This window comes from Thamnophis sirtalis, unplaced genomic scaffold (genome assembly GCF_051295495.1).
Source record: "Thamnophis sirtalis isolate CommonGarterSnake01/CBP01778 unplaced genomic scaffold, rThaSir2_p1.2 scaffold_7, whole genome shotgun sequence".
Classification (NCBI taxonomy): Eukaryota; Metazoa; Chordata; class Lepidosauria; order Squamata; family Natricidae; genus Thamnophis; species Thamnophis sirtalis.
This window is the reverse complement of record NW_028261387.1, coordinates 19,219,316-19,291,404: the sequence shown is the minus strand read 5'-3', so window position 1 is coordinate 19,291,404 and position 72,089 is coordinate 19,219,316. Positions and strand designations below refer to the sequence as shown.

Genomic DNA, 72,089 nt, shown 5'->3' with positions numbered 1-72,089 from the left:
TTGGTCTTATGAACTAATATAAAAGGCAAACTATGCAATCATATAGCATCTGAATAAAATCCAATAAAAAGATGATATCCATTCTATTGCAGAAATTGAAAAAAATTATTTCTGATTTCTGCATGTTTTGGATCTCAGAACATTGCACACTGTTCAAATTGACACTGCTTGGGTGTGTCTGTTCTAGCATTCCAAAACACTCAAACCTGTTCTACTTTTTATGTTTTGTGTTACTTCTCAACTGTTAATAGTTTAGGCTTATATTGCAGGATTTATGTCAAGCTATGTGTTATAAAATGCATATACTAAAGGGTGAGAGATTGACAAGGAGAGAGGAAAAGGGAATGGGGGAGACATTTTTTCTGGAAAGAAAGGTGTTGGTTGACTTTGGGATCCTCCACCTACCACTTCCTTTGTTTTGAGCAGGTATTGACACACAATACAGTCCCCAACAAATAAACCAGGGGTGGTATTCAGCAGGTTCTGACCAGTTCTGGAGAACCAGTAGTGGATATTTTGAGTAGTTTGGAGAACTGGTAAATACCACCTCTGACTGGTCCCACCCTCACCTATTCTCTGCCTCTCGAGTCCCAGCTGATTGGGAGGGAATGGGGATTTTGCAGTAACCTTCCCCTGCAGTTGGGAGGAAATGGAGATTTTGCAGTATCATTCCACGCTCACCAAGCCACGCCCACAGAACCGGTAGTAAAAAATTTGAATCCCACCTCTGAGATACACCATACAAAACTTCACAGGAAAAAAGAAAGTTCATGTTTGATCTTATGCTGTGGAAAAATAGGAACCATGAAGCAATCTCTAAAGTATAGAGAAGAGAACAGCAAGCATAGACCACTAAATTTGTATGTTTTTAATGTGGGATCTTGAAAATCTTTATTTCTTTTTCAAAACAACTCTATTCCCTATTACAGGGGTCCCCAAACTTGGCAAGTTTAAGACTTGTGGACTTCAACCCCCAGAATTCTCCAGCCAGCATAATTCTGGGAGTTGAAGTCCACAAGTCTTGCCAAGTTTGAAGATCTCTGCCCTATTAGAACGGAAAGTAAGCTATATCCTACCAAAGTTCTCTGGTTAAGGAATACCTTTCTCTAAGTGACATGGTTTGCTGGCAAAACATCATGGTTCAAAATTTAATGTTTCTGAAGTGAAAAATATTGGAGAGAATATGTGTCAAATTACTTGAAATGCTTATAAACCGGTATCTCAACTATCAAAGGTTGAACTAAACAAAAAGGCCACTAGATGGCATGGAAGTCTCATGATTCAGTATTGCCTAGCTTCAGCTGATTTTATTCAATGCACTGGTGCTTTGAAAAGTGATAGCAAGTTGGATATTGCAAAATATCCTTGTCAACCAGTTCCCTGAGAGGTGCATTTGCTAGCAAAAGGCTAGACAGCCATCTGCATAGGATACTTTAATTAGGTAATTCTCACACTGAGCAAGGGGTTTGACTTGATAGCTTCAACAACCACATTCAACTCTATAGTTCTGTGATATTCCTCTTTCACATAGCCAGCCAAATACTGCACATGACCGTGTTACAACATCAAAGTCAGTTCAAAGTGAAGTAGCTGAATTGTTTATGTTTTAATTTTTTTTAAACTGGTGTTATACTTTATAAGCTGCCCAGACTCCACTGGTACATTCAATTTAAATATTACTACTACTAATACTACTAATAACTTGTGTTATACATTTTCTCTGGATATAAAAATGGCTACACATTTAAAAATTCTTAGACTTTCTCAATATCGGTGACATTTAACATTAACCTAGACAAATATTTTATTGGCTCTGTCGCTATAAGGAAGATTTCAGTGTATCCCCTTTGCTTCACATCCATGATGCCATAAGATGAGTGAATCTGTTTAAACAGACCTTATATTAGCCTGCATATTTTGTTTAAATGTCAGATTGAAATCTTTGGTAGCTGCCAGGTAATCATTCTTAGTTAAGAATGATTCTTAATTAATTGGCTATGGAGGCTTGCAAAAAGATTGAGAAACTATTGTTTAGTCAATATGTTCAATGAATCTAGAGCGAAAACTAAAACAGGTTGCCCTTTATCTTCTCAAAGAACCCAAAATTTCAAAAGGATCATTTAGGTCATGAAATCCAATCAGCTTCAGGAATTTAAATTAAGGCAACTCAACAAATAATAGTCTTCCTTCACTCAAAGGTTTTTAATGAAAGTGACCATATACTTGCCCACATTCTGGAACATTGAGCCCAGCTTTCATCTGATTTTAAAAATTCCACTGTTTGACTAATTTTTGGTATGCTAGAATGCCCCCAATCCCATATTTCACTGTCTTATTTATTTGCTTTAGTTATTTACTGCCAAATTCTTTATGGGCTCACAGCAGTGTTATTCAATACTGAATTCATTTCACCCGTTGATCCCTCTTAAAGAAACCTTTTCTAGAGTTGCACAATAGCTTCATAGTCTCATAGAGTTTGAGATAAGGAAGTCCTAGGCTGCCTACATTCCGATCTAAGCGTAGTACACAAAATTATCTGGTATAACATGCTACCTGTAAATGACTACTTCACCTTCAACTGCATGGGCAAATACATGGGCAAACAATAGATACAAACTCAAAGTATACCGCTCCAAACTCGATTGCAGAAAATATGACTTTACAATAGAGTGGTCAATGCCTGGAACATTCTACCTGATTCCGTTGTTAGTTCCTCAATCCCTCATAGCTTTAACCTTAAACTGTCCTTTGTGGACCTCACACATTTCCCCAAAAGTTTGTAAAGAAGGCATGTATATGCGCACCAGCATGCCTACCATCCCTGTCCTACTGTCCCCATTGATATGTACACATTTTATGTGGTTATGGCCATGTTATACTTATTTATATCCCTTTTTTGTACCAATTTCATGCGATAATGTACAGGGCTATACTAATACCTGTTATCTTGGACATGTTGACAAAATAAATAAATGAATGAATGAATGAATGAATAAATAAATAAATAAATACCCTTTCCCCACGTCTTGGAGACAATATTTGCCTCATCAGTTCTCTAAGACTTCCCAACATGAATGCATCGGCATTTGGCCAGTCAATCACCAAGTTCTTTCAGCATCCTAAGATGCAATTCCGCTGGCCTAGAAGGTGCGAACTAATTCAAAATAAACAGATGGCCACATTTTACAGTTCTCCACAAGACACCTATCTTCTTGTTGAGGGAAATTGAAACAAACAGGAGTAGCTCTTCCTTTTCTTCCTTCTTTTTGCTATTTGTCATTTTCCTGGATCAGCTGGTTCTTTCCTGTTTTCATTTTGAACATACTTAAAGATGCCTCTAGTTGTTGTTCTGAGCATCCATCATCAATATGAGCTTTAGCTATTCTGACATTATCTTCACAATTATGGACTAGTTAGGGATGCGGTGGCTCAATGGCTAAGACGCTGAGCTTGTCAATCAGAAAGGTCGGCAGTTCGGCGGTTCAAATCCCTAGCGCCATGTAACAGAGTGAGCTCCCATTACTTGTCCCAGCTTCTGCCAACCTAGCAGTTTGAAAGCATGAAATAATGCAAGTAGAAAAATAGGAACCACCTTTGGTGGGAAGGTAACAGCATTCTGTGCACCTTTGGCATTTAGTCATGCCAGTCACCTGACCATGGAGATGTCTTCAGACAGTGCTGGTTCATTGGCTTTGAAACGGAGATGAGCACTGCACCCTAGAGTCGGGAACAACTAGCACATATGTGGAGTGGGGAAGAAGAACCTTTACCTTTACTAGTTAGTGTTTTCTCTTAGTGTCTTTGCCTCTTCCACTTCCCATATGTGTCTTGTCTTGTTTTCAAATCTTCACTGAAACTGTTGTTAGATAGTCACTACCTTTCTATGTTTCTGTTACTTCCAGTTTTTGGACTCAGGCCAGGGGTGGGTTTCAACCGGTTCGTGGTGGTCCCTGCGAACCGGTTGGTCGGCGAACCCAGAAGTAAGTAACTTCCGGGAACGGCGAAGGGCCCACGCGCCCGCCCGCGCTCCTTACCCAGTTTTGACGAGTTCTGCGCTTCCACACATGCGCAGGACGCATACAGTGCCTGCGCGATCCTCCAGGAGCAGCTGGAGCATCGCACAGACGCTAGTATGCATGCGTGCGCTGCACGCGTGCATGAGGACACCGCCGGCCCCATTCCAACCGAACCGGTTGGAACGGGGCGAGAAACCCACCCCTGACTCAGACATTCCCAAACTAAGCACAGCTGGTACCCTCTGCCATCCTCTGAAGGAGAAAGTTGCTAGCAACACCAAATGGGAATGTATAATTTTAGCAAGGATTGTTTACCGCTAAATGCTGACATAGTTAAATATCTACTTTTTAAAAGTATCTTGTTGGATGGATGGATATTAGTGTAGGAAGTTAACATCCACCCCTCTCCTAGGATATTTTAGGAAATATTAAAAGGGGAGAATATTTCCCCTAAAAGTGAGGCAGAAACTCAGCCCCCTCTTTTCTAAAATGGGCCATTAAGGCCTGGGCCAGTCTATTCTACATAACAAAGCTCCACCTCCTTCAGGCAAAGCCATAGTAGGAATTGCCCAAAGCTCTTTCATTACATCATCACCTAGCAAGAGTCAACCAAGCCTGGGGCTCAAAAGACAACCTACAAAGTTACCCCTGGATAACCCCATGGGAGTCGGACAACCAATCAGAACGCAACCTCAAATTCAAAGCCCAACAGAGAGCATAAAGCCCAGGCACTTTCAGCATATCTTTCTTTTTTTGCCCAGGACCTCAAACCATGTCATCCTCTTTATCAATAAACTTTTTTTCCAAGCAACTTCTATGAATCTAGTTTCTTTTCCCCCACTTGGAACTGAACCCGGAAGGGTATTTCTTCCAACGTTAGCATACAACTGAATTATTTTTGTTTTGTCATGTCTTTTTTCCACCTAAATATGTGCTATTTACAAGATTACAGAAGTCAGCCATTTGGATTCCTGTGTGCTTAATCTACAATGAAATTTCTTTTTTATATCCTATATTTCTAAACACATTCCATTCTTCAGTATATGAGTCATTAAATTGTATTTGCTCTCCTGTATTAATGGTCAGGACTGGAATTGTTTATTTTTCAGGATATTATGGTAAAAACAGTGAAGGGATTGGATATTATGAGCCAATGTTCTGATTCATTATTAAATCATTTTATAGACTCATTAATCTAATGATTAATCTAATGTTTTCATAACATGACTAATTTTGCGATAATTTTTTTTTGCAAACCATATACAGACTCTTTGTATCTCTTTGTCAGTTTACATGACAATCAAATGCTCCAAGCAGAATAGAGGGTGCTGAGCCTGCAATAATCACAGTGCAGGCAAAAGAATCTGGTTGTGTTAATGTTAGCTGAGAGAAAGTAATATCAGAAAACAGGATGAGCTGTTATTAGATTCAAATGTGACAGAGTGAATTTAAAGGGAAAGTTTAAGAAAATAAACCACAGACATATGGCTTTATGACAAAAATATGATATGAAAATATTTAAATATAAAAATATGGTACGCACACACACACACACACACACACACACACACCACCACCACCACCAAAACCAGTATGAGTTGGTCCTATCAACCATCAATATGTAAATTGGTAAATTACCTAAAAGTAATAAGATAAACTGTTCAGTTATTATAGTTTAAAGTTGACTTTTAGTAATGTATCAGCAATATTTTCCAACTACTTTATTATTTATTTATTTGATTTTTTAAAAATAAAAATTTAGATTTTTTAATCCCAACTTTATTATTTTATAAGGTAGAGAACATATATAGTTTTCCTTCCTCCCATAATTTCCCCTACAACAAGAATCCTGGGAGGTGAGTTGGGCTGAGAGAGCTGAGAGAAATGTAAAGTTTAAATGGTAGACATGGGATTCAACCAATGTTTGTATAGCATTATTAAGAAAAAAAAATTCAATGTATTGATGATTCCAACTATCCAGTGTAAATTATAACTTTGGGGAAAGATATGTTTTCCATATTCTATGTGTGTGTGTCCTTTGTATTACTAGAATTTAAAATGTCTGCTTTCCTCGCCAGTAGCCTTGGTGCGGTGTATTCTGTTTCTGAATAGACGCTCTCATGACTGAACTGTAAATGAATACAAATTGTGTCTTTAATAGCTGAGAGAGATGGGGGGAGAGGGGGAGAGAGTAGGTAAGAAAGCAAGCAAGCAAGCAAGTAGCTTCTTTAAAATGGAAGTAATACAGTATACAACATACCTAATCTCTGTCATAAATGAAATCAAAGAAAAGTGAATTGTCCTGCTCTTCCCCCTCCTTCCCTGAAGGGAGTCTTATTATATTTGAAACCACTTTGGAAGCAAAACTTTGCTTGACTTGGAATGAATCATCACTATGCTCTGTGCCACTAAAGATAAAAAGCAAGCAACTTCTCTATCCTTATTTCTTTTCAACATGTTGGATGTCAGTTCTCTTCTGGAACTAGTGGGCTGCAGCTGAGAGTACCAGATTACATTCAATTCAAATGTACCGGTTTAGTCTTTGAATGCACTGTATAGCTGGATACAGGTTCTTCTTGATGTTGGGGGAAAAAAAAGAATTGACTTGTTCTCTCTCTTCTTTTTAATGGCAACTGGGAAAAAAATAAAATCAAACAGAGAATATTTTTCTACCTCACGATCACATTTCACTTGCCTTTATGTTATGCTGTTTGGTGGGAGATGAAGAAACTTGTGGCCCATTTCTAAATTACAAAGGAAGAAAGCTTTGAAAGTTACAGCACTATGCAAAAGAAAAAAAAGAGGAAAAAAGAATTAGAGACCTTCAGTTGATGTGAAACAGGGCATGGCATCAATTGAACATGAGTTTTAGGTAAGGAAGAAGATACACACTTTCATTAAAAGAGCTGTGTTCCAGGAGGAACTGAACTTTTCACGATGAAATTGAAGATGCTCAGTATATTTTTTGAGTCATAGCTGGGGTCAACATGTGTTACCATGGCATAACTCCAGGCAGTCTGAAAACTGTCTAAAAATATACCTGGTTTAATTATATCTATCCTTTTTATGACTGGATTCCTCTGAGGAGAATAGCAAGGACTGGAAGATGTTACAATGATCAAATGACATATGCATTTGCAATTTTAACAAGAAGCTGTGTGTTCAAGAAGCCGATGCAACAGAAATATTGAAATAAGGATAATTCTGGTATCTCTGCTGTTCAGTTTAATCAAAGCCTGGTACCGAATATCCAATGAGCAGCAGGACTCTAAGAAGTAATTCTTCTCCCTTCTTTTGCAAATTCAATTAAAAGAAAATAAAACCTTTAACTGTGAACAAATAAAATAGCTTTACTACTTGCATTAGAGAAATGCAAGAGAGATAGATGAGCAGTATCACACAGGTACAAGGATAAATTTAACAGCGCTGAGCTCTTGAATGCATTGGGATGAATCCTGATTTTCTGGTAAAGAGGATTCATTGAAAACCTAGCAGTCTGTATTTACTGCCCGTTTTAAAGGTACAGTACATATCTAACCATAACCATAAGGACATGCGGTGGCCTAGTGGTTAAGATGCTGGGTTTGCTGACCTAAATGTTGGTGGTTTGAGACCCAAATACCACATGATGGAGTGAGCTCCAGTTCTTACCCCATTTCTTGCCAACCTAGCAGTTTGAAAGCATGCAAATGTGAGTAGATAAATAGGTACAACTTTGATAGGAAGGTAACAGTGTTCAGGGAGCCTCAGTGTTTAGTCATGCCGGCCACATGACCATGGAAGCATTTTCAGACAATGCTGGTTTCCTCAGCTAGGAAACGGAGATCAACACCACTCGCTAGAGAAAACCTTTACTTTTACCACACCAGTTCTCTTCTTCTCTCTTTGCAATTGGATCAGTCTGATGAAGCCATTTTTCTTCTTCTTCTATTCTTCCTGACTGCTATTTCTTTCTTCTGGGCTGGATGTCCTCTCTGATCTAATCTGCTTCTCTCCCTGGATTTTCAAAGCGGAGTCCTTTCTCACTGATTCACCGGGCAACTTTCTCACATATGAAACTTCCAGGATCTCTCTCCTTTTTTTTTTTGACAAAGCTCTATAAACCTAGTCTCTCCAAGTTCTCATTCTTCCTTATTGGTTTCAGGAAGTGGGACGTCTGACTGGTCAACCAAGAAAAGCTTCCTGTTTTCTGCCTTTTATCTCTTGCTTAGCATAAGTAGCCTTTATTTCTTTAAAACTTCATCTTTTATTTCCTTATTTCTCAGTCCATCTCTCTCTAGGCTAGTGGTTTCCAACGTGGGTCCCACACTAAACAGGAGGGCAATTTGATTTTTAACGAGAGCAATTTGAACCTTGTTTGAACCAAGTTAATGGCCTTTTAGGTTTCCTTCGCAGGAGTAGAGTTCACTATTTGAATAAAGTAAGAATTATATGCTACAAGGGGGGGGGGGGCATCAGGATTTTAAAGGTGCTTAGGTGGGTCATGGCTAAAAAAAGGTTCGGAACTACTGCTCTAGGCTAATCTTTTCCTTCTTTTTCCTAATCTTGCTCTAGGCTAAACTTACTCTTTTTTCTCTTCTTTCTCTCTGGTTATGGCTCTTTTGCCCCCCCCTCCCTTGGACCACAATTTGTAATACATTTTCTAACTCTCCCAAGTGTTGTTTCTGGCTTCCGGCGTCTTGAAACCACACACATTATATCCACAAGTCCCTACTTCTAATTTACTTCACTGGCCCTAAGCCATCTAGCAGCAGTCATTTTATCTCTCTCTTAATTGTCGCTTAATTACTTTTTCTCCCAAGGTTCTTATTCCTCGATTTTGACTTATTTTAGTTTTCTGACTTATTCTGGCCAACTTCTACCAACTTGCACCAATCATTTACTCCAGTAATTATTTCTCAAACTTATGGCAAGCAACAGGGTTGCATATATCATAGGGGTATTCTCAATATAATTATTACACAAAATTGGAGGAATAGAATTTTTGTAACATTTCCTTCTTGATCCACATTCTCAGCTCATTGAAACCTTTTCTGAGGCTTCAGTCTCACATTTGCTTATAGACAAAATCTTCTTCAAGTCAAACTCACTTCTTAGTGACTTCCTGGAAACATGGAGAAGTAGTTTAGTGCTGTATTCACTGAAAAAAATAGTCCTTATATTTCCAGATTATAGACTGGTATTGTTTGAAAGTTCCTCATCAACACACTGTTGTGGCCTGACCTGCGTAATTCTGAACTCAGACAAGGTAAGTTGGATGCTACAGATTCTGTATCTATATGCTTATTTGTGGTTAAATGCAATGGAATGTTCTAGTTATGAAATAGGTTCATTGGCCATATAATCACTACTGGTCATTGGAAGACAATCTAGATCAGGGGTGTCAAAGGTGATTTAATTGATGACAACATCAGGGTTGTGTTTAACCTCAGGGGATGGGGTGGGCGTGTCAAGGTGGGCAAGGCCAGCTTAATGTCACTTGTGTTTGTGCCTGTGGTAGCCTGAATCAATGTTCCCTCTAATTTTTTTTCAGTGTGAGCGGAAAAGTATAGTGTTTGAGCGGCACATTTTCATGCCTGAGCACCTGAATTTTTTTCACAGATGTCACCTAAGACAACAACGAAATCAGTATTATTTGAAACTCAAAGTTATGTTTATTCAAGGTACCCGCTTAATTAAAAGTGTTATATAATATCAGTATCACTTAACAACGGTCCTGCTTAGCAACCAAAATGTTGGCTCAGAAACTCTGGCATTGAAGCGTGCAAGTCTTAAAGCTGTCAAGTTACAAGACCCTCGCACCCCTAACCCTTTAGGAAAAAAAACCCAGGGGTCTTCAAACCTGACAGCTTTAAGCCTTGTGGACTTCAACTCCCAGAATTCCTCCTCCAGTCATGTTGCAGCAACGTCATCTGCGTGGATCTGCTCCATCTTCGGTTTTTTCACAGGAGGCAGGGCTGCTGCTGAAGATGCCAACGAGCTCCCGCCGCCACTAGAATATGCATTTGTTTAGCATGACATAGAATAGTCTTTCAACCAGAAGTATGGAATAAAAGAGAGACTGATAAATATTAAAAAAAATAAAACCAAAAAGCAGCTATTTATTTGAGTTCTAGATAAACATTTAGTTCAGAAGAGATTAGAATAGAACAGAGAAAGAATAGAATATAGAGAATACAATAGAAATAGAATTGGAAGGGACCTTGGAGGTCTTCTAGTCCAACTCCCTGCTTAGGCAGGAAACCCTACACCACTTAAGACAAATGGCTATCCCACATCTTCTTAAAGACTTCCAGTGTTGGGGCATTCACAACTTCTGGAGGCAAGTTGGTCCATTGGTTAATTGTTCTCACTGTCAGGAAATTTATCCTTAGTTCTAGGTTGCTTCTCTCCTTGATTAGTTTCCATCCATTGCTTCTTGTCCAGCCTTCAGGTGCCTTGGAGAATAGTTTGACTCCCTCTTCTTTGGAGCAACCCTGGGCCCTGAGATATTGGAAGACTGCTATCATGTCTCCCCTAGTCCTTCTTTTCATCAAACTGGACATACCCAGTTCCTACAACCGTTCTTTATATGTCAATATCATTTAGACAAAGTTGATCCCCTTATTCTCCACTCCAGAACCTTGGAGTTTGAAGTTCTTTGGTTCTCTTCTCCCACCCTCTGTGTTCCCACGAGGGGATTAGCATCATAGCTCAACTGCCCCCCTCCCACCCATAAAGACCAGGAGAGCATCGCTGCGCATAGCCAAATGCTACCATAGCAACTATGGCGTTGTCTGATGTCTTTCTTGCACGCTAAGATGGACTGACGGGGTGAAGCATAGCTTGCATTGTCCCTAGTGCGGATTCTTTTCCCAGCCTTGGTCACTTTACGAGGGGTGGACTTCAGTTCCCAGAATTCTTCAGCCAGGGAAATTCTGGGAGCTGAAGTCCTCTGTCCCTCCCTTATTCCTGTTTCCTTTTCCTTCATTATATTCAACTGTTTCAATATTAAGTGTAATTCTTCCTTCCTAACATTTTTCCATTTTTTTCCTTATATTCTTTTCCATTTCAACATTGTCTTTGTTCCTTCCATTCTTTCTTCCTTCTTTCAATCCTTCCAATATTTTTTCCTTCATTCCCTTGTCTGTTTCAATATTAAGTACATTTCTTCCTTTCTTCCTATACTTTTTTCCATTTTCTTCCTTATATTCTTTTCCATTTCAACATTGTCTTCCTTTTTTCCTTCCTTCCTTCCTATACGTCTTTCCATTTTCTTCCTTATATTATCTTTTCTGTTTCAACAGTCTTTGTTTCTTTCTTTCTTCCTTCCTTCCTTCCCTTCCTATACTTCTTCTTTCATTCATTATATTTTCTTTTCCATTTCAATATTAAGTGTAATTCTTTGTTCCTCCTTCCTTCTTTCAATCCTTCCAATACTTTTTCCTTCATTCTCTTTTCCTTCAATATTAAGTGCAATTCCTTCCTTCCTTCCTTCCTAAGTTATTTCCATTTTCTTCCTTATATAATATTTTCTGTTTCAACATAAAGTGCCTTCCTTCCTTCCCTCCCTCCCATCCCTTTCTTTATGTTTTCTTCATGCTTTCTTTTCTTTTTCCTCTGCTCTTTTTAAATCCCCCCCCTTCTTCTCCTCCTCTACATTTAGGTTGGATTAGTTTGTACAACGGTCATCAAACTTCTGAAGTAAAAATAAATAAATAAATCATATTTAAGAAGAAGAAGAAAAAGGAAGATGTTTTTAGTTAAGTCAAACGTTTTAATAAAAGTTTCATCTTTTAAGATTTGTCCAACACATCCAATTGTAACCTTAACAGTAAAGAATATCACCCCAGCTGCTAAAGGTTCAACCAGTCTGAGAACCATTAAAAAGACAACAGTGCAAAATCCAAAAGACACAACTTCCTCACCGCCATTGCTTTGGTACCAAATCTTTGAGGAAGGGGCTCCAGAAAGGAGGAGGAGGAGGAGGAGGAGGAGGAGGAGGAGGAGGGAACCAAAGAGAGGCTTTTACCGAGTCTGCGCCCCACAGCCAGGACCGTCCTTGCGCCTCAAGCCGCGTTTCTTCCCGCGGCGCAAAGCCCTTCGGGCAACCCGAGAGTTCCGCTTGACGCCAGAAGGGCTTTGCGTTTCTTCCTGCAAAGCCCTTCTGGCGTCAAGCGGAACTCTCGGGTTGCCCGAAGGGCTTTGCGCCGCGGGAAGAAACGCGGCTTGAGGCGCAAGGACGGTCCTGGCTGTGGGGCGCAGACTCGGTAAAAGCTCTCTTTGGTTCCCTCCTCCTCCCCCTCCTTCCACAGCCTGCGTGACGCTGCCGCCCAGGCTGAGAGCTGCCTGCCGCTGAAACAAGTTTGGGAAGGTCCTTTGCGGGCGGCCAGTTCTAGCCGCCAGCAAAGGACTTCCCCACGTTTGCTTTGAAAGAAACCTCTGCGCGGCAGTTAGAAACCTCTGCGCGGGGGTTTCTTGCCATGTGCGCGGCCGCGCAGCCGCGCACCTTAGAGGGAACAGTGGCCTGAATGCTCTACCAGCAAAAACAGGCTCCCAGGCTCCATTTTTGCCTGCCACAGACTCCTGCAACCATCTATGAGTGAAAATGGAGGTCAGGAATGCTACCCTCTCAAGCTCCATTTTCACTGGCAGAGGGTTGCAGGATGCCATGGCAGACAAAAACAGAGCTCGGCAGCCCATTTTCACTGGCAGAAGCATGGCGGGCCAGTCTTTCCCTGTTTCCAGGGTGGTCCCATGGACCAGATCTAAATACCCCACGAGTTGGATCTGGCCCTCGGGCCTTAAGACACCCCTGATCTAGATTAATCCAGTTTTAAATACGGCAGCACTGATATTAGGATCTGGTGTTCATTGCCCCTAGTTTTACAAACACAGCCATTTGGTAAGGCTAGATCTCCACGCACACAAACACACACATACACAAAATAAAAAAGTCTGATGGGAAGATGATTAATCATTTGCACTGTTTATTTTTGCTTTCATCTGGGATAGGCTTGGCATGATACCTAATTTCTTCATGGAAGTTTTCAACATATTATGGGCTTCTACTATGATGTGTTAACTTACTTCAAAACTTATCATTTTGACAATCTGTTTTAATAATTGAGCTGGCTTCTTGCTAATAAATAATGGTGGTATTATTTTATTTTCAGCTGTATATTTTCTGGGGATAAGACACAATAAGAAAGACCATGCAAATTTATTTAATATGATGTGAATTTATTGAGACCTTCATCCAATGATTAGCAAATGTTAATTTTATTTATTTATTTCCAATTAGCATAAACTATTCACAGATTATATGGGAAATATCTTTCCTATCTTCAGTCAGATTTTGCCAACAAGATCTTCTTGGGTCTTCTTGCATCGTCTCGGGTCTTGGATTAAATCAAGTCCGTTGCCGTTTCTGCCAGAAAAACACAATCAATATTAATACATAATAGAATTCAAAGCAAATACATTGGAAGAAAATTTGTAGGCTTTTTGATTATATAAAACAGTATCATTATCCAGTTGAATTAATAAGGAATGTCAAAACAATTTTTGAACAGGTTTGGGATTACAAAACGCTAGACATTTCATTTTCACGATTTATCCCTAAATATAATTTTCAAACAATCAAACTATTATTATTTCCAGGCTGTTGTTTTTTTTACTAGACACAAATGCTGTCTGTTCACAAATCCCAAATCCCATAAAGGAAAAAAATTCATCCTAATATATCAGGCTCCTAGTTTCTAAATTAAGGAGCAGAGCATTTCAGGGAAATAGCTGGTTTCCCCATTTTAACTAGAATGTGACAGAACAACAAATCCTGGTTATAAAAGGGATAAATCTTGGTTTGAAGAAAATAAAATCATAGGGCTGGAAGGGACCTTGGAGGTTTTCTAGTCAATCCCCCTGGCCTCTGCTCATCTTTTTTGAAAACGCCCAGCAATGGTACACCCACAACTCCAGAAGGTAAGCTGTTCCATTGGTTAATTATTCTCACTATCAGGAAATGTCTCTTTAGTTCCAGGTTGAAACTCTCTTTAATGAATTTCTATCTATTGCTGCTTGTCCTATCCCTAGGCTTTTGGAAAATTAAGCTCACCCCTACCTCTTGAGTACTGGAAGAGAGCTATCATGATACCCCTAACTTTTCTTTTCAGTAATCCCAGGATGTGCAGAGTGATCCCCTTAGGAAAATAATGTGGCATATTTCATTCCTCAATTCTTCTTCCTGTGCCCAAAAGTTGTGATCACTACCAAACTGGGATAGAGGCATATGCTCAGAGGTTACTTCTAGTATGTATTCTATAGATGGGATATAACTGCTAGAATTAATTAGAAACTTCTGAAGGTTGCACTATGGATGTCTACTATCACAATCTTAACTTTATATAATTTCTTTTAATGTTTGGGGAAACTATTGAATGACAAATATTATGTGCCAGTTCTTTCTTAAGTTCTTTAACTAGATTTTAGTATGTATGCTTATGAAACCAGGAGGCAGAAATAGAATAGTTTCTTTCAGATTCAGCATTATGTGGACATTTTAAAATTGAAAGCACTATTATTCAATCCAATATGTGCTGCTTCAAACATTTATAAAAACATTTATAATTATAATTAATTTCTATCTCTAAAATGTTCAAACTTCAGAAACCTGCAATACATACCTGAATCCTGCCGAGGTTCGGGAATTAAAAATCAGTATTGCTCAATGCCAGCAATATTGTCTCCATTGTAGTCTCCACAAAGTCCACAGGTTTTGTTTTGTACTTTTGCAGAAGTTTTTATCTAGAACAAATGACATGTTGCTATAGAAGCTCAAGTGAATTTTTCTTGCAATGTGATTTTTTAAAAGTAAAAATAAGAAATTCTTGCACAAAAACAGCAGTCTGACTTACTCTCAATATAACACCATCATATTCCACGCTTTCCAAGCCATATTCGACAGCCTCGATAATAACTTTATTGGGTCTTCTGAAAATTTTAATGTTTTCTACAAAGAGAAAGCATAGCTTTAAAAGGCTGGCTGTTTACTACAAGAGTTTTCAAACACATATACAAACCCTTAGAGATAGCCATTGCATAATTCTACATAAAAGGGACATGGTGGCTCAGTGGCTAAGACTCTGAACTTGTTGATCAAAAAGGTCGGCAGTTCAGCGGTTTGAAACCCTACCACTGCGTAACCGAGTGAGCTCCTGCTACTTGTCCCAGCTTCTGCCAACTTAGCAGTTTGAAAGCATGTAAAAATTCAAGTAGAAAAATAAGAACCACCTTTGGTGGGAAGGTAACAGTGTTCCGTATGCCTTCGGCATTTAGTCATTCTGGCCACATGACCACGGAGACCTCTTCGGACAGTGCTGTCTCTTTGGCTTTGAAACAGTGATAAGCCCCACCCCCTAGAGTCAGAAATGACTAGCACACATGTACGGGGGAACCTTTACCTTTACCTTAATTCTATATGATTCTTGCTTCAGGATTCTTTCCATGCAATCGTGTTTCTTTCAAATTCTGGGATGCCAATTTGTCTCAGGTACAAATATGCACATCCAATTTGTGGGTAAGATATTATTGATAAATGTTCCCTTCTTTTCAAGTGTCATTTTGCTACATTCTTATGGTATGTAGAAATTACTAAGGAATTCAACTTTATTTTTTAAAATAAAAATGTTAAAATAATTATTGAAAAAAATAAAGTAACGGAACCAGACTACATAGAGTATATGAACTGATTTCTATTATTTAAGATATAAAATATGGCATCAGTACCTCTGTTGTCTTCTCTATTTTTTGATATTGGTGCTTCATTATGTAACACATTCAGAGTCCCTGAGGAATCCTGGATTATGATTTCTCTGCCATTGGGAAAAGCAAAAAAATGCATTTTGTTAGAAAGTTAAACAAGGAGAAGAAGAATAATAATTAGCAGAAAAGAGTCAGCTTTTCTCTGAAGAAATGCTTTTGCTATACCCACTAGAGCTTGAATAGAAGAAATTTGGTTTAATGTACTAAAGTTGCAGTGGACGTGATGATAATAATGGTAATATGGAAACAGATACAATTTATTTTTCTTTTTATGACCCTATAATCTCTTTTATCGGTGTGGAATTGGGACAACTGAATGGAGCTGAGTGTTTACTGGCCAGATACCCTTCCTGATGCCTATGTAGAGTTTGCAGCAGATATTTTTTATTATCATCCTGATAGAGAAACATCTGTTGCTGCCTAGGATTGAAAAGAGGCCCTGTTCTTATATAATTCAGATTGGCCTGAAAAGATTTCCCACTGGTGATCTAGCTAGAGCAGGGGCGTCAAACTCAAGACATGTAGGCTGGATCTGGCCTCTGGGTTGCTTAGATCTACCCATGGGGCTGCCCTAGAGACAGTGAAAGACCAGCCCATGGTACCTCTGCCAACAAAAACAGAGCTTAGGAGGGCTGCATGCAGTTCTTTCATGCTCTGATGGCCCCTTGCAGCCCTCTGCCAGTGAAAACAGAGCTTGGGGATATCATATGCAGCCTCCCTGAACTTGATTTTTACTGGCAGAGGGCTGCAGGAGGCCACCACAGCTGAAAACAGAGCCCAGGTGAGTCATACATGGTCTCCCCAAGTTCCGTTTTTGCTGGCAGAAGGCTGCAGGAGGCCATCTTGGCTGAAAACAGACCCTCAATGAGTGATGTTGAGCTGGTCATGCCCACACTAGCCATGGTCCCCCCACCCCGAGGTCAAACCCAACCCTGATGCGGCCCTCAATGAAACTGAGTTTGACACGCCTGAACTAGAGGAATAAAAGGCTGTTTCATTGTCACCAGCAACCAACACTGAGGGGGCCCCTGGTGCTTTCTGAGCTTGGTTGTTTTCTTGCAGATGTTTCATTACCAAACTAGGTAACATCATCAATGCACAAATATTCTCTTTTATTGGCTCTCACACTGAGTTACTTCAAATCATCTAGAGCACTTCTTCTATACCATGACTCTTCAACTAAAACTAAATGTCATAAATTGAAAGAAATAAAGATTCTTCCTCTATTCATGCTACCTTACAATCTCTCTATTGTTTTCATTTAATTTTTTAATTAATTAATTATATAAATTATAAATTAATAAATCATTAATTTGTTCTAAATCTGTTATGTCATCCCATTGTTTGAAAAATACTTGTATATAAATGACACAAAATAGGTTACAGTAATTTCATAGATTTTAATGTAACTGTATTTATGGCCAGTCTATGGATAAAAGATTATCAAGCATCTGACCTACTGTATAGCTGTTCTTTTTATTTTTTTATTTTTTACTAATTAGTAAATTAAAAGTATTTCTCTGTATCCCACATTCATGGTTATAAGCTTGTACTGTAATTCTATAAAGGAGGTAGACAGACATATTATATTCTAGAACAGTGATAGAGAACTATGGCACATGTGCCGCAGGTTGGAGACAGAGCCCTCTCTGTCAGTATGTGAGCCATCGCTTCAGCTCAGCTCCATTGCGCAGGCGCACATACCTCCTGCGGGCCAGCTAATTTTTGGGTCTCTGCCTCACATGCATGGGGGAGGCATGGTGCATACGGCAGATGCACATACATGCACAGGGGGTTGCATGCGCATGCATTGGGGCAATCAGGAAGTGCAAAGGGGTGCAGTGCCCCCTATGGCCCATTTGTGGTCCCAGGAGGATGCAGGGAGGCCTACTAGGCAAAAAATGGGGTGCGGGTGTGCATGCATAGGGGCAGGGGGAGTGCCAAGGGGGAGTACCAAGAGCCAAGGTGGCGCAGTGGTTAAAGAGCAGCACTGCAGGCTACTGCTAGATCAGCAGGTCAGCGGTTCAAATCTCACCGGCTCAGGGTTGACTCAGCCTTCCATCCTTCCGAGGTGGGTAAAATGAGGACCCAGATTGTTGGGGGCAATATGCTGACTCTCTGTAAACCGCTTAGAGAGGCCTGATAGGCCTATGAAGCGGTATATAAGTCTACTGCTATTGCTATTGCGGGAGCATCATGCGCACATACACAGGGGGCATTGCATATGGGAGTGGTGTCGCGCACACATTGCATTATGGGTATGGGCTTTTGGCACACGACAACAAAAAGGTTAACCATCACTGTTCTAGAATATATGTTTAGGGAAGACAACTAGTTATTGTTAGCAACACTTTTGTGCTGTGTTGACTTTTTGAGAAGTAATTCTGTTAATTCCTTATATACTTATGAAGGAAGACAGTATGAGATCCAATGACTTGTATGGATCACATGCTTTCCAGCTTTAATTAGAAATTAAAACAGCATCACTACTGTGTTTCCTTGAAAATAAGACATGCCCTGCTAATAAGCCCAATCGGGCTTTCAGAGCATGCACCATAATAAGCTCTCACAAAAAAATAAGCCCGCCCCCAACTATTTAAGCGCATGCACAACCAGTCCCCACCATTACCACTGTACCACCTACCAGTACAGCTTGCGGGGCAAAAAGAGGGCTCGCCGTAAAAACAGCGGCAGGCGAAGCAAAGTGCTTTCACCCCCTGCCCTTCCCTCCCAGACAAAAAGAGCCCACTGTAAAACAGCGGCAGGCCAGCAATGCGATCACCCCCTCCCACCTTTTCCTTCTCGTGCAAAAAAACACTGCCCACCCCACCCCGAGGGCAGCTTGCCTGGTTCCCTTCCCTGCCGTCTCTTTAGCGAGGGGTGGCAGGTGGGGGGAGAAGCGGAGCATCCTTCTCACCTTTCCAGGTCCATTGCGTTCCTTGCCCTTTTGTCCAGTGAATCCCCTTGTAAAAAAAACCTCGTGAGTTCAATTCGTGAGGTTTTTTTTTTATAAGGGTCTTCACTGGATGAAAGGGCGAGGAATGCAACAGACCTGGAAAGGTAAGGGGTGCGCCTCGTGGCCCAATACCGGCCACCTTGCCCTAATGGTAAAGGCAGCCTACCTGGTTCCCTCCCCCACCGTCCCTATAGCGAGGGGTGAGAGGGGTGAGAGAAGTGAGATGTGCGTCCTAGTGCTACCAGAGACTGACAGCTTTGCTGTGTTCCTCACCCTTTCACCCATTGAAGCCCCTTGTAAAAAAAAACCTCATGAGTTGAACTCAGGAGGTTTTTTTTTACAAGGGGATTCACTGGACGAAAGGGTGAGGGATGCAATGGACCTGGAAAGGTAAGAGGTGCACCTCGCTTCTCCCCCTCTACCCACCACCCCTCTCTAAAGGGACGGCGGGGAAGGGAACCAGGCAGGCTGCCTTTACCATTGGGACGAGGTGGGCGGTGTTGGGCCGCGGGGCATGCCTCTTACCTTTCCAGGTCTATTGTGTTCCTCGCCATTGTGTCCAGGGAAGCCCCTGGTAAAAAAACACCCTTCTCGCAACTTCAAGAAGTTTGATTGAACTCGTGAGAAGGTTTTTTTTTACCAGTGGCTTCCCTGAACCCAATGGCGAGGAATGCAACGGAGCTGTAAAGGTAAAAGGTGCACCTCGCTTCTCATCTGCCCCAGAAAATAATAAGCCCTCACCAATAATAAGCCCAAGGCCATATTTCGTGGGGCAAAAGAAAATAAGACCTTGTCTTATTTTCGGGGATACACGGTAGCAGATGATGTACATTTTACTCTTCACCCACAAAGAACCACAGATTTCTCATCACATGTTTAGGCTTTCTAGGATTTCCATGAACGAGCTGAGTTTTAAATGATCAGGTTGAAATTCATTCTTGTAACTCCCTGTAGGGCTGTGTTAGTTGGAATGTTCAAACTTAATGGGATTCTAAGCCCTTCACTGTTTGTAAAACCTGGTCATCTTTGCATAATTTTACAGATTTGAGAAATTAAAAACTCAAATGATAAGAAACCTCTGAACAAGAATGACAGAATAATTTCCAAGGAAAAAGAAAGCCATTTAAAAAAAATATTGAAAAAGAAACTACTGGAAAGAAACTTGAAGTAACTGTCTTTTTCTTTAAACTTACGTTGAATTAATGGATATGTGAATTTCTTTTGGGAAACCTGGTTTGGGATTGTGGATCCATATTTGGAATTGCGATTTATAACTGTCAGATGTGGTGCAATCCTTAACTATCAGAAGGTCACATTCTCTGTTGGCAATACTCATGTTGAATGCCTTGTTGTCAAAGGTTGTAATCCTTTCACCCTGCACCTCACACACAGCTGATAAGGAAATAAATAGTAGTAGAGTTAAACTTCAGTCCTACCTATTGGAAAGTGAAAAACCTAAACAAACCCTCAACTTTTGCCAAATAATGACATTAAACATGGAATCATTTATAAACCTATCCTGCTACATACACAACTAAGATAACAATTTCAAAGCATGTTGCAAATGATGTTTGTTAATATATTTATGTAGGAATAAGGCTTAATTAAGAATCTCTAGTTGATATGAATGGGACTATATGCTAAGGAGCAAAAGCTCAAAACGATGGGTTGGATCATTATTGATTATATTATTATAATAATGATTATATTATTAAATCATATTTAATCATTGTTAGGATTAAAGTGGATACATTGAAATCAATCAGACTTAAATAACATAATAATTACCTTAAGTCTCAATAATTTCAACCAGCCTCACTGAAACAACATTAAGCTTAGATTCAGCTCTATGCTAACCAAAAAATTGCAGTGAAAAGATGAACATAGTTAATACTGGTTAGTCTATTAGGTAGGTACTGCCTTAGTGTAAAAACAGCATTAATTTACCTTCAACTTCTTTGAAGAGCCATAAAGCTCGATTCAATTTCCTTAATTTTGGCTCATGATAATATGGTATTGGGATGCCCATGGGAAGAAAATCGGGATAGAAATCACCCATGTAAAAGGTTCTCTGGAAAAAAAATAGCGAAGACACAAAGACCAATGCTGCTACAAACGCATTTTAACTTAACATTTCACTAAGAGAAATGTTTATCACCTAAAACCATTATTTTATTTATGAGCCATAAACAAACGATTGAAACAAAACACAAGCAGGGGAAACACATGTTTTTCCATTCATCCAGCTCTTCTTAGTCACAATGATTTTGTATGGATTATAAAGGGTTTAAGAATGAATGCCTAAAATAGTCCCTAATATGCAGATTAAAAAGCAGATTATGGAGAATTGAGCTGTGACCGTTGTAAATGCATAAGGGTTACCGAGCACCTGATTCTAAATTATTTGACTGCAGGGACACTGCAGTGGTTGTAAGTGGCAAGGACTGATCATCACATTTTTTTTCAGAGATATCATTGATTCAGTTGCTAAATAAATGGTCATTAATCAAGGACTACGTTGTCTGTGCAAGTCCATATAAGGGATGAAATGCTCTGAAGTCTGATACCAGCTTGCTTCATGCACACATGTGTGCTTCATGTGCACATACATGCTTCATGCACACACATGTGTTTCATGGGCACACTCATGCTTCATGCACATGCACGCCAAACATGTGCTTTGCACAGGCGCAACACAGGTGCACCGTAGGTATACCGCAGGCGCTAAGAAGCCTTTTCTGGAAAGGCAAGTAGAACAGCGAGGGGGGGGGGGAGGACAGCTGGGCCGCACGATTTATATTCTAGTGAATATAAATCATGCAGCACAGCTGATTGTCAGAATTTTTTAAAAACTTTTTGAAAGTATTTTTTTACTACCGGTTCGGGCAAACTGGCCCGAACCACTAGCATTTCATCCCTGGTCCACATTGCACCTGTAATGGGTATTGTTCTGAGCTCTTCTTGTACCTTTTTTGCTACAACACCCAGAGAAAATTTGGTCTTTCCATTGAGATGTCTCCATTGAAAGAGTGTGTGTTTCTTACCAGACTTTCCCCCTTGCTGACTTGGGTTATGTGCCAAAAAACCTCAGCCTCACCTACCTAGTTGTTGCACTAGGTAGGAAGCAAAGGAGGTGGGGTTTCATATGTGTAAGCTGAGTGACCGTAAGGAGAGATCCACTTTATAACACATTTTTCATTGCGTAAATATTCTTAGTGGTAATAAGGATGCCTATTTTTTGAGAAAGTCTACCTGAAACTGAGAAGACTCAGATATTTATTTTTCTGATCCAGTTTTCTCACTTCATAAAAATCTTCCCAAGTAATATTACTAGGATTTCCAAGAATAATTAAAGCACGCTTAGTGGATAAACCTGCCCAGATAGGTGGCCAATAGACAACAGCAGAGAAAATCTTCTTCACAGGTTAAAAAGAATAGGGAAATGGCCTATATTTAGGTCTCTTAGTTTAGAAAAACATACCACACAAAATAATTAAGGAGAGGAACTGATATAATCTACATTTTCAACTTTAAATGATCTCACTATCATGTCCTTTGAAATACCTGCCTGTGGCACTGTCTCTCCTTTCGACTATACCATTCCATTAATTATCAAAATCCAAAAGTGGAACTGTATTAATAATTTGAGAAAATGGAAAATGATCACCTACATCGGGAATTTTAATGATGACATCATAAGCTTCTTGAGATTTTTCAATAATTCTGACTGTAATTTCACGTCCACGAGCCTTCCTCTCATAAACTATGGAAAAGCCCAAACGATATGCAATTCCAGAAACTAAATACATATACCTAGGGAAAAATCAAATAATAAATGTGATTTATTTCAGAGAAAAGCTGAAACTTTCCCACCTCCGGAATCCCACTCCCCATAATCCAGCAATGTTCTCTCCCACCCAAAACTAAGAGTGGGGTTAGGAAACCTTAATTCCCTTTCCATCATCCCAAATGGACTGAAATGGCTGCTTCGGTGTATTTGTGTTTATGTGTGTGTGTGTGTGCATGTGCATGTATTGTGGGGATAAAGGAAAAGAGATTGTGTAGGCATTTTTCCCTCCATCTCTAACCATAAGACTCTTCCCCCAGGTTTCAACCACATTTCTTTCCATACAGGTGCTCTTCGGCTTATTGTTTGAAGTTTTAAAAGCACTGGAAAAAGTGACAGGATCATGTTTCACACTTATGATAATTGTAGCATCTCCATGGTCATGTGATCAAAATTCAGCCGCTTAGAACGGACTCATATTTATGATAATTACAGGGTCATGCAATCATCTTTCTGCGACCTTCTGACAAACAAAATCAATGGGGAAGCCAGGTTCACTAAACAACAATGTTACTAACTTAGCAGCTGTAGCAAGAAAGGTTGTAAAATGGGGCCAAATTCACTTAGCGATAGAAATTTTGGGCTCTGTTGTGATTGTAAGCTCAGGACTTCCTGTATTTCTCACTAGGAAATTTAACTCACATTCATTGAAAGAAACATTTGAAAAATCCACAATTAGAAGAATGAGAAGTTACAGAGATATTACCGGAAAGGATATTTGAGGAAAGGAATCTTGGTCCATTTCACTTTCAGTTGGAGAGCTTTATAAATTTCAATTTTGCCGATGGACCGCGTGAGTTCTATTTTGTAATCCTTGCATTCATGTCCCCAGCTCAAAGAATACTTGAAGAGGATGTAAACACAAATGTGATAGAAATTAAAAGAAAAACGGTATGTAGGGTTATCATGGGGCTGCATCACCTCATTAATGGATTTGGTATCACAATTTTGGGTAGCCTAAGGCTGTTAGCCATGCCGTACTGTTCCAAAGGATTTGGAGAAATATTTTCTGCTCCATCATAATTCAAGCCTGAGTGCTTCTAAAATGGATAGGGGTATGCTGAATGATTTACCAATTACTGGTAAATCAAAAGAATATTTGTGGTTTATGAACTTTGATTCTAAAATCCCTTCCTGCTAAGATTTGATTATCATTCCTCCCCTCCCTGTTTTGTTACTCTTATAATGTTAATCTGGTACTGGAATCCTTTCAAGAGCCCTATTTGAAAATACCACTGATTTTAAATGACTTTGATTTAATATAAAAATCTGGATTAATTTTAGGCCACAAATGTAGCCCAACCAAGAAAGTTTTGGACATTCCCTCCTTCCTTCCCTCCTTCCTTTCCTCCTTTCTTCTCTCCTTCTCTCCTTCCTTCCTTCTCTCTTTCCTTCCTGTAGGAGAGAAGGAAGGGGGGAAGGAAGGAGGAAAGGAAGGGGGAAAGGAAGGAGAGAAGGAGAAAAGAAAGGAGGGAAGGAAGGAGGGAAGGAGAGAAGGAGGGAGGGAAGGAAGGGGAGTAGGAGAGAAGAAACGAGGGAAGGAAAGAGGGAGGGAGGGAAGAAGATGACTGTATGTTTAAAATGATTTTGTCATTATGGAAATGCCTTGAAATGTAGTCAAATGTAAAGCAAAACAGATGTTGATGTTGTATTGTTTTTGCAATCTGTTGGCTTTTGTATTATCTTTATTAATAAAAAAAAGAAAAAAAAAGAAAGAAAGTTTTGGAATACATTGGCTTCTGTAATTATTTAGTAAAAAAAAGCAAAAGAGAAACAGTAAAATAACCACTAGAATGACTTATGATTAATAATGGAATGTCTATGGAGTTTCTCAGTTATCCAGGTCATGGTTGTCCCAAAGATGCTTTATCAAGAGACAACTAAACTTTTTGGTTTTTCTTTGAAGATGAAGTTCTTCTTGGATGATGAAGAAGCTTCTTGGATGAGAAACAAAATGTCTTCAAAGAAAAACCAGAAAGTCCAGATGCCTCTTGAAAACGCACCATTGGAATTAATAATGGAACAATTCAAATTGTTCAGTATTTTAATAGGTACTCATCAGTGGTGGGTTCCAGATCCCATTCCAACTGGTACAGTTGGAACAGGCCCGGTGCTACCCTCATGGACATGTGTGGTACACACACTCATGCGCACAGTGTGCACGCACATGCCTCCATGACCCTCCTACTGCTCGGCAGAGCGTTGTGTAGGTGCTGTACGTGCCATGCGCACGTGCGGAAGCCCCAAAGCTTAAAGGACAGATAAGGAGCTTGGGCAGGTGGGTGGGCCCTCCGGACCACTGTATGGAATAGTACCCAGTGCTCCGGGCAGGCTCCGGTATGCCGGTACCGGGGCGTACCGCCTGCAACCCACCACTGGTACCCATTTACCAATGAACATTAAAAACTGGAGCTCATTCTTCCAGATGTACAGTTTGACTGACCAGCTAAGATACTATGCAGAACTCTGAAATTTCCAGGCCACTGTAAAGGCCTGAGATTGAGGAAGACATAGATCACATAGAATATAGCAATGCAACTTTCACAATGGAAATTAAAAAAAAAAATACCTGGGATTTGGAAGGTAGCACAAGTCTATCAAGACATGCTCTCCATTTAGTTTGGTTGAGTTGACCTGCAACTATTTTGCAATGGGTTTTGTCATGGTCGTGCTTTTCATACAAGGAAAAACTGTAGCCCTTCTCTTCATGGTCACTCCTAACTGCTTCAAACACAACAGTGACATATGGCAGGAGAATATCTCCAGGAGTTTTTGCCTAAAGAGAAAAACAAAAAGATGTGACTTTAATCCATGTTTCGATTAGGTAAGATTCCAAAATTATTTCTTTGGTGAATTGGGTAAGCAGCAGATAAGAAAGAGGGATTTTGAGCCAGCTGATTGGGTCCATGGGCCAGAGGGAGAAGGGAAAGAGGATGGAGATGTGTCCCTCCCAGAAATATGCAGGTTGCATGGTGCAAGAAAAGATGGGAGGGACACATCTCCACTCTCTTTCCCCTGCACCCAATCAGCTGGTAGCAAGCCTGATCAGCTAATAGCCATTGGCTGCTTTTGAACCAAGGGTGAAATTTTAAAAATCTTAATGGCAGTGGCCAATGAGGGTTAAATGAGTGAGTTACTCAGATGCCTGCTGGTGAGATCAGGCTGGCTTTTGTTAAGTTGCTCCCTGGAAGGGAGATGGCCTTTGGAGACACACTAGCGGTTTATGGTTTGTAGTTTACAACTAAGAGTTGTAAACTTAATTCTGTGAAGCTTCTTTTCTGGAAAAATTGTATTGCTAACTAGAGTTTAGAAAACTTACAATAGGCCAATCTTAGAGTACTGTTCAACTGTTTGGAATCCCTACCATATATCTGCATTAGTACAATCAAGCAGGTTCAGAAGTATTTTATGAGAAACGTTTTGCGTTCTTCTGTACGTAATAGAATTCCCTATGCTACTAGACTCAAAATTCTTCGTTTAGATGATTTGGAACTGTGTCACTTGTGGTCTGACTTAGATATTGCATGCAAAATTGTACGTAGTAATGTTTTACTTGTAAATGATTTTTTCTGTTTTAAGCACAATAATAGGCAACTGCTTTAAACTCAATGCAAATTGTTCTAAACTTCACTGTACAAATATGATTTTTGTAATAGAGTTGTCAAAGTCTGGAATGCTGTACCTGATTCAGTTGTCCCAACTACAAATTTTCACAATTTTAATCACAAATTGACTTCTGTGGACCTCACTTCATACTTAAGAGGTCCGTAGAGGGGCTTGCATAAGCACACTAACGTGCCTATCATCCCTGTCATTGTATTTTTATGTTGTTCCTGCTTTTGTTTAAAAACTATAATAAACAAACAAACAAATAAATACATAAATTGATAAATAATTGCCTAATAATCCTTATCTCAACTGGTACATTAATCCTTAATCCTTTTCTGAAAATACACATACCATTTGCTACATCAGATTCCTAACAATGATTCTTTTTAGAAACATACCAACTTATTTACTTTCCTATTAATTATTTAAAAACATACCTCTTCTCTCCAGCTGGACTCATTTCTGCTGCTTGCATTAGAATAAGACGATGGCCTGCTTGACTGCACCATGTAATACAACATTTAAAGAGAATTAGAGATACTGAGTGGCAGACAACAAAGGTAGAAGAATGGAAGGGAGTGATGAAGGTCCATCAAAACACAGGAGTGTATATTTTCTGTTGCAATGTCATAAGTATTAACTGTTGAAAGCTATTTTCAATTATATTAAAAGGTTGTGATATCTATGCAAATAGCAGCAGTCTACATTTGTATGTTTTTGTGGAGGGAAACAAAAAGTTAAAGCAGTCAAATCTACATGCAATATCAGATATTGTATTGATATAACAATTGGTTTGTCTTTTCCAAAGTACCATCTAAAATACTATAGGCTGTATCTTATGGATTGGATCCCCAGATTCCAGTTTTTCTACTTTTTGGAAGGTCCTTCAGGAAGCTAAAACAAAGAACTGTACTTTCGAAAGCTTGGGATATTTTAAGACACAATTCTGAAAGTCCGTATGAAACTAGGCTGATTTGATCTACATCAGAGGAGCATTCATGGTGGCACAGTGGTTAGAATGCAGTGCTGCAGGTCTAACTCACTGGTCACTCCAGGAGTTTAATTCTGAGCTCAAGGTTGACTCAGCCTTCCATCCTTCTGAGGTCAGTAAAACAAGTTCCTAGATTGTTGGGGGCAATATGCTGACTCTGTAAAACTGCTTAGAGAGGACTGTAAAGCACTATGAAGCAGTCTAATTGCAATTGCTATGCGTGGTTTGAAGTATTGCTATTCTGTGGACTGACTGTATCAGCCCAGGATACCCAGGTACATCTTGTCTCACACAAATCAGGCGAGAAATCTACAGAGACCCTAAAATGGAAGACTTGGTGTAATATATGAAACAGGATGAAACAATTGTATTATTGGGGCAGAATTTAAAATCTATAAACAAATGTAAATATTAACTACAGGCCAACTTACACAAAGAAGCCTGACTGGTGTTCATTGACTGAAACTACAATGAACTGATGCCTGACCACTCAATTACCATTTCAGTTATGTGTGGTGGTGGGGTTCTTTTTTATGGATTGGATTATAGGGAGGTCACCATTTATTCCAGCATTTAGAAGCAGGCCTCTCTTTGCTTCCAAGCAGAACTTCTCTGGAAGCTTCTCTGCAGCCGCTTCAGAGCTCTGCCGAGCTGTGCAGATTGATTAACTGGCTTACTCTGGCTTAAATATAATGGCAGTTATATGAAATACCTTGCTGGTAAGTCATAAAAAACAGTCTCTGCTGGTTAATTTATGAGTGTGAACTGGGAAATATTGTCTTCATTCTCTAGCTGACAGATCTGCTTGAGTTAAATTATTTTTCCATCAACTTTCGCATTTCACAATCATGTCTTATTTGGATTCCTTTTCTCCAAAGAAGAGTGGAAGTATCAAGCATTGGAATCTCTCCATGTTAATATAAAGAAAGGTCACTTGAAAATCATAATAATATATTGAAACTCACCTGTTCGATCTGGATTTCCTTGAAAGGAAGCCCTGCCAGGTCTCGGATAGAAAATTCCTGCAAAATGTCAAAGAAGAAAAAGCAAAGCAAGGGTTACCCAAATGCACATGGCTGCATACACGGATTCATGTCAGAAGCACCGAAGCCCTTCTGAGTTGAAAGGATTAGTGGGTCACATCAACATTGCCCAGGGATGCCCAGTTGAGGGCTCCTTTCATGCACCCATTAAAGTGGCTATTTATCTACAGGCAATTACTTGCTCTCAAACTGCTAGGTCAGCTGGAGCTGGAGAGAATGACAGGAGCTTACCTTGTCACCAGTGCCGGATTTTCCTATAGGCTAACTAGGCTTCAGCCTCAAGATCAAGAGGGGCCTACATTCAAATTGTTAGCAAAATTAAAATTACACTATTCTAAAAACAGTGAACACTAAAACACTGAACCGAAAATAAGGAGAAATTCTACGCATATGACTAATAAACAAACATAAAAATGTATTGGTTAAGATCGTTCCAGCGCCGTGGCAGTTGGGGACCCCGCCCACATTCCCGGCACTAGCAGTCGGGTGAGAGGCACGGCTGCTCCCAGTAGCCGCCCCATCGATGCGGAGCCCACCAGTGGCCAGGCAGGTGAGGGCGAGGGGGCCGAGCCGGGCAGCTGAGCGCAGCAGGGGAGGCGACTGGCCTCGCTGCATTTGCTGCAGAGCAGAGCCACCCTCCGTCGGGAGGCCACCTATATATATTGATATATATTAATATATATCACAGTAATGATGTATTTTATTGTCTCTCATGTAATTTACAAACTTAAAAATGGGAGGTGAAAGGGCCTCATAAGTGGAATAGCCTAGGGCCTCTTTTCAACTAAATCCGGCCCTGCCTGTCACACAGCAAGTTTGTTGATTAGCAACCCAGCATCCTAACCATGCAAGCCACCACACCCATAGATGCACATTTCTAAAGGAAGAGATAAACTACATCCCAGCCAACAGAGATTCTACGCTAATGCTTCCTGCAAGGAAATATTTCTCCTAGTTAGAATTGATGGGTACCTTCTCATCACTGTAGACAGCTAGCCTCTTGGCATGTTTCTTTTTTTGCCCATCTTTCTCACCACTTGGATAACCTTTCTCCTGTTGTTGTCTTCCATAAATATGCGTATCATTTTGGGTGCTTTCACTGCTGCTGCTGCTGCTGCTGCTGCTGCTGCTGCTGCTGCTGCTGCTGGTAGTATCATCAATTTTTTGCCTTTTATCCAAAGAATGATCCTGTTGTTCTTGACCATCACCTTGCTGCTGGCTGGTAGGAACTTGTTTTAGACCTATAATTCTCTTCATACCACTCTCACTGCTTGATGAACTTCCAGTGCTTTCATCAATGCGATCTGGCAACATCTAGCACAGGATATTCCAAGAGAGAAGAATATCTGTCATCTCATGTAATCCGAAGGCTTAGGCAAATTGATATGCGGAATTGCAACATTGCAACAGCAATACTGTAAATCAGTGGTAGTCAACTTGGTCCCTATCGCCCACTAGTGGGTGTTCCAGCTTTCATGGTGGGTGGTAGGGGTTTGATGTAACTCTGTTTTATAAATTTTATAAAGTAAAGTTACTTCCCTACTTTATAAATCACCATTACTGTGGAACCGGTGGGCGTTTAGAAAATTTTACTACCAACAGAGATACAAAAGTGGGCGGTAGGTATAAAAAGGTTGACTACCCCTGCTGTAAATGTTAAAAGTACAGATTTTTATACATAGTTGGAGTGCATATTGAAGAAGTGAGGGCACACATTTGGGCCCTACAGTTAACTTTCCTAAAGAGCTAGATGTGTTGAGTAGAAGATAATATAATTGCATTTGGCTTAATGGTAAATTGTCAAGCTGAAATCTCCAATCATATGTTTCTGACTTGAGTAGTTCGCATGTATGAACGGGCAGTGGGTCTATGGCAGATTGGCTCATATATGTACCTTCACTTCTTCCTGATTTCAACTTGTCTGTGCAAATGGACCTCTTGCAGAAGGTTGATCTCATGGAAGTTTATAGGTTACATTCCATGAACGGTAAGCATTGCTCTTTCATTTAATGGCACTCTATCTTATTCATACTCGTAACAATGCTGTTCACATTAGTTGGCAACTTGTCTACAGTATAATTTATGGAACTAACTGCATAGTTCATAATGGGTGTGAATTTTGGAACTGTCAGTATGAAATTTGGGATTATTAATTTAGGGCTTATTTATTATTGTTAATCATTTGAATCTAATAGCCTCTCTCTTTCTAAGGGATAAAAATCTGTTTTTGTGGAATAAGGCCGTGATTGTTATTCGTCGTCACATATAGGCTCTGTGTTTAAACAAATGAGGCTCAGCACCATATAAATTGTGTTTATTACTCTGCAGAGCAAAGTATTTGATGGATTTCTCTCTGAAGAAATTAGAGGAAATACAATTAACCAATGCAGCTTCTTGCACAGTAAAGCCCTAACAGTCAACATTGTATTTTCAAAGTCAGAATAACTTGTTATCTATAAAGGAAAAGCATATTATCCTAATAGTATACAATATAACTAATTATTTATGTAGTTTTCGATGATACTTTAAGACATTGGTGTAATCCATAATGTTTAAAACATCAAATGTTAACATTTGGGAGGAAAACTTGCATGGTTGCTATTTTACCACCTCCCCCCCAATAAATACCTGTATTCGTTTTTTAATTGCTAGTTCCTTTTCTTCATGTTTTAACAAATGCACCATCTGATCAACAACACGAGCACCTCGTCGAATGGTGAGTCGTAGCTTCTCAATTGGTAAATTTGGATCAGCTGAAATTATTTTAATTATTATAAGTGGAACTTATTGATACAATCATTGTTTATATATATATATATATACACACACACATACATACACACATACACACACACACATGTACAGTATGTATATACACATATAAACACTGTATGCTAGTGACATAGTAACACATAGGACCACTTGAAGTTTGATATTAATATGGATTTAGCAATAGCAGGTAATATTGCCTACCTGACTGGCTATTCTTAAAGTAGCCATAGAATTGGGGCTGCTTCATACTTGAATATAAAACCACCAGGGTTTCTAAGACTTTAGGCAAGAGTGTAGACTCAAAAAAGCATATTGAATAATGTATAGCTAACCACTACAATATTGTTGCTAAGAATAATAGATATATCATTATCAGAATGAACCTTGATTTGAAGGCACCTTTATTTTTGTCTAAAGATCCTATTAAGATCCTACTAAGATCGTTAGAACTACATAGTTCTAAGATATTATCAGTTTACTAGCCCAATTATTACTGTTTTCTCCTAATGTTATTTTTATTTGTTTGTAAAAAAGAACAAAAAATATAATACATAATGTTGCATTATTAAATGCTTAAATGAGTTCTGGATTAAGAATCAGCAATAGAGAATAGTAATCCAGAACATATATAATTTAAATTAGCAAGTGCTAAAAGAATTATTGCTAGATTAACCAGTAGAATTTCACCATCTTTTTGAAATATACGTCTGAATTCATGTCATTAGTATATCATTTATTTAACCTAATTACTATGAATAAGTGTCATGTATTCTACACCGCACAATGTGTCAAAGTACAGATTTTTACAGATTAGAACACAACACTCAAAAGCTCTATTTATATTGCTTTTTTCCTGTAGCTTTTAAGTTTTTGATATAAACTAGAAAGTTAAACAATGTATACATACATACATACATACATACATACATACATACATACATACATACATACATACATACAAATATACTTACATTCCTTGAGGGAGAATTTTAAAACATGTTCTCCAATGAGGTTGCGTACAGTTTTTTGTTCAATATGTGCAGTATTCATATTTGCCCAGTGAAAGCAAGCCTTACAACCAAATGTACAGGTTTCAAAGCACTGTGTTTGGTGAAATGATTGTAAATACTTTTTCAATGGTTCATCGAGATTGTCAGCTGACCTCTTCTTTTCTATTAGAAGTGCGTCCTAGTTGGATAATGAACATATTCAGACACATTTTCCCCCACAGTTTATTTATTTATCTGATGGTAGCCATGTTCCTTTTTTTGAGCAAAAACACAGCGATAGTGATAGCTATATTTAATTATAAAATGACATGATATTATATTGGTTAATCTTTAAGGTACCATTATATTCTTTCATATTTCACTCCTTTTGGTAAAGATGAATAATTCAACTGTGCCATAATATTTTAACTTGTTCAAATATTACGGTCATTTTCTGGATGTTCATATAGAAGAAATGCAGCTATTGCATCAACAACATAAATGATATCTAATTTTTTGTTCTTGTACCAGTAATGGTTAATCCATTGCAATCAATACTAATTAGTTATCATTAATTTCTTAACATAATTAACTCCGAATCAAATTTTGTAGGCTTTAATCACAATCTTAATTGGTTCAGAATGTATTCAATTTATTTATCGTTAGGTACTAGATGCCTGAATTCTTGATATAAGAGAATAAAAAGGCTGGGTGTTCTTAGAAGTCTCTAGGTTAATATTATATTATGTATAATGCAGGTGTAGTCCTTGACTTACAACAGTTCATTTAGTGATTGTTCAAAGTTGCAACAGCACTGAAAAAAGTAATGACCATTTTTCAACTTTCAACCTTTGTAAAATCCTCATGGTCATGTGTTCAAAATTCAGATGTTTGGCAATCGGTTCATGCTTATGATCTTTCCTCTGTCCCAAGGTCACATGATTTGCAACCTTTTGACAGACAAAATCAATGGGGAAGTCAGACTCACTTAACAACCGTGTTACTAACTTATCTACTGCAGGGATTCCTTTAACAACTGTGGCAAGAAAGGTGGTCAAAACTCACTTAACAAATGTCTCACTTAACAACTGAAATTTTGGGCTCAATTGTGCTTGTAAGTTGAGGACTACCTGAATAATAAATGCCTGCTTTAATGATTGCTAGTGTCTTGGTGGGAGAGGGAGACAGGATACAATAAAATAAATCATTTCATGTCATTTCTATTGCATATAAGATCAGCAAACAAATAAACCACATTGGGAAATCCAGTGTGGGTTACCATTCTTTCATCCCCTTCTGTTGATGGCACATCAAAGGATTCCACTATTGTTCTAGACTGGTTTTCAGGGAAGGAAATAGGAGTTGACACAGCAGCTGCCTCTTCTATATTGCTTGTGATAGCAGATGTCTTCAAACTGCAGGAGAAACAAAAACATAGGGAACTTTGCTTTAGATCAGGGCTGTCAAACTCACAGCCCGCAAGCCAGATACATCACGTGCTGGCTATGTCCATGCCCAGTTTAGCGCAGGGGGGAAAAAATCCCAATACATCACATGATGACACAAGTTTCACACCGCTGCTTTAGAAATACAAGCGTATGAAAACAAATTGAGATACAGCTTGTAAAACCCAACTGATGACAAACACCCTTCCTTCCATTTTGCTTCGCCAACTCTTAACATGACCAGTCATGCAAAATTAAGACGGTGTTGCCTGAAGTTGTTTTTAAATTTAGGAATAGAAATGGTTTCTCATACAAGCTTCTGAGGGATTCAATCACAGCACTGGGATTTCACCAACCCTTGGTTTTGTAATTATAAAGCAGAGACTGTATAATCCAGGCAGAAGGGGAAAAAAATGATGAGATGAAATTATTTTGCTTGGTTTAAAAAAATAGACATTAACTCATCTATTCCCCATGATAATTCTCGGAGAATTTGCATTATTGCTAATTAGCTAATCTGGTTGCTTGGTCTACAGGATCCCATACTTTAGATCAAGTTCTTTATTCTGCTATAGTAAATGACTCTTTGTTAATTATTTATAGGGCCTTTAATAATTAATTCTGAGGTTGCCTGTATTATATTAGGACTCTCAGAACTTTTAGCCAGAATTGCTCAATTCTGCAACCATGACTGTTTATGGCTTATATCCTCCTCATACAGATATGGTTGATTAATGTTATTTAAAAATTTCAAAAAATATAGGGCAAAAACCTATGATATTTTCTGTCCCACCCTGCCCCAAAATAACTCTAGAGATTTGAATGTATAGTGTTAAAGATTTGGAAGAATGATTTTAGCACCAAAAAGAAGAAATCAGCTCCGTAAGAAGTTTTTAATTAATATTATCTATACTCGTGATTGTGAACCTATGGCACGCATGCGATAGCACATGAGCTATCACCCAGCTGAGCTCCACCAAGTATGCATGCGCACCTCCCACTGGCCAGCTGATTTTTGGGTCTCTGCAAAACACTATAAAAGCTATCGAGAATATAACTATATAGATCCAACAGGAACAGGAAGTTTCTCCCAGGAGCAGATAGAGGCAAATCCTAGAGAGGCAGGAAATGCATCACTGAACAATGGAGATGAATTCTAGAGAGGAATAAAGCTGCATACAAGGCCGAAATAACACTTGTAACAGCATAGGCATGTAAGAGGATGTGGGGGTGGGGAGGTTTTTGATCCCAGGAGGCTTCAGGGAGGCCTGCTAGGCCAAAAATGGGATGCACGGGGTGGCATACACAGGGGGTAGTAGTGGATCACATTATATTATGGGTGTGGGCATGAGCACGCTTTTGGCACCCGAGGACAAAATGGTTCGCAATCCCTGAAGTATCCTAAGAGAATCTTGTAAGTCTGACTGTGATTTTCTCCTCTTCCAAGTATCCCCCCCCCCATATGTACATGAATTAGGGAGGCATTTGGCTGATTCAGGTACATATTGGGGGGGTATACTTGCCTGAGTTGCTAGCTTATACCTTCATCTTGTTTTTGAATTTAAGCAATGTTCCCCTCCTTACTGCTTTGATAATGAATGTGGCCGATCATCCTTACTTAGTACATACATGGACATATTCTCTTTGTCTGTCTCTCTCCACTTATGGTGTATCTTGAAAGCCACTGATGCCATTGCCTTGGGCTTGTTTTAGGAACAGAGACTGATGTTACCTGTCTGGCTGTGAACCGAGAGGCGATCCTTGTTCCCATGTTGAATGTGAAGCATTTCACATTCAGGGAAGAAAACTCAGAACACCTCATCCTTTCTACCTGAAAAGTGGATTTGCATTCCTTTCATCTCATCCTTTTCTCTGTGCCATGCTGTTGAATTCATAAGGTGTGCCGCCGTTGCAATAAATAAACAATAGAGAGCAAATAAGCTTTATTTCTTTTTTCCAAGTTTTCTCTTATTTATAATGGATATGATAACCACACCCTGCGGTAAGCTTCGCTAGAACGTTCAGGAATTAAAAAATAAAACCTTAACTAAGAAATACTCAAGAACAAGTTGAAGGGATCAAAGAAACTGCAAATCAATTTGCATTATATGATGGCTCATCCAGGCAAAATAGATTAAAAGGAAGTGGCTTTCACATTTTTCACATTCAATAATTTAAACCATCCTCAAATCACAGGCTGTATATCTCCAGGCACAAATTATTGGCATTCTCACCTTCCTACTCCTGCTTCTTTTTTTTCTTCTTAGTCCTTTCTAACTTTTTTAAGCCAATAGCCTAACTTTATCACTTAACAAAACCTAATGATCAATTCTTCCTCACTGGGAATGGGAAGCCAGCAAATCGAGTTGCATCACAGGGGACTCTAGTTGTTCTCTGCCAAATCATATAGCACAGTAAGAAGGAGATGCCTGAGAGCCAAGTATTACTGTTTCTTTGTGCTTTAGCAGAAAGAAAAAAGTTACAAAGAAGGCCTAAAGGTAGAGTATGAAAGTGGATTTGTGATCTGTGATCCCGAGGGAGATATAAAAAGAGAACAATTGTACTATTCCTGACTACAAGAGGAGATTCTTTTTTCAAAAAAAAATATGGCAGTAGCATTTTGGATAGATACAATGCTGGGGTTTGCTTGCTTTGCATTTATCCAACTGACCTGGTGGACCTCCAAACATTTAAATAATCAGTTCAAACTAGCATGGATGTTATGGTTGCGCTGGATTACTTTTCCTTGATGTGCAAATGACAGTCTGTACCTCAAAGAAGTGGCAAGATGAATAAATCTAAAAGAATAGTCATTGAATTTTGATGTGCCTTTATACACTCATATTTTTGACAATGTCTTGAAAGCTACAACCAGCACATCATGCAATGGTTGTAGAAATCTGATACTCCAATGTTATGGACTTTATTACAGCGCCTGTGGGGGTTACCAGAAAGCTTTAAGGGTCAATTCCTAGTGTTGGTTGTTAGTTTTAAATCTCTCTCTCTCTCTCTCTCTCTCCCTCCCTCCCTCCCTCCCTCCCTCCCTCCCTCTCCCTCTCTCCCTCTCCCTCCCTCCCTCCCTCCGTCCCTCTCTCTCTCTCTCTCTCTTTTTCTCTCTCGGCTATTGGTATCTTAGTAGTTAAAGTACAGTATTGGAGGCTAAGTTTGCCCATTGCCAGGAGTTTAATCCTGACCAACTCAAGGTTGACTCAGCATTCCATCCTTCCAACGTTGTTAGGAGCAATATGCTGACTCTGTAAACTGCTTAGAGAATGCTGTAAAGCACCATGAAGCAGTATACAAGTCTAAGAGCTATTGCTATTGCCATAGCCCTCAGATATATAAAGGACTGCTTGATCCAAATCAAAACTGTGTGCTTTGTGAGAATGTCTAGAAAGGGCTTGCTAAAGTTGCACCCTGCCATGAAGTGAGAAAAGAAATAGTAATTTCTAATTATGCCCCCAGAAATTTGGTTGGCTTCTTCTTTAGTGGCGTTCAAGAAGACCTTGAATATTTGCTTTAGAAAGGATTTTGGTGTTTGCATTTAGGAGTCACCATGGATTATTGTACTGTGTTTCCCAGAAAATAAGACAGGGTCTTATTTTATTTTGACCCCCAAAATAAGCACTTGGCCTTATTTCCAGGGAGGTCTTATTATTTTTGAGGTGTAGGAGGCTTCTTAACCTCTGCCTGCAGATCAGCTGATCCAGAGACGGCTAGAAGTTCTGTCTCTGTTTCTGGCACACTCTTGCCAGTCCTATTGTTGCTGGGCCTGTCATTCTTTTTGTGGCCACCACTAAGAGAAGGGGCATTGTAGCTAGGGTTTGTGGCAGCGGCCTCTGTGAGGCCATCCTGTGTGGATGGCAGGTACATGTGGGGTGAGTTGGGGCATGTTCTCCCCTTCCCCTCAGGAAATGGTGGCGACTGGCTGCACATGCATTTAAATATTTTAGGGGAGGTCTTATTTTTGAGGAAGGGTTTATTTTAGCACATGTGCTCAAAAGCCCAGTTGGGCTTATTATCTGGGGAGGTCTTATTTTGGGGGAAACAGAGTAGCTGCCTTTTAATTGGTATTCCAACTGGAATTCCAAACAAAGTATAATAGGTTACTTGAATTACATTTCTTGAAATACCTGACATCACATCAAAGACATAATTTAGTCAAAACTAACCAAAAGGATAACTGATTTGGTTTTGTTTCCATTCAGTGACTATGAGTGAATAAGAGATACTTTTCAAAAATTTAAGCTCCATGACCAGATCTTAGAAGTAGTCAGAGGCAGAGATGAAGGGGAGATAGGTGACAGTGGAGGGATTCAATTTTTTTTACTACTGTGGGCGTGGCTTGGTGGGTGTGGCATGGCTTAATAGGTGTGGCTTGGTGGGCATGGCAGGGGAAGGTTATTGCAAAATCCTATTTCCTCCCGATCAGCTGGGACTTGAGAGGCAGAGAATAGATAGGAGCGGGGCCAGTCAGAGGTGGTATTTACCTGTTCTCCAAACTACTCAACATTTCCACTACTGGTTCTCCAGAACTGGTCAGAACCTTCTGAATACCACCTCTGGTATGTGAGTAAGGGGAGTTGGAAAAACCTCTAACCTTTCTGAGGCTCAAGCTAGGAGATCGAAACTGATATGACTTAGATTGGGGTGTACAGTCATATGATAACATGAAATTCTCAGTTAATGAGTGTAATGCAGAGTGCCAAGATTACTTTTGTAAGTCATTGTGGTCATGTGACATCTCATTTTATGATTGCAACAACGTAGAATGGCAATCTGTGGCCATAAGTCAAGGCCTGCTAGTATCATATCATACCAACCCACCATATATCATCCTATGATACCATTTTGCCTCACTTGCATTTGCAGAAATGAAGGAAGGTATGTATTTTTCAGAAGTAGCCTTTCATGATGATCCATTTAAGAATGAGATAATGGATAGGATTGAAAACAACTCTAGTCCTTCTTTCTGCTATAATATATGAAAATATTTTCTGAAGAAGCAGGAGACATTCCAGACATCATGAGTGCTATAACATGAAGAGAAAGGAGGAAAATATAGTAGAACCTGTCTCTCTGCCTTTCCTTTAATGCGAATTGCTGGCTTTCATGGAAGGAAGGAATTTTACGGAATGGAATTTTTGATCCAACAAACACTATATCAATTATAACGTGTGTCCCAAATCCATGTACTGCTTTTAAAAAAAATCATTGAAAATGAAAAGGTCTGTGTCCAAAATGGTTAAGCAAAAGTATAGAATAAAATTTCAACACCCTCTTCATGGTCTTTTTCTTTATAAACAAACTTAACTCTAGTTAAGTTAAACTTTAGTTAAATTCTTAACTCTAGTTTATTTAAGAGACCCTTGAAAGCATAATTAATCACATTTGTTATCAATAACATCAACAAGACTCATATATGAACTGATACCATTTTAATGGCCTTGCAAACAAGATTTTAAAAACTAAAATGAAAGTACTGCTTAAGGTGTATTTTTCAGCAACCCATAAACTGAATTTATTCTGGATAAATCTCCCTTATTAAAACTGATTTGATCTTTCAATAGAGCCACATCTTAAGTTGCATACAAAAAAATAGAAAAAGCAACAAAAAGTTTTTACTTGTAACAAGAGCTCACCTTACAGAAAGTATGTCTGTTTCCTCTTTGCAAGGCGGAAATTCAAGTTTGAAGATGTTTTCTTTAATATTCATAGCAACATCCATATTGATGGGGACGTTTGCTGTCACTGTGGCCTTTCCTTCTAGAAGGGCATGAATTTCAGGTGTAATAATTCCCATGTTTAAGATCATGTCCTTCTTCATCCTGCAACAACAGTAAAGAAAACAACAGGTTTTTTCCTGACACATTGTAATGGTGAGAAATACATGATACCAGGCATTTTTGCATGCAGTTCTTTTTACATAATGACTTTAGGTAACATTGATTGTACTTACCAAAGTCTCAGTCTAGTCTTCAGTTTGATATCACTGTTAATTATGTTAGCCCATGTGATTTGGGATGTTGGTTCTGGAGTCACCAACAACTGAACTGTTTGAATGAAAGAAAATAAATCAATGCATGTATTAATGTATGTATGTATGTATGTATGTATGTATGTATGTATGTATGTATGTATGTAAAAAACTAAGAGGTAATATAAAGGGAGGAATTCCCTTTCATATCCCTGCTCAGAATCTAGCAAAACCAACTGGCTGCATTAGGTGATTGAGATCTGAATTTTTCTTTGGTTTTCTGCAAGTTTTTTCTTTTCTTTATTTCTTATTCTTTCTTCTACCTTTTCTCTGCAATGTTATTACTCAAAATCTTTAGCAAAAATGGTAACGTATGAATTTGTACATATACATATTTGGATATGCATATACATAGGTATATGAATTAATAATGAATAAAATATATTGCCTTACCATCTCCAGTAATTTTTGTATGAGCAATATGGACCAAACCTATTTGCCAAGGTAACCCTGTACAAGTAGGCACAACACGCTGGATTTCCGCAGACATGAAATATTTCTCCCAGTGAATAGTTGGAAGATTTTTAAGACCATCTAGAAAATATTTTGCCCAAGGAAGTTGAGTGTCTCTTTGATATGCCTGCAAAAGTAGATTTGATGTATTTAAACAAATCTGCTAACCAGATGCAAACATTATGAGAATAATTGCTTCCCCAAAGAAAAGCTTTCCAATAGTAGTACATTATAAGTCAATAATATTTAGATATTATTAAAATAGGTATGTTAGATAATATTTAAAATATGAATCTTTAAGACTTTAAAAAGTAGATAATAGTTAATAGTAAATGTGAAAACAGTATGTAAAGCAGGCACCTGCAACATCTGTCGAATACTATCCCCCTTTAGACATGTAGTTCCAATTTCTTGTCCAAATATTTTGACATATCCTTCTAGATCAGGAAACTTATCTGTTCTGATTTTCTGGTCAGAAGGCTGTATGATAAGAAGTAGAAATTAGAATGTTCATTATTTAATTGACTCTGCATCCTGATTCTACATTTATGTATACAGAGCATTATCCAAAAGCCTTTTAAAAAATCAGTAGAAATTAAATAAAAATAAGCATCACAATAAACATAGATATTTATAAAAAGACTCTATGGAAAAGCAAACTGAAAAAAAAACCCCTGCAAACATCTATGCTGGTTTTCTTGCCTCCTATTTGAGCCCTCTACTCAGTGCAAACACTACAGAATTGCTTATAAAAGCTGCAACCTTGAAAGGTATGGGCAGAAGACAAGGATAACAAATAGAAGTCACTTGTGTATTTTGGTAGCTCTGCAGTGGTAGAATAACAAGAAAAAAGAAATAGCCAAATAAAATGTTTTTTTTTTTGACAGAGTTAAAAGCATCCATAAATGTATGTATGCATGCAGGGGTGAAATTCAGCAGGTTCTGACCAGTTGTGGAGAACCATTAGCGGAAATTTTGAGTAGTTTGAAGAACCAGCAATTACTACTTCTGGCTGGCCCCAGAGTGGGAAGGGAATAGAGATTTTGCAATATCCTTCCCCCAAGAATGGAGAGGGAATGGAGATTTTGCAATTTCCTTCCCCTGACATGCCCACCAAACCACGACCACAGAACCGGTAGTAAAAAAAATGCATTTCACCACTGTATGAATGTATGTATGTATGTATGTATGTATGTATGTATGTAGAAGCACAGCTAAGCTAAGTCTAACATTAGGAAGGTGGTAGTACTTTACCTGCTGTTCATTACTAAGGGAAAAATCAGCAAACGTAGAAGTTGGGATGGGGGAATGTAAAGGCAGATCAGGGTTTACAAAAGTTAAAACACTTTAATATACAGTAATAGTAGAGTTGAGATGAATAGTAGATTAAAGAACTAGTTTGGTCTAGTGCTAAAGGCACCAGGCTAGAAAGCAGGAGACCATGAGTTCTAGTCCCACCTTAGCCAGCAAAGCCAACTTGGTTCTAATCTCTTTCCCTCATCCAAACTTGCCTCATAAAGTTGTTGTGGGGAATATTGGAAGAGGAAAGTATATTGAGCATGTCCGCTGTCTTGCATTATTTGTACAAATAATAAGGATGGATACACATAAATAAAGTATAGCAGTAGTAGTGATGTCATACTTGCAGCAGGAATAGTAAAGTATAGCATGGTAATGCAAGTAATAGTATAGAATGCAATAAGATAGAAATAGATGTAGTAGCATATAGTATAGAAAACATTGTATTGCATAAGTAGAATAGAAATAGAGTATAGTATAATGCAGAAGACATAGAATTTTTTTGCACATATATGTTTGTATCTTTCAGTTTTGTACCTTAGATATTTTTCAAAACAAAGCAATTCCCCAATCCTTATAAGGAGATATAAGAATCCTATTTTCTACAGTCTAGTCTTTTGATTAATTTTTGAGTTTGGGTTAATCAAACAGGGTAAAGTTAAAGGTTCCCCTCACACATATAGTATGTGCTAGGCGTTCCTGATTCTAGGAGGCAGTGCTCAACTTTGTTTCGAAGCCGAAGAGCCAGTGCTCTCTGAAGACGTCTTTGTGGTCATGTGGCCAGCATGACTAAATGGCGAAGGGACATGGAATGCTTTTACCTTCCCACCAAAGGTGTTTCCTATTTTTCTACTCGCATTTTTACATGCTTTCGAACTGCTAGGTTGGCAGAAGCTGGGACAAGTAATGAGAGCTCACTCCGTTACGCAGTGCTAGGGATTTGAACCACTGAACTGCCAACCTTTCTGATTGACAAGCTCAGCATCTTAATCACTATATAAAGGGTATATAGTTTAAAAAGAACCCGTGACAACCCCTTACTAAAGAAATGAGAACAGAGATGCAGAAGGCAAACCTGACAGGATTTTTTAAAAAAAAGAAATAACAAGAACCGTTTTGATTTTGGAAGTACTGACTAGCCTTGTAAATTCCACTGATGGAAAAACAGTAGACTCCCTTTACACATTTTAGGTAGATTAACATGGGAGGTATGATCCTCAGGGGGGAAAAAAGTCATCGGGACACATTCATAGCATAATTAACTGCTGCCTATTTACCTCTTTCTGATGTTGCTGTGGATCTTGACCTTTGCTGACTTGCTTCAGAATCTCTTTGATTTCCTTTATTCTTTGTATTTGAACTCCCGCCTGTATTGGAAAGAAAAATACAGCTGGGATAATAAATCTACATAAATTTGAACAGTGTATTGCAAGTGTCTGGTTTGGCACAGCAACCAAACAAGACAGACACAGACTCCAATGGACAGTTAGGATGGCATAAAAAACAATTGCAACCAGCCTGCCTTCCACTGAGGACCTATATCCTGCACAAGACAGAAAGCAGGCTGTGAAAATATCTACAGATGCCTTCACATCCTGGGCATAAATGGTTTCAGCTTCTTCACTCAAGATGACACTACAGGGCATTGCACACCAAAGAAACCACACCCAAAGACCATTCTGCTCACTCTATTAAATAACTAATTCCTACAACACTGTCTATGGCCTGAGATGTCCAACCACCTAGTCGGCCTCTATTACTTCTTATTCTTATCACATGTCCTATTACCTATTTCCTTAGGCAGTTCTTTACCCTCCTACCCATTGGGAGGAGATATAGAAGCATAGCCAGCCACACAAACAGGCTGAAGAACAGTATTTATCCATGGGCTGTCAGATTCCTGAATGCGAAATAACATCATAACTATGTAGTACAATGGACTTGCAGGGCTGTCGCAACGTATAACATGTTCACACTGCTGCAATAGGACTGGATGTTTGTTAATATGATTTATTGGATTAGGGATTTTCTGTCTTCACTGTGAGTTGTATTGTGTTGGGAGTGATGCACTGAGGGAGATCAGCCAATCTCATTGAACATACATTGTGCACTAACAACAACAACATCAACAACAATAATCAATTCAGTAGCACAAATGATCCACTAGAATTTGTGCAAAAATTATAATATTAAAACAGCAACAAACTGGTGGGAACATCAGCCTGAAAAAGTCACCGAAAATCAGATGGTCAAGATCTTGTGGGATTTCCGCATACAAACGGACAAAATACTGGTGTATAATACACCAGACATCACACTGGTTGAGAAAAACAAGGTTACAATCATAGACATTGCAATACTAGGTGATAGCAGGATCAATGAGAAGGAATGTGAAAAAATCGCAAAATACCAGGACTTAAAAATCAAAATTCAACGACTATGGCACAAACCAGCAGTGGTAATTCCAGTGGTAATTGGCACACTGGGTGCTATTCCAAAAGCACTGGAATTACATTTAAAACAGTTAAAAATTGACAAAATCACCATCAGTCAAATGCAAAAAGCCGCACTGCTTGGATCTGCACACATATTACGAAAATACGTTATGACATCCTAGGCCCCTAGGTGGGGCCCGACTAGTAACCAATGCCAAATCCGGCGAAACAACTGGCCGCTGTGATACAATTGTATAATAATAATAATGACTGTAACTTTGTTGCATCTCCTGATTTATGTTGATTGCTTTTATTTGTTATCCTATTATGATTTATGTTGATTGCTTTAGTATCCTATCCAATATCCAACATTATCCAACAGTATCACTAAGTGTTGTATCTATGATTTATTATTTTTTATTAGATGATGATGATGATGAAGATGATGATTATACAATTGTATTATTGTATTGTATTATTATTAATAATTTATTTAGTATTTATGACTATGATTATCACTTGTTGCTTGTCTGAATACTGAGACGTTATGCACCAGAGACAAATTCCATTTGTGTGTTCAATCACACCTGGCCAATAAAGAATTTTATTCTGTTCTGTTCTGCTCTGCTCTGCTCTGCTCTGCTCTGCTCTGCTCTGCTCTGCTCTGCTCTGCTCTGCTCTACTCTACTCTACTCTAAATTGATCTATAACCTGCAGTTTATTTAAAGACTCTACAATGTCTCTGCATTTAGAAAATCCCACAAAAGGAGCCATTTTTAATTAAGAATGGCTTAACAGAAAATATAATAAAGAAAAGCTGTCATGTATAGGCTTTGAGGTCCATACATCTCCCTACTTACTTTTTAAAATATCAAATGGTGCACAGATGAAACCAATGCTAAATAGATTTTTTTTTAAAAAAAAGAATAAATATATGAAAGATTCATTGGTAATATACAGGTCACTTAATGTTAATCTCAGAAGAGTACAATTATCAGTAACAGTTGAAAAACAAGGTATAGCTAAATAAAAGCAACAGTATGAATTTCAGTACCAGTACCAGTACCAGTACCAGTACTGGTACTGGTTCAGTACCAGTATCAGAAATGAACATTAAGAAGTATACCTATACTTTTTATGCATATTGTCAGCATTTCCAATACATTAGAAAGAAGTGTGGGTAGGAAACAAAAACGAGCAGGAACTTTAATTTATAATTTATAATTCTGTTCAACAGATAATTTAAATACCTCAAAAGGGGAAAATATGCTGCCCATGAAGAGTGCCTTGAAATGGGTCATTATAAATGCTGGTTGCGTATCCTCTTCTTCATGAAGAAACATTGAATTCATTGCCAGACGAAATTTGTAAATTTCTGAATAAGATAGATAATCCAGTAAGACCAATTATTCCAAAGCAGGAAATAAATACTTAAGTTTGGGCTTTAATTGCTAAGTGCAATTTATGAAATAGCCACATAGTCTATAGCACGCATAAAAAATTTGTTATAACAATGTTGGACAAGTGGAACTTCCACATATATTCTCCACTACTTTGCTCTGGTTAGCCATCATTGGCAATACTATAGTTCAAAAAGGTTAGGACAAATCAGAGCAAATTCAGAGTAAGACTACCAAGATGGTGAAAGGCTTAGACCAAGCACTATGAGAAATAGTTCTGGGTATGGTTAGAAAAAGCAGGGGAGATATGATACCAGTCTTCAAATAACAGAATAACAGAATTTGAAGGGACCTTGGTGGTCTTCTAGTCCAACTTCCTGCCATAGAAAATCCTATGCCATTTCAGAAAAAATCCGATCTCTTCATAAAACCCTCCAGTGTTGGAGCACCCACAACTTCTGGAGGCAAGTTGTTCCACTGATTAACTGTTTTGTCAGGAATTTTTTCCTTAGTTTTTGGTTGCTTCTCTCCTTGATTACTTTCCATCCATTGCTTCTAATTCTGCCTTCAGGTTCTTGGGAGAGTAGGTTGACCTCCTTTTCTTTGTGGCAGCCACTTAGATATTGGAATGTTGCTATCATATCACCCCCAAAGTCCCTTTTTCCATCAAACTAGATTCCTGAAACTCAATTCCTGCAATGTTCTTTGTATGTTTTAGCCTTCAGCCCCCTAATCATTTTGTTGCTCTTCTCTGCACATATTTGACGCATTGTCACATGAAAGGGAAAATGAAGTTATTTTCTATTTTTCTAGAAGGCAGGATTAGAAACAAAGGATTATTAAAGCCAGAAGGAAGTGGGATTAGGTTAGAAGTCAGGAAGAACTTCCTAACATTCTGTACATCAGTAAAACAGGCTGCCATTATACTTGACAGCTTCAAACAGAGGCTGGATGGTCAGATATGATTTAGTTGATCTTGTACTGAATGGAATGTTGGATTGCATTACCTCTAAGGTCTCTTCTGACCATATGATTAAATGATTTGGGCTTGACATTGTCCACTAATGAAGGAAAATATATTCAAATCTATAGTTATTCTGGATGAAAGATGGGAAACAAGTTATAAGGACATGATAATGGAACATATTCTCCATTTCTAGAATGGCATAGCTTTCCTGATGTCTACATTCCAAAATAATTTGGAATGTATTAATTTTTGCAAGACTTGAAGCGTTGTGACCCACTGACATGTATAAGATGTCACCAAGCTGGCAGGAATAGCCAACCTTCAAGAAGATAGGCTTAAGATACAAAAGGATCTTGACAAACTTGAACATTGGGCACTATCTAATAAAATGAAATTCAGTGGTGAAAAGAGTAAGGTTCTACATTTAGGCAAGAAAAACGAAATGCACAGGTACAGTATAGGTGGTACCTTGCTCAATAGTAGTAACTGTGAAAGGGATCTTGGAGTCCTAGTGGACAACTATTTAAATATGAGCCAGCAGTGTGCAGCATGTACTAGTGGGGAAAATCTATACACTATTCTTATATTATACATATAAGCGTGCGCGCGTGCGCGTGCACGCGCACACACACACATATGCACACACACACACACACACACTCATGCTGTTGATCATATTTATATTGCCTACTAAGCATAATTTTGTGAATATTAATAGAAGGGATGAGAAAACCATGATAGATTTACCATTTTTGCTAATGCTTTTAAAGCCAAAATACAAATGTTCTGGTAAAGATAAATGACATTGCTGAGACAAATGATTCTTAAGAATTTATGTTTCTAGTAATAAATGCTCTACACTCAAAGACATTGGCATTAATACTTTATCAACCATTATCAAGCAAAAGCTCCTGATTAAGAAATGGACTTGGATCCAGGTAACGTTAGGAGAGTCCCATTTTTAAAGAAGAAAGATAAAGAGGGTAATATCTATATAACCCCTTCCTATATTTGAAAAAAAAAAACATTTTGGAGGGTTAGAAGCTGCTAGTGTGTAAAAAAAATCATTAGGATCTGCAGGTAGAAAGAGGGAACCAATCACATGTTCCCCCTGCCGCAACTCTGCTGGATATCATAAAAGAAAAGAATCCTTCCTGTTAGATATTCACCCTATCTACAGTGGTTTCCACTAATGTCCTCTGTTCCGGCGGGAACAGAGGTTTAATCCTATTGGTCGAAGGGTCTGACAGTTCCCTATAAAAAGACTCAATCTGTCAGACTCAATCTTCGCTGGATTGTTCTCACTTGTTGTATTCAATAAAGAGCTGTTGTTACCGTTAAGCCTGTGTCTGCCTATCCATTACCCAATATAACACTTCCTATCAGCAGAACAGCCGATCTGGATCCAAACCATACTTTGTTAAAGGAATAATAGAACTGTAGATGGATGATAAAGTTACATATAAAATGCAATGTTATTTCATGCATATGAGCATTCTTTAGAGGGCACAAAGTTCATCTGGCAAGTAAGTGCTTTTGGCATTCCTGAAAATACAGCTGGGAGAAAGCAGGTCTGAATAATGCATATAACTTTGGTCTCAGCTTTATGTGTGCTACTTAGTTTTATATCATGGAACTAATGAAATGGTCATGTAATGTCATTCCAGAAAATCTGTAATGTTGCCTGAAGTGGCACTAATTGAACTACTTGAATTGTATTAATTAATTCTATTTTTAAAAAAAGAAGGCAGAAAGAAGCATTTGTTAAGTTCTATGCACAAAGTTTTCAAGTGTGTTTTGAACTCTTTCTTTCTCTGGATATAGGTAAATTTCTGGGATTTTCCCAACAATTTAGTGCTACGAACATTCTTTATATGCAGCCTAGCAGAGCCTGCTTTTCTATAGATGGGTTGGGTCCATATTGTGAAGTGCATTGGTCTGAGACTGGCACCATTTCTGGTGTCCCAATGTTATTATGACCTTGGGTGTAGCTTGAGAAGCTAAACCATTAACTAGGGGTTAGTCTTGGTTCTACACAAACAGACTATTCAACTCTGATGTTACCTCTACTGATGTATCAAGAATTCATTCCTCATCTCAAATCATTCGAAACTCAACGAATTTCTACCATGCTTTGGTGACCCTGACCTCTGTCAACCACTTGGAGATTTGCTAAATTCCCTTTTGCTGCTATTTCAAGTATGCTGTTCTTTGCAACAAGAAAAGAGATTGGCCATTTATGTTCCACACTTCCATTGAGTGGAAAGAACCCTGGCTAGTGATACTAGAGGACAGAACAACAGGCACAGTTATGCAGTGAGACAATCCTGAACAAAATGATGTGATAGACCTGAGTGGTTTTTATATGGAAGGGCTTGGTTGATTAACCAAACTTTATCAATAAAGCAGAATATTTGTAGATCAGGGTTGAAATTAGCAGTCTTTTGGGCTCTCTAAGCTTGCTGGTTTTGTTGTAGATCTTTGATTACCCTTACTAGACTACCACTGATGATATCACCCTGTTAAGGGTGATGAATTGTCTGCAAGACAAAAACCAAGCTCAGGAGCACCTAGGATCCTCAATAGTTTTATATCCAAGAATATATATATATATATATATATATATATATATATATATATATATATATATATATATATATATATATATATATATATATATATATATATATATATATATATATATATATATATATATATATATATATATATATATATATATATATATATATATATATATATATATATATATATATATATATATATATATATACACACACACTTAAAGTCACAACCCCTGGTATGCCCAAGTATGGGAGGAAGGTTAACTCCCTGCCTGGGAGGCAATGGAGCACAGGTTCGATTCCCAAACATGGGTAGGGCTAGGTGATGAGAGCTAAATAGCTTGAAATAGATCTATACTAGTCTCCCTTTATTTATTTATCAGCATAAATATAATATTATATATATATATATATATATATATATATATATATATATATATATATATATATATATATATATATATATATATATATATATATATATATATATATATATATATATATATATATATATATATATATATATATATATATATATATATATATATATTAGAATGTCTTGATTAAAACCCTATGGTTAAAATAAACCATTATGGTAAATGTTGGCAGGACTACTGCAGTTGAGTGTGTTATTGTAGGCTGTACAAAGATGTTCGGGGCTGGGAAGGTGCCAGTTTCAAGTTAAAAAAAAACACATCTCTGTCATTCACCCCTAAATAGCATGCAATATCAACCCATTTTTGAAATCTTACCAAGAAGACTCCAAGGAACAGTCCAGGCAGCCACCAGGAGTCAAGGTTAGTTTCAAAATGGCAAAACAAAACCCCAAACCATACAGAGAGGCATTTTAAGTCACCATTTGTTTCTAAGTGATATATAATAGTAGAAGATGATATGTTACTTACCATCAAAGTACTCAAAGAAAGAATATCTGCTGACCAAATTACCAGCCCACCTTCGACTTTTTTCAGACAGGACTTTGAGAGCCATCCTGTAAGAAGAAGCCCTGAAAGAAAGAAGATGGATCCACCAAAACTTCACATTGAAGTCCATTCTTTGTGGTTAAAAACATTTTTTTTTAATGAGACTTACATCATTATGAATTCAGGAGATCTGTTGTCGGCTATTGCGCCGAGATACCTGTAGACAAAGTTTTCAACCTGTATACTAGGCTCATGTATCATTGCATTAGCTAAGGCCATCAGTACAGGCAAAGTGGGCTTTGATTCCAGAAGGACAAAGGCAGCACACGTGCGGACAAGAGGAGTAAATTTGTAATTCTGGATTATTGGAAGTAAAATTCCTTGTACCTGTGCAAAATAGATAGGAAATATTAGAGTTATATTAGAATATTAATATTAGAATATTAGAGCAAAAACCATCTGATACATTCACAGCCCTTGAAAATGAACAGATTCATTTGATGTTAATGGGAGTCCATTCTTGCTTGTTCCTGAATAAGAGTTTCAACTGGAAAAGCCACATCTGACTTCTCCTTATCAAGAATAGGAAAAAAGAGACACAGTGTTGCTGTACTGGAAAGACAGACAATGAAGGTGTCAGAATCTCTCCATTAGATAATTAGGAAAGAAAACCACGAGACTCCATGTGTAGAAATCAAGTGTACTTTTACTAATTATAAATGATTAAAGGCATAGCGTAGCGAAGTCTGATTATTTAGGCGCGAAAGCGATGGATATATAGAATAGCCCATTCCCCACCCCTTGGCATCACAGTTACAGTCCAATCATAATTCTCTCAAGTGTCAGGTGTGAGATAACTTCAAAAGGCATCACGAAGATGGAATGTCGGTGCCGTTAGTCCTGGCGGGAATCTCCCACGCATGCGTAGTCCGATAGACAGCTGAACTCCAGAACCTTCCTCCAGCACAATGAGTAACCCCTCCCAAATAACATGCCCACCCTCCCCGTTTCATGGCAGCCGAAGCAACAGCAAGCAGAGGCTGACAGAAGGGCACTAATATCTTTCTTTTCATTAGCATCAGGTTGAGATGCGTGATGCCACTCTGTGTCAAATGTTGAGATGGATGAGTGTAGAAATCAAATAAACCCCAAAGGCAACCCCATCAGTGAATTTGTCTTTTTTTCCCCATTCACTTTTTTTAGGAAAATTCCCTGGCAATGTGAACAGAAGATTTTTACATATATGCTTTTGTTTCTCTCCACTGGGAAATATTTTGGCTTAATACAATAAACTACGACAATAATTACAGTACATAATTATGGGCCAATTTATGTTCAACCACTTGCTCCATGATATTGTTAATATAATAATTCAGCAAAACCAAGCCAATTAACCATCCTCCCCGTCTCCAAAATACAAAAACAAAAATCCACAGTACTTACCCGTGCAGGATCTTTTTGGCCAGGATTTCTTAGAGCCAGGATAGCATTCTGTTGAATTCGAACATCAGAGGGAAGAGGAGATTGCAGAAACTTCATAATGGGTTTCAAGACAATTATGTGTCTCACATTTCCAAAGGTTTTCAAGGCCAAGACACTTGCATCTATGTCAGATGATCTTGCGGCATTGGTTGCAAAATCAGTCAGAGGCTGTGAAAAATATTGTGTTATAGTAAAGTTGGTACAGTGTTATGGATAGTTAGCAGGTCCAATCAAGAATGCATGTGCACAAGGTACTCTTGTGAGTATCCCCACAAGTGGGAAAGGCATAGCTTTATATGACATTTGGATAGAGTGATATATAAAATAATAGGCATCAGGAGGAAGTAAAAGATGTTCTACTCTTGATTTAGAGGAATTGATTTGGCTAAATGCAGATACATAATTCTAGATAGTTAAGTTGGCCACTACGGGGTATCCTTAAAAAATGCAATATGGTTCTTAAAAAATAAAGGATTTAACTATATCATATTTATCTGATGTCATTTTTACAATCTAGTGAAAACGGCGATAGTAGCACTAGATAATAGATATCCATAATTGCCTCTTCTAATAACTCTAGAAAATATTGTATATATATTGTATATATATTTACAAATTAGTGTATGTATGTATGTATGTATGTATGTATGTATGTATGTATTCTATATCTGTATCTGTATCTGTATCTGTATCTGTATCTGTATCTGTATCTGTATCTGTATCTGTATCTGTATCTGTATCTGTATCTGTATCTGTATCTGTATGAATAAAGGTGATGATACCTCCTGCCTACCAGACATCTGGAAACCAGCCCTAGTCAACAAACGAGCCCCACCCACCATCCAAGCCATTACAACACGAAACAACAATGTACACACAGCCAGCACCAATCAGCACCAGTCTACCAATCATGATACAACCACACAACCAATCACTCCTCTTACTGAATCAAAGCCAGCACTCCATACCCCCCCCCCCAAGATTTATAGAAAGATGACAGCTCCGGCCACACTTTAAGTCCAAAACCCAGCCTGAAGATGGCGAGTGAGACCTCACTGAAATGTTGCCAAGACAATCTCAATCTTACATGGGAAAAGACCCGAATACAACAAGACCAGCATATATGTATGTGTATGTGTATGTGTATGTGTATGTGTATGTGTATGTGTATGTGTATGTGTATGTGTATGTGTATGTGTATGTGTATGTGTATGTGTATGTGTATATGTATATGTATATGTATATGTATATGTATATGTATATGTATATGTATATGTATATGTACATACACACACACACACATATACACATACACATATATAAAACCATGGATATATCAGTATGTTTGCAATGCTGGTGTACAACAACATAATGTTTCCAATACTAGTGTACAACAACATAAACTTCAATATAAATTAAAAATGTATGGAAGACAAATATAATTATTCTAGCTGCTAACAATAATATAGATGCCCTACAAAAAGGGTAAAATTCTTCTTTAGAGGCAACATTAAGGCATACATAACTGGCACATTTACTACTGTTTTTAATTAAGTAATGGACTCTTACATTTATTTTTTTAAAAAAGAAACTTACAATAATAAGAGCTTCATAAAAATGCTTTATAAAAGAAAAGGACAAGTCATATAAAACTATCATGAAAACCTATTAAGCAAATATGCCCTATAAATGTTAAACATTTTTTTGCTGCTCTCACATTCTTTCTCCGCCCTCCCCCCACATTTCTGGTTGGCGTTAACAATTCTGATGCCAGTGAAGCAAAACTCTCATTTTAATGTTTTGTAGTAACACCTGAAAACTATTCAACAGAGCTATTTTCATTCGAAAGTTCCTTCATCTGAGCTGAGTTTGCACTCTGGAGCTTAAGGATTTTTAGGTGAAGAAACAGAATTGAAACTGGGCAATGTACCTTGAGATATTTGTCGAGGATTGTGTTTGAAGCGGCATAGAATCTGGAAAGTAATGATCCATAGGAGAGACAGATGGAAGTACGATAGAGACTCTTTGGACCTTTAAGAACGTCTATCATAATGGCCTGTGGAAAGAATATTCTGCTGTTACTATAACTGAGTAGCAAAGGCAGTTGCAATTACAAAGCCAAAGGTTTGCTTCTATTTAACCTGTAGATCTGTAACATTGATACCAGTACACCCGAGATCAGAGTCAGAAATGAAAGATCCAAATATAAAGCAATTACGCTGCTTAGCATCTGTAGAATTGTTTATGGTGTTTATATCTTACCATGTAAGATATCTTACTATTTATTATTCCAATATTTCCTGTAAGAACTGATGAGGAACATTTTTTCTACATCACAGATGAGTGGCTTGCCTAAAGCCCTGCTTTATGAGTTTATGGCAAGGCTTCATTTAAAGAAACAAACAAACAAAAAAGATAATCCGGCTCAGTTTCCTGAGCCGACTCAGATATAAGTATTTCCATATAAGTATTTCCAAGATCTGATAAAGACACTTGAATACAGTAAAAACAATTTCAGGACAAATTCTCTGCTATATCTGCAGCCTTTTAAAGAACATTCCATTACATGGTGTCAGTGCCTCAGGCAAGCATGTCAATAATTACAGACTTATACATGGAGAATCACCATAGTTTATTTGCAGAGAGTATCATCATTTTAGAAGGATAGAATATGAATTTCTTTAAAGTGAAAGCTTTCTGATATGTTAGAATTGCAGCTCCTATCATTTCCAGTCAGCATAATCAACAGAATGTGCTAAACCCAATTTAAGAATAAAACAGAATAGGTTCTAACTGTATATTTTCTTTTTTTCCCCATATATTGTATAGCCTCAAGTTTCTGCATTTCACCTTGCAGTCTACCTTAGCTTTTACACAAGATAGAAATTCATGATTTGGTCAATGATGGTTTAAATGCAAATTCTAATTGAGTTTTTAGGAAAGTTTTTGTTTTGGATGAATTGGTTGACCCGGTAGCCTTATAGATGATTCATTGCAAAGGCTGAGTAAGGAAGCTGGGAAATATGGTTCAGCAACATCTCCGAAGCAATAGCTTTGGCATCTGCTGAATTTCACTCAGGCTAGTGTCACTCAAGATATGGAAAGTGAATTTAGAAGCTAGAAATTATTTGTAAATCGGTGGGAAAGCCAACATGCATGCATTGCCACATTTTAGAGTTTCCCTCAATTATTCTGTTCAATCTTCCACAAACAGAGGATCAGTTGTAAGAGTACTACTGTGTCACAGTTCCCACAGATGCTCTTATTAAATCATGAACCTTGAGCCAAGCTTCAAAAGGAATCCAGTTATTTATTAGGAGCTTTGTGTCAACATGATCCAAGTGAAGCCAACTCTGACCCCACTTAATTTACGTTCCGCCTCTGACCCTGTTCCCCCATTCCCCACAAGGTGTGTCAGCAATCATATTCTCCAATGAAGCAATTTCGCAGGTTGTAGAGATCACTCTCTCCAGTCACTGTGGATAACTGCAGAGACAGCCTTGACAGAGATATGGCTGGAATGTGCTTTTTGTCAACTCACAAAGTTTTGACTGGTGTTCGTTTCCCCACCCCCTCTGCCTACGGCAACTTGAGAGCAGGTCAGGGATGCTTTGTGAGTTGACATGCTTCTTATAATAAACAGTTAACAACTTTAACATCATCATAATAATAGCAACAGCAAGAATGACAGCAGTATTTTACCATAGCTTCTTCGACGACTTCTTCAGATGCATTACAGAAATGGAAGAAGACAAGCAATGCTTGGGCTGCTTCAGTCGTGGTGATCTCTTGTTGAACCATTTTGTGCCTCACATATTTTAGCCCACTTGAAGTACCCGCAGTAGAGATTAAATCCAAAACGATGGATCTGTGGAAAAAAGGAGAAACATGCTTGAACTGTGATTATTTGGATTTAAATATCCAAATTTGGTTTTCAACAGAAAAATAACTTCCTGTTTTATCTTACCTATATATTGCCTGCCCATAATAACTGTCAAACACTTCAAAATAATTAATTTCATTTTCTGTGCGCAAAAGGTTGACCAGATGCAGAATTTTTTTACCATCTTTTGGAACATTTTCATCTGCCAGGTAATGCAATCCATCCTCAATCTGTTGGATAAGGGGTTTTTGGGGGGAGGGGGGAGGGTTTAAAAAAATAAACCAATAAACTTCAAAACATTTTAGATATTGTTTCATCATTGAACTAAGAATATTTAGTTGAAGAGTGTTCAAAGACTTCAGTTAGTCCAGAACGCAGCCGTGCGAGCAATTGTGGGTGCACCCTAGGTACACCCACGTCACACCTATCCTCCGCGAGCTGCACTGGCTACCCATTAGTCTCTGAATCCACTTCAAGGTGCTGGTCGCTACCTATAAAGCCCTACATAGCATTGGACCTGGGTACCTGAGAGACCGCCTCCTGCCAATTACCTCCCATAGACCGATTAGATCTCACAGGTTAGGTCTCCTCTGGATTCCATCCACCAGCCAATGTCGGCTGGTGACCCCCCAGGGGAGAGCCTTCTCTGTTGCAGCTCCAGCCCTCTGGAATGATCTCCCTGTCGAGATCCGGACCCTTACTACCCTCCCGGCCTTCCGCAAAGCCACCAAGTCCTGGCTGCTCCAGCAGGCCGGGGGGCCTGTGAAACATCCAGCCCCACGGAAATTGTGAATGTTGCGTTTTTTGTTTTTAAAGTGTTGTCTTTGTCTAGTTTTCCCCCTTCCCTTGTCTATTGTGAGCCGCCCGGAGTCCTTCCGGAGTGGGCGGCATACAAGACAAATAAATACAAATACAAATACAAATTTACATGGAAGCAAAAACCCATTTACATTCTAACTTTAAGCTTAAAGGTAAAGGTTCCCCTTGCACATACATGCTAGTCATTCCCGACTCTAGGGGGCAGTGCTCATCTCCGTTTCAAAACCAAAGAGCCAGCACTGTCCATCATCTCTGTGGTCATGTGGCTGGCGTAACTAAACACTGAAGGCACATGGAGAGCTGTTACCTTCCCACCAAAGGTGGTTCCTATTTTTCTACTTGCATTTTTACATGCTTTTGAACTGCTAGGTTGGCAGAAGCTGGGACAAGTAATGGGCGTACACTCTGTTACACAGCACTAGGGATTCAAACCATCGAACTGCTGACCTTTCTGATCGACAAGCTTAGCATCTTAGCCACTGAGCCACTGGGTCCCTTAACTGTAAGCTTACCTCCTTTTTTATGTTCTTGATTTTTAATAATGAAGCAGGAAGTAGAGGAACATCTTTAAAATGATATAGAAGGGAACCGTATTTTTTCAAGTTAGAAGGTATTTGTGGCAAGCGGCTATGGGCTTCAATGAGTTCCAGTTTTTGCCTAAAGAATGAAGATGCAATGAAATTAAGAGAGAATTAATTATGAACACTGGTTATGGTTTTGCCCTTGGTTACCAGCTGTTTTTTTTTTATAAAAATCAAAACAAAAATCTAGGCACTTTGATATTGGGCTCATATTTTAATACAAATAGTGCTTGATGTCCAGGTCATAAAATATTGCTGAAACTTCAAAACTATGCTTCTATGACATAGCAGTTCAGACAATGTATATAATTTTACTTGGGTCTATAAATCAACATTGCTCTCCTTAAAAAATAATTCTAAGCCACATAATTAAGGTAAATTAATTTATCTTAATTAATATTGAACCAGTTTTGTATTATTCAGTATTTATTCAAAAAATAAGTAGACCTGTCATGTAATAGAGTGGACCATTAATGTTATCCTTTAGTAATCAAAATCTTTGTAGTCAATACTTTCAACATCTAAAGGTGTTTGAACAAAATATTCTGTATAATATTATAAAATTGTTCAGGCTGATACTGGAGAACTTTAACTTGTCCTCTTTGAATCTGGACAGATTATGTCAAAATGACTCTTCTCATTTTACTGAGAATATTTGTTATTAGATAGATAATGATATAATAAATAAACAAAATATTTCATTTTTATAGCTAACCATAATACTCTATGATTATTTGGGATTTAACAAATACAATTCCAGAAACACAATGGAATAGATGTTAAATGTTACAGATATTATAATAAAATAAAGACATTCATAATTTTGGAAAAATTATAGCAGAGTTGTAAGACCTGGCCTCCAGTTTGACGTATTCTTCAGTTCGTTCTCTGAATGGTGAGAATTGCTGAATTTCTTGAGCTGTGGCTTCCATGATTATTTTCTCATTCTTTTCCTTCAAATCTTTTATTCTGTAGTTGTATATACTTGACCCTTGAAAATTCTTATTTTTCTTTACAAAAAATATGAAAATGTTATTAGAAAGCAATTTATGCAATAGAAATGATAGCATGGCTATTCATACAATAAAATATAGTAAGTTTGTTTGGATACAGTTAACAATAAGAGTTGGCAGCAGGCAAACTACATTTCCTCCAGAACCAGGGAACCTCTCTCTTTTATATGAAAAACAAATTTAATTCTTATATTGTCACTTCCTTGAACATGAATAGGAAAATGGCTTTTATCTGATCTCTTTTTGTGTTATATGCTGTGATGATCAATAGAAACAATGGTGAACAAGATGAATATGGAAAATTAATATGTAGGAATGAATAGAACATTTTTTAAAAAGAAATATATTTAGAATATCTAAAGGGAAAAAAAGTATGTGAAAAAGAGTCTGCTTGATTAAAATGTGCAGGTATCTTGAACATGAAAATTAGTTTACTATTTTTGCATTAGAATTGTTCAAGTTTCTACATGTTTACATAATGACTGATGATGTGCCATCAAGTGAGTGCCATCTTCTCTGGGTACCCACAAGAATAGACTTTCTCCAGATGATCTATCCTAAACTGCCATTCAGGTCTTCCAATGGGATAAATAGTACAAGTGGTTTATGACTTATGACCATTCATTTAATGACTGTCCAAATTTGAAATGGCATTGTCTTCTGTAGCAACAGTCAGTTAAATCTGAGACAATTTTCCTGTGTTTTTAAAAATAGTTTCATATGGTAGCATGATTGCACTGTGTCAACTTACCTTAAATGAACTTATAATTTAGCAAAGTTTGAACTGTACATGGAGTGTATGGGAATTCATTCCCTTTAAATTGTATCTCCAGCTTCCACTGATAAGAAGCAATCAATTTATTCAATGGAACATTGAATATTGTAATATACCTTCCAAGTACAAAGTAGAAATCAAAGGAGAATTTCTAGAACTATATTTTGAGTTTAGTGAATTGTATAATCATGCCTCTGCAATTTAATACACACAATATAGTTATCTTGACATAGGCTTCCAACTTAAAGAATATGTTTCCCATGAAAATAACTGCACGAATAACGTTTTAAAGATGCCAGTAATGTTCTTCCTGTTCAATTAGAGAAAAGGGAATAATTATGTTTCTTGCGGCCTGGAAACCCCTTATGAACTTTTTGCATAAAAGAGAAAAAACAACAATTTATGATCTAAAGTTTTGTTTTAATCTATTAAGTAAAATAGACTATAGAAAGAAGAATCATGGTGTAACTTTAAAGAAAGAGGTAAGTTGTATTTATAACTACTGTAAAGAAAATTGGATGCTATTTCTTTATATATGTTTTTCTTTCTTTCTTTTCTATTTTTCTTCTACTTTTTTCTTTTCCTAAATTTTCTTAAATTTTTTTGCTATTTCTTCCTTGTTATTTTCTCCTTCTTACTATTTTAGTTTATATTACTACTTACTCTTGTTTTTAAAATCTTTCATTAAATTTATATTAAAGAAAGGATGTCAGTAATGTTTAGTTGACATAATTGATTTGTCTCTCTTTTGCAATTTGTGATTGCATATTAAAATGGGTCAAACCACGTGATGAATTGTAGCAACCAAAGACTAGTAACACGGCAGTTATAGAATTGTGTGCAAATAAATAGCAATAAATCTGCTTGCATACATAAAATGGCTTATATGTTTTATATCTAAGTATGTATAAACAAATTTACTAGGACAGTTATCTATGTTAGCAATAAGAGAAATAGAATTAGAAATGAATTATGTAATACCAAAAACTGAGTTTGCAAACAAGCCAGGGAAATGGTTGGCATTTGAATTATGAAAAGAAAAAGATACTCATACAAGAGGGAACAACTGTATTAATGGATAGTCTGGCCATAAAAAAAATCATCAATATTATTCTAACGTATAAAGTAAGTGATACCTCTCTGGGGAAAATAGATGAATACCTAGAATTTGGGCACGAGGAATACAAAATAACATCAATGGAAGAAGGGGTAGCAGAGGGACATAGCTGCCAGTGGCTTTCTTATTTACAGTTATTAAAAAGATTTAAAGTAGACAAGTAGTTTATGGTTTGGACATTGTAAGATTGAGTCTGAAATGAAATTATGTACAAATGATGACTATGTAAATGCTAAAGTGTATCAATATTATTGTAATATAAATCAGAAGAAGAAGAAGAACAAGTGAAAGAATGTATGATAAAATGGGCTAAACATTTTGGTTACAATATACTTATGGATGGGCAAATATATGGTGGAAAAGACTGAAATTGACATTATGTTATAACCTTAAAGAGTATTTTTATAAAATGATTTATTGTTGGTATCTGTTATCAGAAAAAAATGTTTAAAATATCCAAAGGCATTTCAAATTCTTGTTTGAAAGGTGAAAAACAAGAAGGAATATTTTATTATGCTTGGTGGACACGTAAAAAAGCTAGAAAATTCTAGATTCAAGTACTTACACTGATTTGCACATTTTTAAAGATTAATGTACAAGAAGTCTTCTTTCAGGACAGTTCAGCAAACAGTTGGGAAAAATCATGAAACTTTTTGTGTGTGCATGATAACTATTGTGGGATTATTGGGATATAATAAAATTATAATAATATATAATGTATATCGATATCTATGTTTAATAACAATCATTTATTAAGATTGTTTGCCTTCTTCTCTGTATCTCTATAGCTTTAACATCTATCTTTCTACAAACACAAGACACACACATCCATTAACGGTACTGACCTGTCTGCAGTATTCACATGGAATAACATAGGCAGCACCAACAACCTTTCTAGCCAGGTTATCACAATTCATTAAATCTTTGGATTTGGTCATCAAGAATTCATCTGGTTTTTCAGTGTTTTGAAGGAGGTAGATGGTGTCACACCTACCTTCAATGCCATCCTGCAAAATAAATAAATGTAAATGAATGAATGAATGAATAAAATATCAATGCAATACATACAAAGAAAAGATACCTATGAAAAGTATCTATTCACTTGTGGAATTGCACTTTCCTTTCTAATTCCTAATGCCTTTGATCAAGTTGTCATTGTCGTCATCTTCCTCCTCCTCTATCATGCCAAACCTCTACAGTCCTTAGTAAAGACCTGGCATTTCCTTTGCAAAGTTCTTTATTCATTTTCAATTAGGCTTATTTTATATAAAGCATAATTTTGGAATGTTTTTAATAATAAAAACGGTGGCCAAATAATCTGATCAATGAGAATTACACCTCAAAAGCAAGATCTTTCAGAGCTGGAACTGGCACCTTATCCCTAAAAACCCTATTATACCTAATCTACAATTCACACATTCCTGTGTTAGAAGCCTTGGAGTTGTAGATGAGCAGATGGGCCATGAAAGCAGCAATAATTAGCTCACTTGCTGAAGAAATGTGATCTTTCTTTCCTATATTAGCAGAGTTCACTCAGATCTCTAACATTGTATCATATATTTTTTTTGGTATTCATCAAAAGTGAAACCTCAGTAAGTACCTAGAATTTCTATTAACTTTAAATTTGTTCCCCATCCCCCTCAAGGCAATTTCAACCTAGACATTTCCATGTGCTTTATACTCGCCATTAGCTTAATGAACAGCTATTCACCGTTCCACATTGTAGCAATACCTTCACATAATTAGTCCAATATGAAATGAAAGAGGAAGAATTTGTGTTGGAAGGCTGTTATTCAAAAAGACCTTCCATGACCCTTTTTCCCTTTCCCCCACCCTTCCAAAAAACAAAAGGCCTATGGATGAATTCTTATAAGCAGGAATGCCACAACACAATATGAAATTTTATGTGGAGAAAAGCAAGATTTTACACCTAGGTAGGAAAAACCAAAAGTACAAGTACAGATTAGGTGAAACCTGGCTCAAAAACGGTAACTGTGAAAGGGATCGGACTAATCCTAGTGGATGATCATTTAACTATGAGCCAGCAGTGTGCAGCAGCAACCCAAAAAAGCTAATACAATCCTTGATCGCATAAACAGAGGCACAGAATCAAAATCATATGAAGTATTAGTACAGCTTTATAAAACTTTAGTAAGATCACACCTGGAATACAGCATTCAGTTTTAGTCACCACATTACAAAAAGTGTTGAGACTTTGGGAAAAAAAGGCAGAGAGGATAAATGAAGACAATTAAGAGCCTGGAGACTAAAACATACGAAGAACGGTTGCAGGAACTGGGTATGGCTAGTCTAGAAAAAAGGAGGACTAGTATTCCAGTATTTGAGGGGCTGCCACGAAGAAAAGAGGGTCAATTTATTTTCCAAAGCACCAGAAGGCTAGACAATGGATGGAAACTGATCAAGGAGAGAAGCAATCTTGAATTAAGGAGAAACTTCCTAATAGTGAGAACAATTAACCAGCAAAATGGCTTGCCTTCAGAAATTGTGGGTGCTTCATCACTGAAGGTCTTTAAGAAGAGACTGGCCAGCCACTTGTCTGAAATGGTATAGGGTCTCCTGTCTGGTCAGGGGATTGGACTAGAAGACCTCCAAGGTCCCTTCCAGCTCTATTCTGATTCTGATTCTTAGTAATCAGTATAATAGACTTTTTTTGAGCACTATTTTATTTGTTTATGAGGTACTGTATATGGAATGGTATGCTAGATAATTTAGAAATTGTGGAATATAGCCTCCAATAAAAACAATGATTCTAATTTCAACTGATTTAGATTAATTTAACCAGATGAAGATATGAGCTAAAAAATAGCATGGATGGTAAGTTTTAAAAAAATCATATAATTCAGAGATCAAATGTAGTCAGTATTCCCAAAGTACAATATTCCTGTATTCAGATAGTTGTTTTCTAAATTAAATTAATTATATTCTGAATTTTCTACAAAAACAATTTTAACTATTTTACCAATATTAGTATACAGTTGATGTAATTAATTTACATATATACTGGTAAGTAAAATTATTATGAGCCAAATTAAAATTTTGCTGATTTATTTTGTAGAAGTTGAAGAAGAATTGTCTTCTCTTTTAGCTCTACCAGCAAGTTATTCCAAATGTATGTATATATGTATGTATATATACAGTATGCCTGGAGAGAGAGAAGGGGAGAGGGAGAGGGAGGGAAGGGGGAGAGAGAGAGGGGGGGACCACAGTCCAATACAGAAGCAGTCATTCAAGGTCCCAACCTTGTGTGCAAATTCCATTGAACTTAATAACTATTTCTATCTATGCTTTAGATATGCATAAGGTTGCTCAGTTAACATTTTAGTGGGACTTGAATACATATATTGTGATCTGGGATATGCTTTAAATATTGCTTTTTAAAACATTTCAGGATGTGGAACTGGTACATTTCTGGAAACTTCAATCAAGAAGCAAAGCTGTAGAGATACAAAATGGGCTCAATCAACTTTTTGCAGCACCCTGGAGCAGAAAAAACTTGCTCTGTCTCTCTCTATGATTTGAAAGTGCAATTTGGAAATTCTCATTGATGCTAATATAAATAACTACACAGTAACTGCTGTGGATCTTCAGTTTGGGATAACCACTCCAAACACAATGAACCTAAAATTGGTCGCAGATAACATCATACTACTGAGACATCATGTTCATCTTCAAAATTCTTGCCTGGCACAACAATGTTGCTTACAACCTCAACAGAACTGTAGCTGTGTTATTGGACAAAAGGAAAGCAGAAGGCCATAATGCCATACCACACTTACAACTGGAATGATGATTTACCTCTTTTATAGTATATGTTTTCTGGTCCTTGATGGTATTTTCATATAAATTCAAAATTCCTTTGCAGAAGTTTAAAGCAAATTCTGAGACATGATCTGGAGCCATTATGTCATCGACATGCCCATTTCTGTGTTGAAATGTAACAATTAGATTCTTCAAGTGTTTCTGAAACACTGTAGTTAACGTGGGTGATGAAGCAAACTTGATCCAGGGGTGTAGGCCATTGTAATCCAGTCCTTCAAAACAATCAACCTGTCATACAAAGAGATTTTTTTAAAAAAACCATACATAATAAAATTTTATTCTTCCTAAATATCCCATCCAATTTTTTTTTCAAAAAAACACCTTTAAAGAAAAGAAGCCATAAATTCTCTCTATGCGGATATTAAAAATAAAGTAATGTAACACTACTTTAGCATTAAAATCTTAGTAGTTAAAGTAATCTAAAATGGTGCAGAAGTTGTGTAAGTCAGGAGTCCATTGTTCCAAGATAGATATAAATCTTATGTCAATCTCCAAGGTTCTCAGAAGACTGAGCTGCTCCCTTACAAAGGCAAGGAAAAAGAATTTGGAGTTTAAATCCTGGAGCATAGTTGACCTATAGGAAAGCAGGAGACAAGGCTCCTGTGTAGACACGGCTAAATTCTTGCCTGAAATAGATAAAATAGATTGTTGTAGCCGAATCATATGTGAATGCCTTATTTTGAGCAAGCCAATTTCTGAATAAAGGATTCAGACTTCTGAAAAGTCAGAATTTACTGCTGAGTTTAGAGTAAATCTGAGAACAACTAAAGATGGGTAAAAAGTTATTTTTGTTGTTTAGTCATTAAGTCTTCTCTGACTCTTTGTGACCCCCATGGACCACAGCATTCTAGCCCTCCTCATCCGCCAGTGTCTCTCTGAGACTGCCCAAACTCATGGCCACTGCATTGTTGGCACTATCTAACCATCTCATCCTCTGCTGTCCCCTTCCCTTTTTGCCTTCAATCTTTCCAAACATTAGGATCCAATGTATGTTCTATCTTATGTCATAAATACAATTAATACTTCCTTAGAGGTACCCTCTTTAACAGCCTCACCTTCTCGACCGCCCTACTCCCGGCGCTGCAAATCTGGATGGGCGGTACACCTGGGGGTTGGAACTTTCCCCCTAGTGGCCACCATTTTCAGCCCCGATTTGTTTCACCTTCCCCTCTTCTGGTCTACCTCTCGAATAACATCATCATTGTAGTGATCATAAAGACTTTCTTGCGTGCTGGCAGCTCTATAGCCTGTTGTGTCGCGCACATATGACAAAAGGAAATGACGAGAAGCGGGGGGGATGCGGCCGTGACTTTAACCACCCTCTTTAACTGGCGTCTACATTCCCCCCTGAAACCGCTTTGGCCATTCTCAGACTCTGGGCCTCCTGCCCCCCCTTTTGCACTTTATACTTTTCCGGACCCATGAGGGAGGAGAGAGACTGGGAATTCCCCCTCCTATACCAACACCAGTTCCGAACTGCATCAATCTGCTTCAGTGGAATGTGAGAACTGCACAATTTTTACTGGGGTGGAGTATGTATGGTGTGAATGATGATGAATGAACCCACTTTTAATTTAAATTAATTAATTTTATACTACCATGTTATTGTAACTTTGTATGTTTTAAACGATTACAGTGGGGTTTGAATGAGAGAATGGTTGTGTAGTACACATGAGAGGACCAGGAACACAGCCTGCCCCCCCCCACTGAGTGCATAAGCAGAAGTGGCAGTGGGCCCAGGCCAACCTCTGGTCCTAGAATGATTGATAGATGTGGCCTGCTGAGAAAAATGGGGGCCATGGGAGGGGGGGATTGGATCGGAGCATTCCAGTCATGGTTGGGAAGGGCAGGTATGACGGGAGCTACAGGGCTAGCCATTACCGGGGAAGGAGGGCTCGCTACATTACAGCGATCCCTTGTTCCGGCCCTGTAAGCTCAACTCCAGGACCTGGTGACAAGAGAAGCCAGGGATCTGGCCTCAGGTTGCTGCTGCTAAATGCCATGTCTCTCATCCATAAAGCTCCCCTCATCCAGGACTTAATACTTGACGAGGGGGTGGACCTGGCATGTATTACTGAAACCTGGCTGGGACATGAGGGAGGAGTCCCCCTCTCGGAAATGTGCCCAGAAGGGTTTCAGGTGCTCCATCAACCTCGACACCAGACAAGGGCTGGGGGAGTGGCAGTTATTATCCAAGGATCATTAGTTCCTCACAGGATCCCTGCTCCAGAGACTGTGGGGTGTGAGTCTCTGCTCTTGAAGTTGGACCTAGGGGTTCAGGTGGGCTTGTTTTTGACGTACCTACCTCCCAGCTGCATCTTAACAGCCCTGCCTGCGCTCCTCGAGTCAGTAGCCGGGTTGGCAGTTGAGTTCCCCAGACTAATAGTACTGGGGGACTTCAACTTCCATCACCGGGCGAACGCTCTGATGGAGCGCAGGAGTTCATGACTTCCATGACAACCATGGACTTGACCCAGGACACTCGACCTTGTGTTTCTCTCGGGGCAGTGGAGACGTGATCTTGAACTAAGGGGGATAGAGACCTTGCCCTTGTCATGGTCAGATCACTTCCTGCTGAGGCTTGACTTTCAGAAGCTACTCCCCCTCTGCAGGGAGATGGAGCCAATTAAATGGTTCCGCCCCAGGTGCCTGATGGACCCACTGAGATTTCAGACGGAGCTTGGGGAGATACCTGATTCTCTTGCCCACACTCCGACAGACGCCTTGGTCACCAGCTGGAATGCAATGGCAACTGGGGCTCTGGATCGGATTGCGCCTTTGTGGCCTCTCTGCGGCAGTGGATCCAGAGGGCACCTTGGTTCACCAAGGAACTCTGGAAGATGAAGCGCCAAAAGAGACGCCTAAAGCGATGTTGGAGGGCTAGCAACTCCAAATACAAACGAACACTACTAAGAGCCTTTATTAGGATTTATTTAGTGGTGATACGGGTGGCAAAATGTGCACATTTTCCTGCTCTTATTGCGTCTGCAGAATCTCGCCCAGCTGCCCTGTTTAGGATAACCCGCTCCCTCCTAAAAGGGGAGGATGCGGGGGAACCCTTACAGGGATGGGCTGAGGAGTTTGTTCAGTTTTTGTCAGACAAAATCACTCAGATTCGGACAGACCTAGACTCCAGTTGGACAGTACCAATAGATGTTCCAAGGGAAGGTCTTGCTCAGATTTCCTGGAACGAGTTCCAGCTTGTCACCCTGAGGAAGTGGACAAGGCCATGGGAGCGATGGGTGCCTCCACCTTTTTGCTGGATCCGTGCCCCTCCTGGCTGGTCTCGACCAGCAGGGAGGTAACACAAGGCTGGCTCCAGAGGATTACTAACTCGTCTTTGCAGGAGGGATCTTTCCCGCAATCCTTGAAGGAAGCGGTGGTAAGACCCCTCCTTAAGAAGCCTTCTCTGGACCCAGCTATTCTCAACAACTATCATCCGGTCTCCAACCTCCCTTTTTTAGGGAAGGTTATTGAGAAGGTGGTCGCGCTACAACTCTGATGGACCTTGGATGAAGCAGATTATCTGGATCCCTTTCAGTCTGGATTCAGGCCTGGATACTCCACCGAAACTGCTTTGGTCGCACTGATCGATGATCTCTGGTGGGCCAGGGATGGAGGACACTCCTCTATCCTTGTGCTCCTTAACCTCTCAGCGGCCTTCGATACCATCGACCATGGTATCCTTCTGCGACGGCTGGAAGAGGTGGGAGTGGGAGGCACCGTATTACGGTGGTTCTCCTCTTACCTCTCTGACAGGTCACAGTCGGTGTTGGTTGGGGGACAAAGGTCGACCCCTAGGCCCCTTAAATATGGGGTGCCACAGGGCTCAGTCTTGTCCCCCCTCCTATTTAACATCTACATGAAGCCACTGGGTGAGATCATTCGTCGGCACAGGATCAAATACTATCAATATGCGGATGATACCCAGTTGTATCTCTCCGCCCCGTGCCAACTCAGTGTAGCGGTGGAAGTGATGTGCCAGTGCCTGGAAGCTATCAGGGTCTGGATGGGGGTGAACAAACTCGCACTCAATCCTGACAAGACCGAGTGGCTATGGATGTTGCCTCCCAAGGACAGTTCAGTTAGTCCATCCATATGCCTGGGGGGTGAAAATCTGTTCCCCTCAGAGAGGGTCCGCAACTTGGGAGTCCTCCTGGACCCACAGCTGATGCTAGAACATCACCTGTCAGCTGTGACCAGGGGGACCTTCGCCCAGGTTCGCCTGGTGCACCAGTTGCGGCCCTATCTGGATCAGGAGGCACTTCACACGGTCACTCACTCCCTTTTCACCTCAAGGCTTGACTACTGTAACACACTCTACATGGGCTGCCCCTGAAAAGTGTTCAGAGACTACAACTAGTCCAGAATGCAGCCACGCGAGCAATATTGGGTGTACCAAGGTACACCCACATCACACCTATCCTCCGCGAGCTGCACTGGCTTCCTATTGGTGTCTGAGCACAATTCAAGGTGCTGATCATCACCTACATGGCCTAGGACCCGGATATCTGCGAGACCGTCTTCTGCCACATACCTCCCAATGACTGATAAGATCGCACAGGGTAGGCCTTCTCCGGGTGCCGTCAGCCAGACAATGTCGGCTGGCAACCACCCAGGGGAAGGCCTTCTCTGTAGCCGCTCCAACCCTCTGGAATAAACTGCCCCCAGAGATCCGGACCCTACCCACTCTCATGGCCTTCCGAAAGGCTATTAAGACCTGGCTATTCTGGCAGGCCCCGGGCTGTTGACCTCATGACTGAGGTCTAGCCCCAATTAGACTGGGTGCATGTTGTGGCTTTTTTTAAAAATCTATGTTTGTGTGTTTTTAACTTTTCTATTTTTTAAATGTATTGTTGTAAGCCGCCCAGAGTCCTTCGGGATTGGGCGGCCTATAAATTTATTAAATCTAATCTAATCTAATCTAATCTATTTCACAGATAGGCAAGTTTGTGAATCAGAGGGCTGGAAAGGGTCCCTCCCCCCTGAAGAAAATTTGTGTAATTTTTAACCAACTAAACTAAATGTGGTCCTTCAGCTCTCCAAAATTGCAGTGTGTGTGTGTGTGTGTGTGTGTGTGTGTGTGTGTGTGTGTGTGTGTGTGTGTGTGTGTATCTTATATGCTATGGAGCTACCCAGGACTCTCAAATGTATTTGGATTGTAATTCCTTCAATCTTTACATAAATAAAAGTCTACTACATGAGGAAGTTGGCCTTAGTACTAGGAAAAAACATCTCCCCATCCTTCTTGAAAGTAACCAAATAATAACAAAAGAAAATGCAAACTCTTTATATAACTACTGATCTGTAAATGAGAGTATCATTTTATATGGGAGAGCAGCAAAGAATTTTGTAAAATCAGATCTTTTAATATGGCAGACAGTATAATACTGGCAAAAAAGTGTCAGTTTGGTCTGGTAGTTAAAATTTCAGATTAGGAGACTGGGACTTCTAGTCCCACCATATGCCTATGCCTATGAAGCCCGTGGCTCACCTTGGTCCAGTCACTTTCTGTCTGCCCTAGGAAGCAGGTAAAGGCAAACCAATCTGAAATATTGCCAAGAAAACTGGGGAGACTTATCTAGATATTTTACCAACAGTAACTCAGAAGAATAAAAAAAGAAAGGTTGTTAGGTAAAGCCTTAATAGTAAAATTCATCCTCCAAATAATGAAATAGTCACATGAATTTAAATATTTTTGCTTGCACAAAATGAAAATCATTTAATGAAGTAACTTAGCACTAACATTTGGGGTAGGGGGAAAATAGAATTAATCTAGCAAAAATAACTATGGATCTGAAATTATACTTTGCCTCTGTTTAGTTTGATCTAGCTATAATTATCTGATAGAGTGTGATAAGGTATTTGCTGTATATTATGAAATAAAGCAGAATTTGTATTCTAAATTGGAAAAATGGATGCCTTTTCCCTCCTCTTCCCAAACATGTAAACACACAAACAGCACAAACTCACTTTCAAAGTGGATTTCTTTCCTTACCTTTAGAAACTTCCGGTCTTGTTCAACATTTCCAATTTCTACTTTACACTTAGCTTTTAGTCCAGCACTTGAAAAGCCATCTTCGGATATTTTGTTCTGAACTTCAACTTCATAATCATACAATAAAACTTTATCCGAACCTAAGACAATTTCTGTGAAAATTCAAATGCATGTTAAGGTAATGTGTGGAAAATATACTGCTACATAACTATAGACTCATAAACTGGCTTTTAAAATTCTATATAATTAAATAATGCTATGCAGGGAAGATACTTACGATCAGTTTTTTGTTGGCAACCTGGAAAATAAAAATAGAAGTCAAAAATTTCTGAGAGAAATCCCCCTCCCTCATTGTTTAAAATACAGAGGTATAAGAAACATAAAAGGGTTGGAGAGATTTTGGGTTAATGTTGCTGTAATCATACAGAACTTTTAATGCTTCCATTAATGTGCAAAAATATTTCCCTTATTTGTTCTGATGAAAATGGACTAGTTTCTTTAAGGTTCAATTTTTGAAAGATCATAAATTAAAATGCTTACTTACCCACAAGGGTCAATGCCAGTGCTAAAATTACAGCTTTCATTATGGGAGGGGAGAAGGGGAATGTCAACCAGAAAGTGCCAGTACCTGTTTTATAGAGAATCATATTTAGTCACATGTCCATCTTGGAAAAGTTTTTTGGATGAGTAAGCACATGTTTAGTTTAATATTGATTGGCCAAACAAGAAATATTTCTTGATAAGAGATAAGAGATACTGATGTCACACAATCATGCAATGGCTTTAGCCAAATCAATATTTAAATATTCAGTAATTCTAGAAGCTAAATGCTAATGCAAACCTCTAAGGCATGGGTGTCAAATTCAAACGCGTCACGTGACGTATTGTGATGTATTGCGACAGGTTTTGCCTTTGCAGAGCCGGGGTGGACATAGCGTGTGCATGATGCATCTGTCCTGCAGGTCGCCAGTTTGGCAGGCCTGCTAAGGGTTCGACTGAGATGTAATAGACATTGGATTAAAATGCTCCTAAAATGGGTATTTTACAGTAAAATACACAGAGCAATGCTATAATGCAAATAAAAAAGGATGAAAGAAATCCCAGTAGCTTTCCAAAACTCTTATTCTGAACCACTTATTAGAGGACCCAACAAAAAACTGTTGGAGTTGTATCACCCAGCTTCAAGAAAAAAAAAGTTATTTGGGGGTTCTTGATGGTCTTTGAGCTTGACTTCTTCCAAGCACTGTTTCTTGCTTATATGGATGTTATGTGATAGATGTGTGATATGTGTAAGAAGAAGATTTACATTTACAGTGTCTTCAACAATAGACTGACACATTTTTAGTGGGGAAACTACATATTTTAGACCAAGCCAACCCCAAATTTGCAATAAAATTCCTTAAAGGCTTGGCATTCTGACCAGTCAATCATAACAAACACATAGAGGTAAACTCGATCTACAAAGTATTTCTTTCTTTCTTTTTTTAAAGAGCAACTAAAGGCAAGAAAAAGTCCTAAGCATATTCTTTTAAAAAAATTGTCATATAGGTTTTTATAGGCCAGTGTTTTCTGAGCTTGGTTGTTTGCTTGCAGAAGTTTCATTACCCAGTGAGCTAATCTCATGAGTGACCTGATTAGGTCACTGATCAGGACATTCATGCTGATGCATCAGGGCAACAGTGTCAGGGCACTGATGATCTTAGCACATTAAGTATTGAAATGTCTGCAAGCAAACAGCCAAGATAAGAGAACACCAAAGACTCGACAATTCAACTCTGAGCTACAGATATTCTCAATAATCCATTCAAGCTGACATAGGTGAATACCCAGCAAAGTTATCTTTCCGATAAACCAATGATGGTACCCTCCTGGCAATGAAATGTCTGCAGGAAGAAAAGCATGCTCACAGAGTCGACACTGACTTGATGGCATATAATTAATCATTTGTAAAGCATTCCAAGTCTTCAAAAGTGGGGTGTAAATACTTTTATCTATTGATATTTTGATTTAGAATGCAATGCATTAAGCTGAGAAAAGGCTGAAAAAGAGACAAGAGTGTGAATAATGAAAAAGAGCTGTCAGTTCTCTCTCTTATTGAGCCATTAACTAATATCATAATGATATCATATCTTAAATGTATCAGAAAGGTTCCACATTAACATGATCTGCTGAGTGTTGCTAAAAGTCAGCCCAACTCAACCCTTCTGAAGGAGATAATCCTGATAGCTTTGAATGAATTTGCACAAACACTATTCTGCGTGGTATTGCAATCCAGAAAGGGCAGAGGAAGAGGAAAATTACCGCCTGAAAATGTTTAGCGGACTTTAGTGTAATTGAAGTAGATACTTTGAATTTGTAGGATCTTTGTGGTATAAATAAACATGGAAACAGCCTAATTAGCTGTAGGAAAATGATTGTATTTGTATTGTCTCTCTCTCTGTCTCTCTAACTCATTCTTTCTGGGTAATAGGAGCAGCTGATCTATTGTCGAAGTGTTGCTGGTAAACTAAGTCTTGCTCTATATTCATGTTGTTAAATTATTGTTCAATGAGACCAATTTCATACTGAGATATATCGCCTAACTACAAAGTATGGTTTGTGGAAACAGTTCCAACAAATAACAATATCTTCACATAGTACATATAACAATCCTGTTCTTAAGAAGAGTTAAGGATTGTTGTTTTTTTTAAAGTACATTATCACTATATCTTTGAAAAAGTTTAATACCAATTCTTTAGTGGCAGAAAAATACTTTTAGAATTGTAAGGACAAATTCTGGGTAATAGTTAGATTTTTAAAATAAATTGTATTCATACAGTCTGTATCTTTTCCAACACTAGACACTTGAGAATAAGAAATCTGATCTGTTGGATTTAAATAGTGAATGGAAGCTGGGTGTGCAACTTATATTCAAGAAAATGAATTCATTTATAGAAACTAATGAATATATACATGATTCAAGCTAAAGTGCTGTTTTTTCCCTATCATAATATGGTTATTTGTATGCTATGTTTT

General features: G+C 38.4%; 1 protein-coding gene across 1 annotated transcript; it reads right to left on the bottom strand.

Moving 5' to 3' along the window:
• Positions 1-13,217: 13,217 nt before the first annotated feature.
• On the bottom strand, positions 13,218-69,658 carry LOC148044558 (vitellogenin-1-like). Its single transcript, XM_087720755.1, has 34 exons — positions 69,619-69,658; positions 69,352-69,372; positions 69,075-69,226; positions 63,053-63,304; positions 60,082-60,243; positions 57,184-57,341; positions 56,263-56,407; positions 55,016-55,161; positions 54,751-54,916; positions 52,979-53,104; positions 51,010-51,216; positions 49,736-49,953; positions 49,549-49,649; positions 44,945-45,069; positions 42,537-42,626; positions 40,321-40,440; positions 39,901-40,087; positions 39,430-39,523; positions 39,113-39,298; positions 33,305-33,440; positions 32,008-32,224; positions 30,893-31,017; positions 29,237-29,578; positions 28,187-28,243; positions 26,668-26,730; positions 25,191-25,397; positions 23,328-23,464; positions 22,446-22,587; positions 20,722-20,845; positions 19,968-20,166; positions 15,783-15,868; positions 14,912-15,006; positions 14,681-14,801; positions 13,218-13,425 (listed from the first exon to the last, which is right to left on the bottom strand). The coding sequence occupies exons 1-33, from the start codon at positions 69,656-69,658 to the stop codon at positions 14,712-14,714; spliced, it is 4,716 nt and encodes a 1,571-aa protein (XP_087576881.1). The 3' UTR covers positions 13,218-13,425; positions 14,681-14,711.
• Between the last annotated feature and the right edge of the window lie 2,431 nt (positions 69,659-72,089).

Bases quoted from the DNA above. Each gene is read 5' to 3' on its own strand.
- LOC148044558 (XM_087720755.1), bottom strand. From the start codon at position 69,658: ATGAAAGCTGTAATTTTAGCACTGGCATTGACCCTTGTGG. The intron at 60,244-63,052 runs GTAAATCATCAT...TTTATTTTGCAG, and splicing joins AAACATATACTATAAAAGAG to GATGGCATTGAAGGTAGGTG. The intron at 33,441-39,112 runs GTGAGCTCTTGT...TTTCTCCTGCAG, and splicing joins ACAGACATACTTTCTGTAAG to TTTGAAGACATCTGCTATCA.